The 72,089-nt window shown below is 37.5% G+C and overlaps 4 protein-coding genes across 6 annotated transcripts; 3 read left to right on the plus strand and 1 right to left on the minus strand.

Annotated features, from left to right (window-relative positions):
- Nucleotides 1-5,981: 5,981 nt before the first annotated feature.
- Nucleotides 5,982-24,134, minus strand: LOC306879008 (uncharacterized protein). Of its 2 annotated transcripts, XM_079431665.1 has the most exons (5): nt 23,438-24,134; nt 21,603-22,602; nt 10,090-10,147; nt 8,760-8,796; nt 5,982-6,908 (listed from the first exon to the last, which is right to left on the minus strand). In XM_079431665.1, the coding sequence occupies exons 1-5, from the start codon at nt 23,672-23,674 to the stop codon at nt 6,903-6,905; spliced, it is 1,338 nt and encodes a 445-aa protein (XP_079287791.1). In that variant the 5' UTR covers nt 23,675-24,134; the 3' UTR covers nt 5,982-6,902. The 2 variants fall into 2 exon arrangements, with proteins under 2 accessions (XP_079287791.1, XP_079287792.1); XM_079431666.1 differs by lacking the exon at nt 8,760-8,796.
- A 1,003-nt stretch (nt 24,135-25,137) lies between these two features.
- On the plus strand, nt 25,138-33,745 carry LOC306878834 (protein transport protein Sec23A-like). Its single transcript, XM_079431393.1, has 19 exons — nt 25,138-25,265; nt 26,358-26,589; nt 27,206-27,263; nt 27,374-27,460; nt 27,739-27,975; nt 28,095-28,177; nt 28,314-28,458; nt 29,002-29,160; nt 29,254-29,369; nt 29,495-29,618; nt 29,738-29,818; nt 29,928-30,017; nt 30,122-30,228; nt 30,563-30,716; nt 30,865-30,942; nt 31,668-31,829; nt 31,918-32,004; nt 32,136-32,357; nt 32,474-33,745. The coding sequence occupies exons 2-19, from the start codon at nt 26,369-26,371 to the stop codon at nt 32,561-32,563; spliced, it is 2,301 nt and encodes a 766-aa protein (XP_079287519.1). The 5' UTR covers nt 25,138-25,265; nt 26,358-26,368; the 3' UTR covers nt 32,564-33,745.
- Nucleotides 33,746-34,113: 368 nt separating this feature from the next.
- On the plus strand, nt 34,114-38,019 carry LOC306878736 (D-aminoacyl-tRNA deacylase 1-like). The gene is made up of 6 exons (XM_079431245.1): nt 34,114-34,206; nt 34,443-34,533; nt 36,121-36,356; nt 37,122-37,219; nt 37,359-37,525; nt 37,677-38,019. Exons 1-5 carry the CDS (start codon nt 34,164-34,166, stop codon nt 37,512-37,514), a joined length of 624 nt encoding a protein of 207 aa, XP_079287371.1. The 5' UTR covers nt 34,114-34,163; the 3' UTR covers nt 37,515-37,525; nt 37,677-38,019.
- A 737-nt stretch (nt 38,020-38,756) lies between these two features.
- LOC306879423 (ras and Rab interactor 2-like) lies at nt 38,757-59,986 on the plus strand. Of its 2 annotated transcripts, none has more exons than XM_079432360.1 (12): nt 38,757-38,800; nt 41,062-41,145; nt 43,395-43,495; nt 43,800-43,971; nt 44,631-44,742; nt 45,516-45,588; nt 46,491-46,582; nt 48,809-49,933; nt 55,547-55,855; nt 56,038-56,169; nt 57,787-57,950; nt 58,043-59,986. In XM_079432360.1, exons 2-12 carry the CDS (start codon nt 41,086-41,088, stop codon nt 58,337-58,339), a joined length of 2,637 nt encoding a protein of 878 aa, XP_079288486.1. In that variant the 5' UTR covers nt 38,757-38,800; nt 41,062-41,085; the 3' UTR covers nt 58,340-59,986. The 2 variants fall into 2 exon arrangements, with proteins under 2 accessions (XP_079288486.1, XP_079288485.1); XM_079432359.1 differs by lacking the exon at nt 38,757-38,800 and adding an exon at nt 40,902-40,977.
- Nucleotides 59,987-72,089: the final 12,103 nt, after the last annotated feature.

Genomic DNA, 72,089 nt, shown 5'->3' on the forward strand with positions numbered 1-72,089 from the left:
ACACGACTTGCTGACTAATGGATCCTCTTTAGTGAATGGGTGCCGTCAGAATGAGAGTCCAAACAGCTGAATAAAATATCACAATAATCCACAAGTAATCCACACCACTCCAGTCCATCAATTAACATCTTGTGAAGATGTTTTTGTTTAAACGTATGCGGTGGCAAGAAGTAAAAGGCTCATCAGCATGTGGCAAAAGGCCCACAGTATTGATAATAAATACTTTAGCTGAAGTAATGTTTTGCATAATGTTTAAGTTTCTCCTTTGTCCACACTGAGGGAGAATGAACATGCTATGCCTTTCGGAATATTCCTTCATGAACTCCCGACAAACCCCACAGCACAGTCAATCAGCTTCGTTTCACAGCCATGCCAGTGATTCAGCTCATCTGATGTTCATCTAATACTGTGCACTCAGGAAGTACAACGCTCATACACAGAATCAATCATTCACTCTGACAGTGAGCCTGATTCAAATCAGCCAATGAAAGAGCTCCGTGAGTCAGAGTCTATGCATTATGCACGTTTCACTCTGCAGACAGAATGAGCAGCTGCATGTTTGATGAATGAACGGTTACTCGTGATAAATTTTGTAAGATAACACCGGCTCCCTGATCTGTTTGTTTAACAGGAAGCTGTAGTGAGTGCATGAACGTCTACGGGGAATATGGGGAGATGGATTTGTACAACAGACGGCCAGTGAGTGGTATATATGTAGTGAGCTTGGGTAAAGATAAGGTCCATTAATCTGTTGTATGATATCTATCTCATACCCCTGGCCCTGACTGACAGTAATGATAGAGTGGGAGAGGACAGAGACTGGCAAGAACACTGTGTGTCAGGAAAAGACAGGCACAGCAGTGTGGTTAAATAACTCCACACAAAATGCTTCACCAACGTAAGGGAAATCGCACATTATGATTTATTTTAAAAATTGTCATCATGCAATTAATATTCAGTCAGCGAGGCACTGGGTTTGATACGCTCTTGAATGTAGGATTATTCCTTAGTTTGCGAGTGAGTCGCATTCAGATTTTGTCTCTGTACTGCATGACTGTGCAGTGACCTGCAAATCTTTGTGCTGTGCTCCTTTATAGCTGTCAACATCTATCACACTACAGCACATTAAAAACATCCTCTAAACTACTCTTAAACCTCACAAAGAGCTTCCGTTTCCCAGTGGACATGGGGTCAACCGCTCACACTGGGTGAACAAACATCAAAATCATGGCATCAAAGTAATAATTCAATTTAGATGCCCAGAATACTGAGAGATGCACAGGATCCTCATGAGAGATGTGAACATGCAACAAACAACTGTAAACATTCATTTTCTGTAACCTGCTAGATACCCATCTCAATGCGTGAGTCTGTGAGATACACCAGATGAATGCAACTGCATCCACAAAGCCAAAACACTCTTTCCCTGTTCTATTCTTAGCTGCTGCTTGCTCAGAGCAGATAATATAAAGGCTGGTATCTCTCTGCACTTTGAGAACTAGCAGTCAGTAATTAGAGCTGGTAAATTAGACCCCATTCAGGCTAAAGACTATCATTCACACAGTGATTATGGAACAGTGCCTAAGTGCATTATCTCTGCCTTTGATCTCTATCGAGACCTATAGTCTCCTCATTCACAGTTAAAATGGTGCCAACCATCCCCCTGCATTGAACGTTCACCACAATTCATTTATTTAGTCACCAACAGGTCTACAGCTTCAGGCTTTGAGTGAGACTGGTTTCAAATTGCATTCAAAAGATTGGAATCATTATCATGTTTATTGAAAAGACATCTCTTGCAACAATGCTGCATTTATTTAATTAATTTAAAATATTTATTTAAAAGTATGGTTAAAAAATAATATTATGAACTATTTAAATATAACAGTTTTCTGTGAATCCTGTGTTTTGTGTTTGCGCAATGAATTTGGTTAAAAAACTATTAACTATGACTTTTGCCACAATAATCTCTGAATTTGCTTCATATTAATAGTTAGTTAGTTAGTTAGCTGTTAAATTTAGATTTTGGATTAGGGATGAAGAATATGGCCATGCACAATATGGGTTATGAGTACTAATAAATATGTTAATAATGTGAATTATTGAAAATTGGTCCCTATACTAAAGTGTTACCTATTTGAAGTACTTTTCTTTTGCACATGTGAATTGTTTTTTGTGAATATATCATGTTTATGTGAATTTGGCTACACGTGTGCATCATATCTTTTGCGTGAATTATTATTGAGACCAGTCCAGCTCCACTTTTGATCCTTTATTTGTGTAGACTAAGGGTGGGGTTGTTTGTTGATGCTTTCTGTTAGACAGATGTATTGCATGATCTAAGCCATTCCAATTAGTCATGGTGACAAATTATAGAATAAAACAAATCCTTGATTAAGTGGTAACTGTGCAGTAATTCCAAACAAATTGAAAAAAGTTAGAAAATTTTGGTGGCATTTTAAATAGACACAGATAATTGATTCTGACCTTCAGAAACCACCATTTTTATGTAAATTAGCTCTCAGCTATAGAAAATTTGACCTTTAAAATTTCTAAAAAAGAAAAAAACACTTTTTAATTGGAAATGTCATTTATTGTGGCAGATCTTATCAACTTTGTCAGTTTTGATTCAAAAGATAAAAAAGGTTCAATCAAAAAAATTGTCCCAACTTTCGAATATGACTTTTGAAGTTTAAATCAAATTTTTAAGGCAACACAATCAAACAATCTCGAATGTTGAATGTTGACCTTTACATTTAAAGTAACAAATATTGCATGCTGTAGAAAACAGTAATGCTGTAACTGTTCTCTGTGTGATGCTCCTCACAGACTGACATCTCCATCACTTTATAAAACCTTGAGCAGTCAGTCCACCTTCATCAAAACCAGATCATGTGCTGTATCTCAGTATTTATAGATTCTGTGCTGGGCTCCGTATGCAGATTGAGCAATTGACCTGCTCCGACCTTGTTGGAATGCCCAGACTGCACTAGTGCCCTTCCTTGGAGCAATGACAGGTTCCTTCACACTTCTTATTCTCTGTTTCCATTATTCTCTTTTTCTTTTTCCATCCACTCAACTGTTGCACTTTCTTATTATAATTATAAGCCTCCTCCTTTGCAATCATAACTCCTCTCCTCTGGTGCAACTCCTCTATAATTGCAACACATTTTTTGCGCCCCCTTCCAAATAATCAAAACTATTGCACTCTGCCCCACTTCCCTCTAATCATAACTTCTCTTATGCACCGCCTTCTCTATAGCCATGACTCCTCAACTACACCTCCTTTATATTATCTTTTCTCAGCTGTACCTCCTTCTATCTAATCATAACTCAGCTGCTTCACCTTCCTTTTTTAGAACAATTACTCATTCACTGCACCTCCATCCCTTTAATGATAACTCTTCTTATGCACCTTCTTTATAACCATTATACCTCCCTCCCTTTCTTATGCTTCAATTCTTTCTCTATAGTCATAATGCCTCTCCTTTATTGCACCTCCTTCCTTCTAATCATATTTCTTCTACTGCCCCCTTCCCTCTAACCATAAGTGTTATATTGCACCTCCTACCCTTACATCATACTTCTCTCTTGTACTTCACCTCCTTCTCTATAATCAAAACCCTCTCACCTCTGCAACTTACTCCCTCTAATCATAATTTACTTCATAACTCCCTCTTATCATAACTGAAACCTCCCTTCCTCTAATGCAACTCCTTCTTTATGGCCATCATTCTTCAACTTCACCTCCTTCTTTATAATTAACACTCTCCTCCACTGCACCTCCTTCTCTGTAATCATAACTCAGCTGCTTCACCTCCCTCTTTAGAATGATTACTCCTCACTGCACCACCTTCCCTGTAAGCATAACTTGTGTATTGTGCCTCCTTTTTTTTTTACAACTCCTCAACTGTACTTCCTTTAATCATAACTGCTCTGCTGCACCTTCTTCCTTCTAATCATAACTCCTCTTATATTCCTTCTCCTTTATAGCCATTACTCCTCAATTACACCTCCTTTTTTATCTTTTTTAATTCTTCTTCTCTGCTGTGCCTCCTCTCTAATCAGAAATCAGCTGCTGCACCTCCTTCTTTAAAACAATTACTCCTCTACTGCACCTCCTTCCCTCTAATCATATATCCTCTATTGTGCCTTCTCTTTTATCACACCTCCACAACTGCACATCCCTTAAAGGGTTAGTTCACCCAAAAATGCAAATTACGCCTACGTCCTACGTCATCCGCCAGAACAAGCTTCCGTGTACGACAGTCAGCGGAAGTGAGAAAAAAAGTGTTTATTACGTTTGAAATATGGATATTTATCTTACAAACACGCATGGATTTGCTACAGGAGGCCTTTATTCACCCCCCGGAGCCATGTGAGGCACATTTTATTATGGATGCATGCACTTTATTTCACATTTTCTGGACGGTTGACAAAAAGCACCCACTTATCCCACTTATAATTTCTTCTACTGCACCCCCTTCCGCTTTAAACATTATTTTCTTCCCTATAATCATATAATCTCCTCTTCTCTGTATATTTAGCTTCTTTACTGCACCTCCTTTCCACAAATTTACACTCCTCTGTCGAACCGCCCTCCCTCTAACACAACTTCTCCACTTCACCTCCTTCCCTTTAATCATAACTTTTCTGTTCCTTATCAGTTCTAATCACTCAAACTTCCTCAATCAGATTCATCTTTTTTCCACCATTCCTGTGCTCATCTCTGCTTACCACCTCTGCTCCTTACTTCTCTACCATTCACGTCTTTCCTTTACTGTACTGCAATGCAGCAGAGCGGAACAGGGCGCAGCTCAGGGAACCTGAGAGAGCAGCCCTCTGTCATCTCGCCTGCACTGGCAAGGATGCGTCTTAATCACACTGCGCTGCCTCTCTCTCCTTTCCTCTCCACATCAGGTATACAGTCTACACTGGATCAGTTTGTTTGAAACTGTAACTACTATTGATTCGTAGATATGTGAAACAGTTGTTTCCACAGAATTCACATCCTTTTCCACAGTGACAGAGAAATCTTCTAGCAAATAAGTCTATGTATGAATTCTATCCATAAATATGTATTATTAAATGAATGAACTATTAACTCTATATTTTTACTATTGTTTCTGCAGTATATAGTATGTACTGTGCATGATAAAATAATGATTTGATTCATGATTTGATTGGGCTAACAGCTTTTAAGACATTTTTAGACACAACAAATTTTAAAAACGCAATGTGATGTGATAATTTCACTATAGCATGAATACTACTGTTTGAGGCATACTGCACAGTTTCGCTTTTTTTCTTATGAATAGAAGGCAGCATATTCTGTGTAGTATTCAGTGAATAGTACAATAGTTCTACATTTCAAACACAGCCATATAGACCCACAAGGGATTTGATTTTAGTTGCAACCTGGGTGCAAGCCACTGTGAATTGCAAACTCTATAAACTCTTTTAAGAAACTAAAAGAAAGCGTTTGCAAAGAACACAAAGGTCTATGCAGCTCTCTGATAAAAGGCCTTTTTAACAGGGATCTTAAAGCACAGCACAGTTCTTATCTAAACAGTGTTTCTGGCATCGATAAGAGGATTCCATCACAGGCAAATGCTCAGAAACTAAAATCCGACCAGAGCCTCCCTGCTTGAGAAATGAAGTGGATTGAGGTCGGCCCTGAAACCCGATCTCAAAACCAAAGCGAAAAGCTTCTAATTTGTAACAGTTGAGAACATATTAATTTATTCATGACGTAAAAAATGAATAAATAAAGCCCAATGTTATGACAAAATAAAGACGATTTAAAAACAATTCTGATGGTTTCACTAATTTTCTATTATCCTGAAATGGCAGAACGCGTCTAATTTACATACTGAACAGACTGAATTAGCAACTTGGGAATCTAGCTGGGCCTGCAGATTGCTGACTAAAGCTTTGCACTTTAGTGTTAGTGAAACAAATGATAAATGCCACGCAAGCGTACATAATGAAAATCCTTTAATATTTTGCACATAGATATATTCATATTATTATTGTTATAATAATAACTGTAAGTCAAAAATAATAGTCATTATATGCATATAAAACTAATCCATTAATTTACTATATGTACTATGTTGTATTTCTGTATATAAAACAACATGAAGAAACACCTCATTAGCTTATATACAGGAGCTTGAAGGGAAGGAATAATAAGCCAATAAACACACACACACACACACACACAGAATCCGTGAAAAAAAACTGATGAGGTTATTCAATCACTGACAACATGTACAGAGTCCATTCTGCTTTCGTTGGTGTTCAGAAACCTTACACAAACACCTTGCACCTTGCATGTAAAAAAACTATCCAAGATATGGAAAAACTAGCAAACATGATACTGATACTCCGTCATAGATGCCTGGATGAAAAATGAATGATAGAGATATTTCAAATAGCTTTGGTTGAAACAAAACTGCATAAATAAACATCAAGGGCAGGGAAGCACCTTCAGAGACGCCACAGCATTGTGTTTCATGTGTCCTATTGCTACTCAGAATGATACAAAGAAACACCGATATAGAGAGAGGGACGGCTCGAGTGTTTGATTACCCAAATGCAGTACTGTTAAACATCTGTAAACCACAGGAGACATTTAGATTCTCATAGCCGTGTGTGGGTGTGTTCACCCGAACGGTTGGGGAAAACATCCTGCGTCTCGCTCCAGTCCCTGTTGAAATGATTGCACCAGAGGGTCCACAAAGCGACTGCTGTTATGAAAACTCAAATGGGGCATGACTGCTTGGCCCATCACGTACAAGGTAAAGGGATGGAATATCTGCCTGGTGAGAGCGGGGCTCCATGCAGGGGCCCCTGCGTCAACCCAAACCTCCAAGCAGCAGCGTGGTCAAGAGGAGCCATCAAAACTGTGGAGACAGAAATTTTGCTTTAAGCTGTGGCAATTTTCAGCAATAAAACTCTTAAAATTTGGCAAAATAAACTTTTAGCCCATATATGCATTTCAAATTTACAACCTTTCGTTAAAATATTGATGTCCCCCTAGTACACTTGAGCATACCTTTGAAATTTATTTATTTATTACAAAACTAATATGCTTTTAAGTTCAATTCACACTGCACCGACAGATGCCAACAAACAGCAACAGGGATGTTCACCGGGTGCTACTGATCAGTGTGCTACTCTTGTTGGTGTCTGTTGGCGTTGGTTTCGCCAACTGAACATGTTAAATTGAAGTTAAGTGCGTAACATTTTCAGACACTCGATCACGTGATTTACAATTAAATTAAATTGTATTATAATTTACATTTTCTAAGTGTGATTATTTGAACTTAAGTGTTTTTTTCACCCACTTAAGTATAACTTAAGTATATTAAGGTCTCACTGTGAGTACACTACTTTTCCATAATTATTTCTAATCATCATCTTTCCAATATGTATAAGTCCACAGGCGAAAGCATATATAGTAACTAAAATATACCTATGCCTGGTTAATATTTTGACCAATATGTTGGAAAAACTATTGACCTTAAAAGAATTTGCTTAAGAATTGGCCTTAAAAGAATATACTTAAGTTAAGTGCATACCATTTTCAGAGACTTAATTACATTTACAATTAAATTAAATCGTATTATAATTTACATTTATATTGCTTTTTCACCCACTTAAGTAGAACTTAAGTAGCCTACATTAGGATCTTACTGTAAGCACACTACTTTTTCATAATTATTTATTTTGTCTTTCCAATATGTGTAAGTCCACAGTCGTAAACATTTATAGTAACTAAAATATACTTTACCTATACCTTGTTAATATTATGAGCACTATGTTGGAAAACTAATAAATTGGCCTCAAAAGAATTTGCTTAAGAATTGGCCTTAAAAGAATAAACTTAAGAGCATACCATTTTCAGACACTTAATTACATTTACAATTAAATTAATTTGTATTAAACAATTTTTTTTAATTAAGCGTGATTATTTGAGTGCTTTTTCACCCACTTAAGTACTTAAGTACAAGGTCTTACTGTAAGTACACTACTTTTTAAGTAATTCCATAGTTAATTCTATTGTCTATTCAATATGTGTAAGTCCACAGTCGAAAGCATTTATGGTAACTAAAATATATTTTACCTGTACCTGGTTAATATTATGAGCACTGTATTGGAAAAACTAACTAACATTCACAGTTTTGAATTTTGAGCTTTTCTATGTCTGTTCTTATTGTGTCATTTCTGTTGAAACTTGTACGTCATGTATTTAAATAGTGTACAACTGTAATGATAGAATTATAATCAAATGATTTACGTGTGCTTTCGTATGTTAGTCAACATCAAAATAAGTGTACAAACTAGTATCACTTTTTAAGAGTGCACTTAAGTGTGTTAAGAAACTGTCACAAAAAATGTACTTTTTAAGTATTTAGTATTATATTATCTGCAAGTACAGTTTTTTAAAATAGACTTTTAAAATTTGAAGTACACTACAAGTGCACATTCAGTACAATTAAGCGCACTTAAAATAACGCACATAAACGGCACAGTTTTTTGTCCCATCAAAAGCCCCTAACACCAGCAGCCGATTAGCTTTTTACTTCTTGGAATTGTATACTAACACACTACTCTTACAATTTATGCAATATGGCAGAAATAGTAAGACTAGATTGCTATTCCGAATTCAGCCTATGTCAACACTGGACAGAAAACTGTCGAAGTGATGTAATGTGGTCTTTACATACATACACGTGTCATCATTTACTAACCTCAGTTTTGTTCCCACCCTGTATTAGTTTCTTTTTTCTGTGAAACAAAACAACAACAACAACAAAAAAAGAGATCTTCAGGAGGGCTTAAGTTATTCATTCAAGTAAAATGGATGGTGATTTATACTGTCAAGCTCCAAAATAGGCAAAAAGGCACCATAAAAGCACCATATATGAAGTCCATACAACTTGTGCTGTATATTTCAAGTCTTCTAAAGTGCCTATGCCGTATTTCAAATATATGATGTGCAGCATTTTTCAAACTTGCTTTTGTCGACTGAATGCAAGCATAAATAAGACTTGAGAACTCCAGCAAATGGGTTTTTGGGAGCTTGGCAGTATATATAATATTTGTTTGTTTTACAGAGGAAAGGAAAAAATACAGGGGTCTGAACATGAAGGTGAGTAAGTGATGACAACATTTTCACTTACAAAATGACAAAACTGTTCCTTTAATGACAGGTTTTACAAGAGGATTACAGAAATTCTCCAAGTATGGCACGGTAGTTGGTGTCTTTACAACAAACAACAAGAATTTGAAAATCAAGGGAAAAATCTGCATTCCTGTGAAATTTTGATGGGATTGGCGAGTAATCCCTAAGGATAAACGTCTGCCTTTCAGCTATTAAATATTAACAAATTTTTTTCTGCCCCTGCTGGGCAGCTTTACGAGATCACGGATAGACAGGGTCACCTCTACCGTTGTATTCATACACATATGGATGCATACATGCATGGAGCATAGGGACATGTGGGCTCTGTTTTTAACTACAGTAAGCTGCCTCGCTGTGTAACGTCTCTTCTTTGACAGCCCTCTAACTGAAATGAAAATTAAAATGCTCTATATATGCAGCAAGCCCATTAGTATCAGCCTCAGACAGCACAGTCTGTTCATGCATACTGCACACAGAACTGGAAAGCACTTGTGAAAATCAGATCAGACAGAACTCTGACTGCTTCACAATTTCCGGGAGTCGGGGTGAGCAGGTCAGTCTGCCAGGAGATAAAATTCTGTGTACCTACTTAATATAATGAGCACTTTGGTCTCTGGATTTGTGCTTAGATTTTTGAAAGATTCTTTTTCTCTGCAACGTGTTATTTTCTGTAGACCTGTAGAACTATTTCAATGAGTTTGTTGGTCTGTATAATTGTATCAATGTTGGTTCCATTTGCCAAACGATATGGTTGGTTATTTTATATGTCTGTCACAGCATACTGTTTTGGAATAGCCTTCACTTCAGGAGCACACCAGTGATGCCTTAAAATGCTGTCTATGTAGGCAGCTCACTAGGGTTTGGAACAGAGCCGAAGTCATATGAGCAGAACTCACCTGTCCCAAAGCTTCACGTTCCTGCAGTTGTTGCTGCAACATCCTGCTGATATCAAAGCTGTGAAGATAAAATAGACTTTTATGAAGTTTTTGTGCACAGCAGTCGGATCTGGAAGAACAAAGCACATTAATTTTCTCTATAGGGAAATATATATATTTTAATGCTAGCATGTAAATTCACAAAAAGACCTTCCAAAACTCATAAAAGATCAATTTGCTTCTGTAGAAGCCATGCTGTTACCAAGAAAAAAATATACAGGTATTTTGCAATACATTGAAAATACAGTGATTTTACTCTTGTAAGCAAAAATCAGTTGAACATTAAAAATAAAGGTACAGCAATGCCATAGAAGAACCATTTTTGGTTCCACAAAAGATCCATTCAGTCAAAGGTTCTTTAAAGAACCATCTTTTCCTTACCTTTTTATAATCTGAAGAACCTTCTTTCGCCACAAAGAACCTTTTGTGAATCAGAAAGGTTCTTCAGATCTTAAAGGTTCTTTATGGAACCATTTAGACAAAAAAGGTTCTTCTATGGCATCGTGAAGCCATAGAGTCAATAGTTCTACTTTTTATCTGCATTCTTGGTGCATTTACATCATTTGAGTGTCATAAAAGACTTTTATACAACTTTTTTATATTCGGTTTTTAATAAGCCTACTTTTTTTGCAGTGCATCAAAGGTTGTAATGTCATCATTTGTCTTGGAGCTGGTTGTTTTTTTCATAACTTTTTATTAAAAAAAAGGAATCCCTACCCTCTTAAAAATAAAGATTCCAAGGTTTGTTTTTGTTGTTGTTGTTTTTTTCCAGAAATGCCATTAAAGAACCATTTTGGGTCCCAAAGGAACCTGTCAGAGAATAGTTCTAAAAAAAGATTTTTTTTTTCCTAAAGTATAGAACATTTTAATAATCTATAGGGAACCCTTTTCCACTATATAGAACCTTTTTGATCCCTGGAACGTTTCTATGGATGTTTAAGGTTCTTCATGGAACCATAGATGCAAAAAAAACATTCATTTGTAGGAGTGCATTAAGAAAATACATTAAGGTTGACACCGAGGGTTGTCTGTAGGAAATAAGAGGCTCTTGACATAATTTGTTTCCCTCACAACGCCTGAGCAGTTATTTTCTCTTTTTAAAGTTGCACACTGGAGACCACAGGCAAACCCTCTTGTTTACCTGCTTTACCGAGCCTGGCGACAACATTTTCTCCTGCATGTCTGCCCAGACTAAACCAACTGTGAACCTGTCTGCTTTTCCCATATTCCACCCCGTCAAACACACACACACACACACACACACACAAGCAGACATAGTGCAGCTTTTCCTGTACTCTGACTGTTCAAAGTGATTCGATATTCATTCAGATAGAGTGATGGCACATCCAGTCTTTCTGAGCTCGCCTCCATTAAGCCGGCATCAATAGTGCTCTGTTTCATTCGCCACTTCTGTTTTTTCATCTCGTTATCATATTCGCTTCAGGCGTGCATGCGCAGTTGGCCATTAAAGATTCATGCCAGTCCGTGGACTTCTAAGAAACACTTTAGGAGGCTTTAGCAGACATCCTGGCCGGTTTATCCGCTAACATTCACAACATGAAAGGAAATATAGCGCAGGAACAACCGGGAATGCAAACCAAAACTGATGTCCTGTAGAGAGATAGGCCCTCTGCTTTGATCAAACAGAAGATAATAAGAATGACAAAGAGGTTTAGGACTATGTTCCACAAATACTCAAAGGATGATCAAGGATAAGGGTCCAATCAATATTTGGTGATGAAAAAAATCAAAAGCAAGGATTCCCAGTATCATGCAATCAAGATTGAGATTTGCGTTCCATTGAAGCACAGTGTTCTCAAATCATACTGGATAACATGATCATCAGGCTTTGCTGTCATTAATTTCGGCATGAAATAAAAATTCATCCTATCTGTTTTCTAAATGCATGTTAGAGAACGTATTGTGCATGATTCACCCATGCATATGGTTAATTTTTTACACAATTTGGTGCATTTGCTGATATTTTTATGACCAAAAAATAAGATTATTATTTTAGCTTGTAATGTAAATCAATGTGATGCATGTAAATATCAGTTGTCACTCTATATCTGTCAATAATGTCTTATTACGATGATATTTAAATGCTTAGTTTTATGATCAGAGCTCTGTAGTTTTTATTGTGAAGGTCAAAACATACAATACAATGAAGACTGAGAGACGAACAAATAAACTTTAATCAAATGTCTGATACTGATACTGATAACAGTGAACAGTATAAAAAGTATTGGTAACACTTTAAAATAGGGGACACTTATTCACTATTAACTATGGCTTTTCTTTCAATAAATTCTTAATTTGCTGCTTATTAATAGTTAGTAAGCTAGTTGTTAAGTTTAAGTATTGGGTAGGATTAGGAATGTAGAATAAGGCATTATTAATGTACTTAATTACTACTAATAAATGGCTAATATTCTAGTAATATGCATGCTAATAAACAACCAGTTAAGAGACCCTAAAATAAAGTGTTACCAAAGTATTAAGTATGAAGTCTTTTTGGGTTATTGATTTCTTAGATCATTTATGTGAAACATGGCTGGAGATCCAAAACTCTTGTTGTATCCTACCATTAACATTAACAATCATTATTCTAGGCTTTACATTATAATAATGCCCTAAGCATGCGTTTAGCTCTTGAGCTTGAATATTGAAATTGCATTGTGTGGGCTTTCATAATGTCACTGCGCTTCTTGGCTGGTAGCTTATAATGTTCAATTTGCCCTGAGAGCTCATGGGCTGATATTTATGCCATGTGGGGCGACTCAGATCTGTCAGATAGAGTCTATCCTGCGAGAGGCGGCGCTGAGGTCAAGATGTGTGATTTCATATTTGTACAAGTTCAAAACTTCTGTCAAGCTAAATATCTCTTTCGCATTCTCCCATCTCTATAACAGACACACAAACACATACACACAAACGCACCGCTACCACAATTGCAGACAGACTTATATATTCCCATCATCGTAAAACAGGGATTATGGGAGAATGTCCTATATTTTTAGAGATCATAGGAACGCTTAAGCTCTGACAGCGGGAGGGGGAATCACAAAATTCACTTTTCGCTGAGAAGAGCAGCTACTTGCTCTCCTCTCAATTGTTTAGAATTAATAATTAAAATAATACTGTTATAAATAGATGCAGGCATCATAAGGTCAATTCACACATTTTTGTAACAAATTATTGTTTTGTGGACATTTGCCTGCAACCTATTTGTAGTGTAATTTCATTATTCAAAGGCATAATTCCAAGTAGTTTCATAAATACTTGCCTATAAAAACACAGATGTTGTCTTAGTTAATCATTTTCACACAACTGCACTCCTAATGATCATAAAAACACAGTGTAGCACCGCTCCCAACATCAGCCTTGGGCTTTGTTCACACTGCAGAGGAAATATGTCATATGTAACCAGATCAGATTTTTTTCAGAGTCACTTTTGCACCATTCTTGAGACTTTAGCAGTAGATGTAGCAAAAATGCATGAAAAATGACCATTTGCCATTTGCTTTCAATTCTTGTTGCAACGTAACAATTGTGCAGAAATATAATCTGTGAAATGGAAGATTAACTAAAATCTTATTTCTGAGATTTTCACTGCAAGTCTAAACAAGGCCTTAGACTCTGTAAACGGCAAAAATAAATAGCTAATCGGAAATTCTCTCTGAATGTTAATTATTTTGTCTGTTCAGGTTTGTTGATTGTGTGGTTGAAGTTAACCCTTTAAACACACTAAAATAGTGTCATATACTGTATCATCCAAAGGATGGCCACAATACCCCTCACAGAGCATGCAGACTGAAGGTCATTGCCTAATGAAGCTCACTGCACATTCATGCATCTCATGACTGTGTTAAACCATATCCCTTCAGGCAGAGTCACGTTCAGTTCAGCCTGCTGCTGGCTCCACTGTAGTGTAGATTTCAATGTCTTAATCACACACATAACTTATTTTCATATTAAACACAAAAACAACTGGATTTTGCTTTGTGCTAAAAATGCCAAAATAAATGGAAATAGGAAACCTGTCAGAAAACAGTTGTTTTTGCGGTTATGCATGGTGCAAAAACACATGTGGAGATGCAAAGCAGTTTTTTTTTCTTTTGTAAAATGCACAATCCTCATACAAAGCCATGACTCAACAATCTGAGCTGAGCCCGCCGTGACAATCCATTAGGGGCCCGTGACTAAGAGCTCTCTGTAATATTCTTTCCCGGGGAAATAAAAATACTCAAATATGGTGCACAGGGTAAGAATTAGGATGTTTTCTCACTTGCCAGATCCTGTTTTTGTCCACTTCATCTGCTTAAACCGGACCACTGCCTAAATGTAAGCCTATTACTCTCTATAGCATTTTTGAGCATCAGTTAAACACTTCTAAAGAAGACAAGGAGGCCATATATCATTTAATAAATTTCACAGTCAGTTCCTTTTTTAGTCATTTCCCCCCTTTATTTAAAATAACATTTACATATTTTCGCCACTTATATTTGTAAATTATATTTCTATTGGACATGGTTGATTTGTTATAATTATTTTTATATATTACTGAAGTCACTGGTGTCAGCTGAACTGAAAATCGCGATTAATCGAATCCAAAATAAAAGTTTATATATGTTATAATTATATATGTATGTGTACTGTGTATATTTATGTATATATACATACACATACATTCAGTATATAATTGAAAATATTTACATGTTTATACATTTATATATTCATATTCTTATATTTTAAATTATATATAAATACATTAAATATATAAACATAACATATTTTTCTTAAATATATGCGTGCATGTGTTTGTGTTTGTATTTATATATACATAATAAATATACACAGTATACACACATATATTATATAAACAAAAACTTTTATTTTGGATGCGATTAATCACGATTAATCGTTTGACAGCACTAAAAATAATTATGTATTAGATTTATTATATAATAGTTTCTTAAAGAGTTCTTCTTTACTAAAAACTAAAACATAACCTTCACTATACAATAATTTCGTAAACTTCACTGAAAAATAATATAAAAAATTAAATAATGAAATAAAATAAAAAACAAAAACTAACTTCCGCTATACAATAATTTGTTAAAGGGTGTAAATTTAACAAAATAAATAAAATTATGTAAAAAAAAAAATTTTATTAACCTTTATTATACAATAGTTTGTTAAAGGGTGTAAACTTTACTTAAATAAAATACAATTAGATAAAAAAAAAACTAAAATGTAACTCTGTTAAAAAGTTTGCTAAATAAAATAAAATAAAATTAATAAGGGCTTTAGTGTTTACCTGATTATTCAGCAGGACACCTGTAAGACTGTGTTAATGGAAGTGGGGGAAAGGTCTTTGCCTACTGTATGTGTGGAGGTAAACACTGAGAAAGCCATCAGCTTCAGGGCTAAATTTAGAGCTGGAGTCAGAGGGGGGTATCTCCCAAGGTCAAGGAGGAACGCATACAACACACCGTTAAACCCTCACACTAACACACACTCACACACACTCACACACACAGCAATTGAGATACAGGTCTGCCTAAACCACAGGCTTCTCTGGGGACTAAGAGTTTGAGTCTGAAGAGGTCTGACTTCTGTATTATCAGGAAATGGTTTTATTTCACGGTTTAAACTGAAGTGAAAGTAGCTGAGAAACAAATCTCACATGCATAAGAGTTTCAAGAGTTTGATCTAATTTAACAGGCTAGAAAACGTGATCATGTCATAAGAGAAGCAGCGATGTCAGCTTCAAATGACTTAATGTTAATCAGAGAATAATATCAATTTAAATTACTTTCACAATCACACAATGCTATTGTATGGCTTCAGAGTCACATGGACAACTTTTATGGTGCTTAGTGTCCATTAGTGTCCATTTTGCCACGCTTGTTATAGTTGGATGGAAAAGACTGACTGCTGTATTATTAAAAATGTATTTTATGTTCCACATAAGAAACAGGACATACGGGTCTAGCATGACATGAGTAAATGATGACAGAACTTTAATTTTTGGCTGAACTGGTGCTTTAACCTTGTTCTGTTTAATAAAAAAAACACACACACTTCGGTCCCTCCATCTGCTCATGGTGCAGGGTCAGCAAAAAAAATAAAAATACAAATCTGAGCCAAGAGACAGAGAGAGAAACAAAGAATAGAGCACCCATTTTTCTCTGCCTATAAAACAATGCCCTCATTTTAATGTTCAGACTTTTCAAGACACGTTTTCTTCAGCATAAAGCTGGATATTGACAGATGCTGTCATCTCAGTGTAGCCAAATACTGTACTGCCTGTTTGGAAACAGCTTTCATGTGAAATCCAAAACCAGCTACCAAATTTCCGGCATGAGCTGACAGCATTAGCTACTGTACAACGTGATTCCCATGCAAAGCCCAAATAAAGCCGGCCTGCATCTTAACCAGAAAAAAAGCTATAGCAGCATGATGGCATAAAGATTAGTTTAGAGGAGGTCAAAAGGTGCTTGTTTTCGTGCAGGATTTCAGCAAAAAACGCAGAGGGATTGTCTTGTGACGCTGTTATTTAGATGCTCATTTATCTGAACTTTGTTGGCTAAAGTCACTGTGATGTTTATAATCATGTGCTTTGGCTTTTTGAATAAGAGCCACATGCTAAGAAAGCAGAAAAATAATAATTCTCTGAAAACCTCTTACAGGATTATCCAGACCTTCAACATCCCTACATCTACACACAAGTTTAATTCCCACCACAAATACTACGTTTATGATTTGTAGCAAATGCACACACTGCAACACACTCCATTTGAATGCACTGTGTAGCTATTAAAAAATCCATCCAATGTCAATATGGTAATAACTTCCATCATGCAAATAGACAACCAAAGCTCTTATGTCATGAATTGTGATATAATCCTGGTTAAACTGTGATATAACTTAAAAATTCAGTTTACTACAATTGAATTAACAAAATAAATAAACAGCATTGGCACTGCAACAGAAAATGCTGACAATGCTGATAGATTCACTATAAAACCAGTCATCAACAAATACAGATGTCAGAACAATATCCTTCTTATCTAGGCGATTTTAAAGGGATAGTTTGTGCAATGAAAATTATGTTATTCACCCTTATGCCATTTTTTTTAGATACTTTGAACAACATTGGACCCCATTGACCTTTAGTGTATGGATCAAAAAAACTTATCCTTTTTTTTCTTTTTCAAAATATCTTCTTTTGTGTTCTACAGAAGGTTTTAAATGAATTGAGGGTGAGTAGATCGATTTTCGTTCTTGGAGTGTACTACCTCTTTAAAACCCAATACTTTACACACACTCTATAACTTCATAAACACAACAAAGCATTTCAGAGCAGCATTAGGGTCGTTCAGGGGGAAGATATGGATGATGTGGAAGTGTACAGGGTCAGTGGGCATGCGGTTTTCCATTTGGGACCAACACCAGAACAGGCAGTGACAGTGACAAATGTCTACAGCAGCATTACAGACACGTAGGACAATGCTGAAACCACAGCATCCAGCAACAACAGTCATCTTGTTAGCAATTACCTTTTATTGTTAGTGCTGATCTGAAAGCCATTCTTGAGGTGCTATGCCATTTGTAAAGCTAATATCTTTCAACAACTACTATCGATTTCATTTTGACCTTGTCAAGTGAGAGAATGTTTTTTTGTCACAAAGAAGGTGCTACCCTAAACTTAAGGAATACATTTTATCTGAAAAGATGAGGGAAGCTAATTTAACCGTCGAGAGTCAGCTAAAGAAATTCTTCTGTATTTTGAGTTATTTAAATCAGGACATCAATCTGCTCTTTCTTGGTTCTTATTTCATCTTAAAGGGGTATTTCTTGAAGCTAATGAATGCAAAGTGAGTCACATCTTTCACCTTGAGGTGAGTGTTTTATGGACGGTGTGAACTATAGGCTACTCAGCATGTTCTCCTGTGGAAATTGTTATCTGCAGCTGTGGGATATGCACATAGCTGCCTAGCACCTTTGATTTGCACCATTTCTCTAATGTGTGTTTGTGTGTGTTTATTTCAAATCATGGGATTTTGAACAGTCAGCACAGCTTTTATCTCATAAGCTAGCAATTTCGTAAAGAACTTACGTAAAGCAGCAAAAAGACAAAACTTCAAGTTTTGTCTGAATATGTCTACTTCCCTGCTATATAGTGTACAAAAAAAACTGTGAGATTTAATGGACATTTTACTATTCGACGAGGCCGCGGGAGAGGAGAGTTGTGAATGGCAGTGAAGTGATACATGACAAACCTTTGGGTTACAACCTTTGGGTTACGAGTCCGACTCTCGAACCATTAGGCCACGACTGCCCCTTATGATAAATATGTAGAACATACTTTTTTAACAGACACAAAGAAAGTTCTTCATCAAATCAACAAATAGCAGATGACCTTAACGAGTTCTATTGTAGGTTTGAAAAAACACCCCACACCCGCCCTGAACACCTCTCCACACAACCATTCACACCTCCAGCAACACCCCTCTCTCCCACACCTACAATTCAGTTAAGTGAAGTTAAAGTGCGCCAGGTCTTCAGAAAGAACAAAAGAAGGAAAGCACCAGTCCCAGATGGTGTGTCACCAGCCTGCCTAAAAATCTGTGCTGATCAGCTGGCCCCCATCTTCACACAGATCTTCAACAGATCACTGGAGCTGTGCGAAGTCCCCTCATGTTTCAAACGCTCCACCATCATCCCCGTCCCAAAGAAACCCAAAATTACTGGACTTAATGACTACAGACCTGTGGCTCTAACGTCTGTGGCCATGAAATCATTTGAAAGACTGGTTTGGGATGATCTGAAGGACATCACTGGACCCTTACTGGATGATGCAGTCAAAATGGGACTGCACTTCACCCTGCAGCATCTGGACAGACCAGAGACTTATTGAGAATCCTGTTTGTAGACGTCAGCTCCGCTTTTAACACCATTATCCCGGACACCCTTCAGAATAAACTAACCCAGCTCTCCGTCCCCACCTCTGTCTGTCAGTGGATCAACAGCTTCCTGACAGACAGACAGCAGTTATTAAAGCTTGGTAAATTCACATCCAACACCCACACCATCAGCACTGTAGCTCCTCAGGGCTGTGTTCTCTCCCCACTGCTCTTCTCCCTCTACACCAACAACTGCACCTCTAAACACCCCTCTGTCAAGCTCCTAAAGTTTTCAGATGACACCACACTGATCGGCCTCATCCAGGACAGTGCAATCCAGGAGGTTAAGGAGTTGGCTGTATGGTGCAGTCTTAACAACCTGGAGCTTAACACGCTCAAAACTGTGGAGATGATCGTGGACTTCAGGAGAAACCCCCCTGCTCTCCCCCCAATCACCATCATGAACAGCACTGTGACTGCAATGGAGTCATTCAGATTCCTGGGCACCACAATTTCTCAGGACCTGAAGTGAGACAATCACATTGACTCTATTGTCAAAAAGGCCCAGCAGAGGTTGTACTTCATTTGCCAGCTGAGGAAGTTCAACCTGCCATAGGAACTGCTGGAACAGTTCTACTCCGCCATCATTGAATCCGTCCTCTGCACTTCAATAACTGTCTGGTTCAGCTACGGAGGGTAGTCCGGACTGCTGAGCGAATCATTGGTACAACCCTCCCCACTCTCCAAGAAATGTACTTATCCAGAGTGAGCAAAAGGGCTGGTAAAATCACTCTGGATCCCTCACATCCAGCACACTCCCTGTTTGAACTGTTCTGGTCGACGCTACAGAGCTCTGAGCACCAGAACGACCAGACAGAAACAGTGTCGTCCCTCAGGCAATCCATCTCAATAAACGCGGAACACACAACTATTATATATTATTTATCCACCACACTTACTTATTTTTATTTTTTATCATTTCAAATTTGCACATATCAGATCTGTACATACATAATTGTCTATATTATATATTGTGTTTTTGCTGTTTTGTACATTGCCTATATGGATATTTGTATATTATTCTTTTATTATCTGTGTCCTGTCCTGTTGCTGTCTTTCTGTTGCACTGTGGAGCTTCTGTCACTATAACAAATTCTTCGTATGTGTAAACATACTTGGCCAATAAAGCTCATTCTCATTTTCTCATTCTCATCAATTGTACTCAGTATTTGATTTTAAATGATGCGTTTGATTTATCATTTCGCCTATTATTTGTGTGTGCTGCGGTGTTTGTCTCAGTTACAAAAAAAATACCATTGCATTAACATGATCTTTGTGATGTTTTTGCTAATGCTAATTCTAATTCTATGGTTTTTAATGCGTGGTATTTCATGGTATTCTCTATAGAGGACCTCTAAGTACCATGCTTTAGTATATTTTTGTACTATGGGTCTATATGTCTTTGTAGCTTTGCACAGAAATTTGCATTTCTTAAACGAGGCAAAATAGGACACTGTCTGAATGGGAAAGTCTAACACAGTGTCCTGTTGCTTAGTTTTGATTCTCATTGATACCAGGCATAGGTCTGGTGTCTTTGGAGAAATAATTAACTGTGTTTCAAGGTGGATGAGCCAACCATGAGTAACTTCAGCAGAGTCCATGGCAATCTGACTGTGGGTGGCAGGCTAGTCTGAAGAAAACTGCAAAGACCTCGACATCAGCAATCATCAGACATCAGGGTTATGCTGCCTTCACGTGCTATTTATTATTGGAAATTGGAAATCGGACATGAATGGCCTCAGGAGCCATATTTATGATTGGGAAACTCAGAGATAATTTTGATACCCGATTTTCAGAGTTGAGCAGGCCATAAACTTTAAACATAGCGGAGGAGAGAACCAAATGTATAAATAAGCATATGATGCATATTGTATGTATTTTACACAGCATTTATAACATTTATTTGACACTGTATTGCTAGATTAGGGTGTACAATCCTGCTTCTAGAGGTCTGATGCCCTGCAGAGTTTAGCTCCAACCTGTCCAAACACCAGATGTATCTAGTAATCTTGATTACCTGTTTCAGGCTGTTTCAGAGGTAAACTCTGCAGGATAGTGCCAGGAACAGGATTGGACACCCCTCATCTAGACAGTGCCGGTAATGTTTATATGGTTGCCAATGAATGGGATGCTACATTGTATTCAAAATCTGTTGGATACTGACTAAACATCTTCTACATATTTTGGCTTTAATAAGATTTTTCCTAGAAATAGGCGAGAATAAACTTGCCATCCTCCATGATTCCAATTCTTTCCAACAACAAAGCACTTGAACGTGACAAACTCATCATCACGACTTCAGAAGTGGAAAGTAGGACATATCTGAACGTGCACATTTTTTGATCAGACCTCTTAAAGTTCTCAGATCATATATTTGGCGTATTAGCTAATACTAAACTGGTGAACGTGGGATAAAAATAGAGAAAGGAGAAATATTTCTCAGGCATAAAAGCACACCTACAGTGTTTTCAAATATGTGTCATTTTTGCAAGTCAGACCCACCATTCACGCCATTGTAAAGGCTCCGATGGTGTGGCGACAGCTCTTCTCCTGCCAATCTCCGAGGTGACGTCTCTCTACCAGGGCTGCCAAACTTCCCATGTTCAGGGCTCATGCTGTACTGGTGCCTCAACATCTCAGGACTACTTCCTCCCAGCTTGCTTTTGTCATGGTGGTGCTCTGACATTCCTAGTAGCAGGTGTCTAGCTTCTGGACTCCCAGGCCCACTTCCTAAGCTGCCTCTGTGCCTCTGGATGTAGAGCTCAGGACTCATGGCTTGTCCTGGAGCCAGATGGTGCTTCGGATGAGTCTCTGGACTCCGGTGGCCCAGGGATCGACCGTATTTTTCTGGACTAAGCCCTCTAATCAGCCGATGGTCAGGCACAGATATGGAGCCACAGCGTGGTCGGCAGGGCTGGGGCAGTACGAAGGGATACTCCAGGCTGGTGCTTCTGTGCCGGACGGGAGGGTCAGGGCTGGAGATCTCCACCCGATCTCCTTCCCCTCTTGTCCCAGGGCGAGCCTTCAGGATCTCCGGGCTTTTATTCCCAGTTCCTCCGCTAGACGGCGGCTGTGGCTGCTTATGGTGTGGATGCTCAGAGCTGTCGCCGCTTCCAGCGCTAGAAGTGCTGCTTCCGTCCCCCACGTCCCGCGTCAAGCCAGGTACCAAGAGCCCACTCTGGCTATCAATGGAGTTGCGACACCCAATGGACCCCGTCCCACTTTGGCCTCCTTCCCCTCCGCTGCCTCCTTTCTCCTCATCTATCAGCAGACAAAGTTCCCTAAGCTCCAGGTTCTCCCGAATGACCTCCTCCTGCTTGCGCTCTAGTTCTGTCAGCTTCTGAAGATACAGTGCCACCTCCTTACGCATAACGCTGGCGCTGAAGCGGCCCAGACGTTGCCACTCTCGCGACACTCGCTTGCCCTTTTGCCGGTCATCGTCCAGAAAACAGCACAGGTCTCGCAGTTCCCGATTGTCGTCCTGCAGTGTCTGGTTTACCTCCTTCATCACAATTGGGAACACAAAAAATACAAAAAGTGTTTACATATTTTAAAATGTTGCTGTTCAAGGACAATTTTTTGAGGCCACACAAACTATATCATATAATGTTGTTGATTTAATCATTCATTATGAGACTAAAGTGTAGTTAAAAGGGGTTGTTCACGCAGAGCTCTCATGTTTTTTTGTCACAGATCTAAAATAGAACAGTCTAAAGCTATGATCTTCTTAGATGCCACATTTGACAAAAATCTGCTTGTCCATTAAAGCAACAGCTCACCCGACACACATGAGAACCAACTGTATTTGACATCAGTGTTACCAAACTTAGCGTGACACAAGATGATTAAAGAGCTTCAAAATATTTGCAGTGAACGTCAACTAAGCTATTGCATGGCTTCAAAAAAGTCATATATAGTGCATTGTCATTGTTTTTTTCATGGAACTTGAATTTAAAGGGTACATTGTGCACTTTTATATTAATGTTTTATTTATATGCAACATTTATGGTTAAAAATTTAGAAATGCTCACTTTCCCGCACAACAGGTGTTTTACCATTACAGTTCAAACATCAAAAATATAAACATATATTATTAATTATACATTATAAATAAATAATTATAAAAAAATAAATATAATTTAACAAAAAACTAAAAAGGTACTCATTGCTCATTTTTGTTTGTTTGTTTTTTCCCCAGAAGCTTTTCGTTTTACTCAGAAGAAAAGCATATAATGCAGCAAGAAAATATTCAATGCAATATTCCTACAAGAAGAATGATGTGCACCTAGATGCTTCTAGCAGGTGTGCTCCAGACACCCATGATCTCATCTGCTCACCTTCAGCCCCCGGATCTCGTTCAGATGCAGCTGGAGGCTGCGGTTCACCTCCCGAATCAGATTACTGTGATCCAGAATGACGCTCATTTTATCGGCTTCAGACCTTCGGAGTCGCTGCACCAGCTCCTCTTTGCTCCATTGGAGGAGCTCTTCATCCGTGAGGTTGGAGATGCCTTCTGCTGGACTTTCTGGCGCCTTGGATCCAGGCTGTGCTTGTAGAGATTGTGCTTTCTCCATCAGAAGTGGCGAGCTGCTGCTGCCTGTGATACCAGGTGCTGATCAAGTATTAATGAGGCAGGCAGCATCCGCTGTGTTAGGAGGAGTCAGGGAGACAGAGGACGCATCGTGAAGTGAAGCCCGTATCCGATGCCCTTAGAGTGGGAGTCGCCTTGACTCTTCCCAAAGCAACAGCTGATGCAGCTGACGAGTAGAAGGAAGGGCGACATACAGAACAAGTCCGCCCAGATTATTCAGCATCGACTCCCATTCATAGTTCTTGTAAATTTGGGAAACTGACGGTACAGGATAGCCGGCGAGATATGGGTGGTTTCAGGCGGCCCGATGCGCTCGCCTCCGTCCGCCTCTGTGCGCTCCAGCATCCTCATGGAGATGGAGGAGGAGAGACGGCAGCATCCTCAGCCAGAGCTCCGGAGAAATGAGCGTGACTGCAGCGACTGAGTAAATTCTCTGTGTGTGTGTGTGTGTGTGTGTGTGTGTGTCTCCTTCTGCTTGTGTGTCGTGCATGTTTGTGTGTGTGTGTGTGTGTGTGTGTGAGAGTTGCCAAGAGGTGATGCTGCTCACAAAGTTGCAGTTAGATTTGTATCGAGCGCCATCTATGGACACATTGAGGTACTACAGATGAATGGGCTAACATTTTTCCTTCTGCTGAAACAATGTTTCAGACATTAATTTAAGTCTTAAGGTAAGGTAATTATGTAATTAAGGCATGATTTAGGCCATTCACTGTATACATTCGTTTGATTATACAGCTCTGTACTGTCTACCTTCATTGTACATTTTGAAGTAATAAACCCTCTTTCAGATTTTAGTACAGAAGTTATGTGTATGTAATTTTTCATTAAAAATCAGTTCATACTGGCCTCTGAGACAACCTATAGAACTACTCAGAAAAATATATTTACTGACAAATAACATGTTGTAAAAATTACAATTTAAATTGTCACATTCAGACTTTTTTTTTCGTCGAAACAAGATTCTTTGTATTGTTACTTTATTCATTCATTCATTCTTTTTCATAATATCTAGGCCTATATAAATTTCATCAATATTCATAAACAGAAATCAGTAATAATTTAATAATACATTATAATAATATTTGCAAGTGGACACTTTTCTTAATAATAAAATGTATTTTAAAGTTAATTTTTATGCATGTTTGTACAGAAATGGCACCCATTTGGTGGAATGGCCCGTATATTAATTTGATAATAATATAATATAATACGTATATAATTCCCATTGTTACGACTCACAAGCAAATTTCAAAATATTGTTTATCCAGGTATTAAAAGTATGAGAGAAATCTGAGGTCACCGGTGTTTACGCACAACTCATTTGCATCAAACGTTGCTATAGAAACCGCACAGCGCACTTACGCACAGAAATTCGACACTGCGGCGGAACGTTCCTTTGACGTCATGCGGGAGCAGCCAATCGTGGCGCACGGAGTGTGTAGTAACACGTCACTCTTCGGAGCTCCAGGAACCGGCTGGAGACGAGTCCTGCTCGACGGAGTCATTTTCACTTTCAATGGTCGTGTGATCGCGGTTATCATATTTTATTTATTAAAGCCTCGTCGATTAAAAAGGTACGTCTATCGTTGTGTTCTAGTAATGTTAATGAAATGGGGGTTCGTTGGTGTGTTAGATTTAAACCCGCAGACCCCGGATTAGCTCAGCGGAAGTCAGTAACGATCATGTTACTGTTTGTGTACCGGTTACACGGGTGTATTTATTTAGTAGTATGTTTTGACATTAATGTTTGGGATATTCTATATTTTTAAATAATATTAATGCCTTATTTCTTGCTTTCTTTTCCTGTTGATGGAATTAGCCAGCGCGAGCTTGTCCACTGAAATGTATATATACGCGTGACGTCATGACGTCAAACGTGTATTAATGTAAAGTCAATATGTTAACACCAGTGTAATACATTTAAGGACCTTCAGTCAGTTGTTACTAAGTTGTCTAGTGTGCTGACCATATCTTAACAATTTGTTGGACTCATTTAGTATTTTGTATCAGTTTTCTGTTATTTTGTAGCTTTTGACATACTCACTGCACAGCCTAGTGCCTTTGAAACAGTGAGTTCATGTCTGTCTGCAAACTCTATCGTGTAACCAATCAGTCAATACAGGTATTGGACCATGATTTGGTGTTTAGGGCAGGGATCCCTCTGATTTAGGGTTTATCAGAGGCCAAAGTCTCCTCTAATACTTTGAAGTGCTTTGTGTTTACTCAGCAAACCTGTGACTGGAGTTGAGTAGGTATTCTAGGACAGGTGTGTCCCAGCAGTAGTACATTCTGCTTAAAAATAGCATCTGGTTTTGCTCCTCAACACATCTACGCATGTCTCAGAACAACAAGTTCTTATTGACGTTTTGGGCTTGGCAAGGGTAAGCACTCATGTCAAGTGTATTTGTTCAAAGATGACAGTTGCGTGAACATTCCTTCTTTGATAGAGTTCCTTCTGTTATGAACAAACATGAAGGAATGCAGTTTTCTCTCACATTGCTGACATGGGTGAAATTGTCCTTGTCACTCAAGTATTTGCTGTTAATTTTAGGCTCTGCTATCCTACTTGTCCAGTTTTGGAGACACAACCCATTAGGTGTGGTTTAGGGTTAAAAAGACTTAGCAGCTCGCTGTTTACTCATTTCAGCGTTTTTGGTCGTTCACAGTTCACACTGTCATGGCGACCTACCAAGAGTTCATCCAACAGAATGAAGATCGTGATGGAGTACGCTGCAGTTGGAACCTCTGGCCTTCCAGCCGCCTGGAGGCCACACGGCTAGTGGTTCCTGTTTCCTGCCTCTACACTCCTCTCAAAGAGAGACCGGACCTGCCTCCGCTCCAGTACGAGCCGGTACTGTGCAGTCGGGCCAACTGCAAAGCCGCACTCAACCCACTCTGGTAAGGACTGAATCACTTTTCCAAGCAGTGTTGCGTTCTGTTTGTTTGTACAGCGTGTGGTCAGTTTAGATAAATATCATGATGACATTTGATTTGCATATCTGAATCATTGATTAGTTGCTGGACTGGAATTGGAATTTGTCTTGAATATCAGCTTACACTTACGAACAGTTCATTCCTGTTTATTTAATTAAACATTGGTGTCCTTAATCATATTGCTGTTGCTGTCATTTTACATACACAATAAGGGGGTTTTAGGTGAAGCTGATTTTGCCTGTATTGGATGTTGACCTTTTATTTTAGGGTTAACTAAATAGCGTTTTGCTCAAGTGAAGGTTTGGTCTTTTCCTCTAGTTTTCCACAGACTTGTGAACAAAAGACTTGCTAATTACATTATTTCAGAGCTTTTAAAATGTTAAAAGCGTCTATAGTGTGTTATTTTCCAACATTATCATTGGTATGTTAATTGGATCAGGTTAGTTAAATGCTAATTGTTTCCTTTAATCACTGTGACTAAAGGAAGACAGTTGTTTCTCTTCATGTGCTAATGACTTGCATTAGAAAGACTTCGTCATAGACAAGTTTAGCTCCTTTAACGCTTGATTTTCTTTTGTAGTCAAGTGGACTACAAAGCTAAGATATGGGCCTGCAACTTCTGCTTCCAGAGGAACTCTGTGAGTATACGTTACTGAAACTCATTTTCAGTCATGGATTTGCTCCATGTGCTTCAGTAATGTCAGTCACACCTGTCACTGTGAGTAAATATTAATCTATTTCTTCACAGTTTCCTCCATCATACGCAGGCATTTCAGAAGTGAATCAGCCCGCAGAACTAATGCCTCAGTTCTCCACCATTGAATACATAGTGCAGGTAAATTTACATTTACTCAGTGTACTCAGTACTGCACATATAGGCATACTGTGCTGTACAAACATAGACTAACTACAACTCCTTTAGCTCACAGATAGCTGCTTGTCAAAAGCCACGTTGTCATTCTGAAATGAAGCTAGTGTTCACTGTTGACTCCAGTAGTGTATACATTACTATTTAAAATTTATCAAAATAAATTAATTAAATGAAAGTATTTATCAATTAACATTATGTAATATTTTAATTACCATTATGTAACCTATTTTATTTATTTTCAGCGTGGACCTCCAACCCCTCTCATCTTCCTGTATGTGGTGGACACATGTCTGGAGGAGGAAGACCTCCAGGCCCTGAAAGAATCCCTTCAGATGTCTCTGAGTCTGTTGCCACCTAATGCCCTGGTGGGTCTCATCACCTTTGGCCGCATGATTCAGGTCCATGAGCTCAGCTGCGAAGGTATCGCCAAAAGCTATGTCTTCCGCGGCACAAAAGAGCTCACGCCCAAACAGATAGAGGTCAGTGATCCTTCTTTATTGCGTTTTGATTTACCATTCCTAAATCAATAAAATAGCCAATAAGTGACCATATAGAGCAGAGTTTTCAGTTATTTATCAATTGTGACTTCTGTTTGCAGGAGATGCTGGGACTGATGAAGCCAGCCACTTCTGGACAGCAAGGCAAACCACTAGCCCCTCATGATGGTGCAGCTTCCTGCAGGTATGAGACGGTCATCCATCACTCTCCTTAGCATGCACATTAGAAGTGAACAAAAGCTTTTACATAAGAGTCTCAAGAAAATGATTTACACGAAGGAAGTTGTGCTCATTTTCTATTTTATTTGCACCTTTTTTAGATTTCTGCAGCCTGTGCAAGCAGTAGACATGAACCTGACTGACATTCTGGGGGAGTTGCAGAGAGACCCCTGGCCTGTTCCTCAGGGGAAGAGACCTCTCCGTTCCACGGGCATCGCCCTTTCTATTGCTATTGGACTACTGGAGGTACAACCAAGATATTAATTACATAAAAGCTCATCTTTTATGGCATAAATCTGTATTGTTTTTAAATCTCTATTTGACCAAAGAGAGATGGAGAGAATTTAAAAAGCTGGATGTATGGCTGAAACTCAGGAAATGCACACTTGATTTTGCATATCTTCACTGAACCAATGTTCAGTACCCTGAGATTTTCTCCTTTCATTATAACTCTGGTCTGGCTGTGAGTTCAAATTGGCAACGTGTCAGTCATGCTGGCTGTGAAATTCAAAGTTCACTTCAGCTGTCATGTCATATCAGAACAGTTGTACCTAGTACTCGACCCAGTTATTATTCTTACATAACTCTCAAGATAGGAAACAGACTACCTACTGCACTCTTGAGTTTGTTTGATAATAAGTCTAGCATGGCTGATTTAACTTTAGCCTGCATTATTCCCTTGAAAAGACACCATTAAAGTTTGTAATATGCGGAAAAATACTGAAATATACAATTAACTGATTAAAGTTTTTAGCATTTTATTCATTGTATCTGTCATTTTATTTGTAGGGCACTTTCCCTAACACAGGGGCCCATGTGATGCTGTTCACCGGTGGCCCCCCAACACAGGGGCCCGGCATGGTGGTGGGAGATGAACTGAAGACCCCCATCCGCTCCTGGCACGACATTCAGAAAGACAACGCTCGCCATCTGAAGAAGGCCACTAAGGTGATTACAGATTTTAGTTAAAGGATCTGATGATTTTCCATTCTATTTTGTTCCTGAAATGCTAATTAAGAATTTCTGTTGATATGTATTTAGTATTACGAGGCTCTGGCAAACCGTGCAGCAGTAAACGGACACAGCGTCGACATCTACGCCTGTGCGCTGGATCAGACGGGTCTTCTAGAGATGAAATGCCTGTCTAACCTCACAGGGTGAGAATTGATTGAAAATTATTGATCTTAATATATCTTGCATGCTATTTAATGTATTATCTTTGAGGCCAAGTAATTTAAGTGTAATATGATGTATTTTAAAAATATTTCTTGTTTTGTTTCAGGGGCCACATTGTCATGGGCGATTCCTTCAACACATCTCTTTTCAAGCAGACCTTCCAAAGAGTCTTCAGCAAAGACTACAATGGAGAGTTTCGCATGGCTTTTGGTGGCACTTTGGAAGTGAAGGTAAAATAGTTGGATTTAAAATACCTTGCCAACCCCAAACTTTTGAACAGTAGTGTAAATTATGACATTACCCAGAGTCCTTTTCAACCATCTAAACCTTTTTGCCTTTTTCTTCTCAGACCTCAAGAGAGCTGAAGATATCTGGTGCGATCGGGCCATGTGTGTCTCTCAACACCAAAGGACCCTGTGTTTCAGACAATGTAAGTCCCAAACGTGTAACTTCCCATTTCTTGCCAGCTTTTGCAATGGATTCCAAATAGGACTTCACACATGTGTACACATATGTGAGAAGGTCTCGTTTTTTCACAGGAAATGGGTGTCGGAGGAACATGTCAGTGGAAGATTTGTAGTCTCACGCCTGCCACCACCTTAGCCCTGTTCTTTGAAGTAGTAAATCAGGTATATTGTTATATAATTATCAGTTCTATTGTACATGCAGTTGGGTGTGAGAGCTTATATTAACATTGATGTATCAATAACACTGGTATGTTATATTTTTGTAGCACAACGCCCCAGTTCCTCAGGGTGGAAGAGGAGCTGTCCAGTTTGTTACGCAATACCAGCATTCAAACACACAGCGGCGGATCCGTGTCACCACCATTGCCAGGAAGTGAGTCTTAGCTTCAGCTTTCAACCTCATGAAATTCTGTTATCAGTCAATATCATATTAAAGTCAAGGTCTTGGTTGGTTCTTTTCATTCATAAGATTTTCATTTGTTAATATCAACTTTGATGTGGTACAAAAAGCCCTTGGAGTTATCTAAAGTCAACATATCTCATGTTTTCATGTGCTATTTGTGTTTGCTGTAGCTCAAAATAGATTTAGCTGCGTAAATATGTGTAGTTTAAGCCCTGAATAGCTCTTCAGTAGTCAAATTCTTGAGTTGTTCAATTTGTGCGTCATTTGTTCTTGACAAACCGGTTCTTTCTATTGTCACACCTAGTTGGGCTGACGCACAGTCCCAGATCCAGCATATTGAGTCGTCATTTGATCAGGAGGCCTCTGCCGTTCTCATGGCCCGGCTCTGCGTTTTCAGGGCAGAGTCAGAGGAGGGGCCTGACGTTCTCCGCTGGCTAGACAGGCAGCTCATTCGCTTGGTGAGTATCACAGCTATTTAGAAGGAAATGTAGGTCAATGCCTCCATTCAGAAGAGGCGATATGACAAATCACTGAACCATTATTATTCTAATAATAAATGTAGAAGTTGCGTCACACTCAACTTTTGTGTTTGTTGTTTGGTTTCAGTGTCAGAAGTTTGGCCAGTTTAATAAAGAAGATCCAAACTCCTTCAGACTGTCTGAATCTCTCTCACTGTACCCACAGGTAAAACACAGACTCTTTCTGATAAACTCTTATATTTGTGATAGGACAGATTCCTTAAAAAGTCTTCAATTCAGTTTGATCAATACAGTATTAAAGTCCAAAAAAGTCTTCAATATCCTAAATGTTATAATAAATGTTTACATTATGGTGTAATATTTTGTTGATGACCGTGTGAAGTGCATGTTTTATCTATATTTTTATTATATTGTTTGTATTATTTGTATTACATTTTATATATATATATATATATATATATATATTATTTATGTTTTATCATCTTTTTGAATGACCTGCCAGAAGTACTAAAAAAACATTTTAAATCTTTAAAAAAAGAGTCCTGGTGTATTTATAATTAAAAGTCCCACATTATGTACAAATGTAGCAAAAAATTATGCCTAAATACCCGACATTTAATTCAAACTCTGGTAGCGTGTTTATTAACTGTAGCCTGATTAATAATCATGCTATTATCACATTAGCAAAATCCAGTATTTTGGATTTAATTTGCATTTATTGATATATTAGTACATAAATCAAAGTCAGTATATATGTATATATTGAATATATCATGCAGTTACACTGTTTTGCAATTGAATGCGTGCCTGTTTAAATACATAAATGATGCATGATTTATTTTGAGATTGTACTGTATGATTAAAAACTCTGCAGATAACCTGTACGAGAATATCACATTTCTGAAATTAAAACTTGTGTTTTCTTAACAGTTTATGTTCCACTTGAGGAGATCCCCATTCCTGCAGGTGTTCAATAACAGTCCGGATGAGTCGTCCTACTACAGGCATCATTTTGTGCGTCAGGATCTGACACAGTCGCTCATAATGATACAGCCCATCCTCTACTCCTACTCTTTCTACGGCCCTCCAGAGGTGATTTGAAACCCATCCATGCAACATTATAGTGCAGAATGTTATGTTATTCAGCTCGCACTCATCTCGTATATGTCTGGTTTTGTAGCCCGTTCTTCTGGACAGCAGCAGCATCCTTCCTGATCGCATTCTGTTGATGGACACCTTCTTCCAGTTGGTGATTTACCATGGAGAGGTACGATTCAAATGCTTTGTTGCAGCTCACTAGATTTTGGATCAGAAATGTTAATTTCAGGAGGTTCCTCAAATGTTTAATGGTGTTTGTCAGAGTTCAGTTCAGTGATGGTGTTATTCTCGTCTTCACAGACTATCGCTCAGTGGAGAAAGGCTGGATACCAGGAGATGGCAGAGTATGAGAACTTCAAGCAGCTCCTTCAGGCTCCTCTAGACGATGCTCAGGAGATCTTGCAGACACGCTTCCCTATGCCCAGATACATCGACACCGAGCACGGAGGTTCACAGGCCCGCTTCCTCCTCTCCAAAGTCAACCCCTCCCAGACCCACAACAACCTCTACGCCTGGGGACAGGTACACACCTTTAGCTCTGACAGAGCGTTATGTTCGTTATGTGTTCTTAGGTGCTTGAAATGAATTAAGTGTTGACCGGGATGTCTGATCTCTAATATTATATCTCCTCCTTGTAGGAGTCTGGAGCACCAATCCTCACAGACGACGTCAGTCTGCAAGTTTTTATGGACCATCTCAAGAAACTGGCTGTTTCAAGTTCAACGTAAACTTTCTGCAGAAGATCAGTGAAGAATGTACATTTAGAGTGTTGAAGAAAAGAACTTTTGACCTAATCTTCTGGAAAAACTTCCATATCCAACCTTGACACAACATAATGCATCTTTGTTTGTTTAGGAGGTCCTCCAGAGAAACGGTTGTTAGATGTTTTCTAATTCTCATCTACGCAAGTAATTATGATTTGTCTGTCATGTTTGTTTGCTTATTTAATTAATTTAGTTTAGTTTGGGTCTAACAGAAAGTGTTACATGTTAAAACTAAATAACATAACATCTGATTTCCCAAAGAGAGAATGTTTTCTACCATCATGTTGCTTTGCCGCTCTTTCCCAAGCATGTTTAGACTGAAATTCCTGTTAATGCTTATTTGCAAGAATCCTCTTGTCTGTTAGTTCTTTTTTTGTATTGCACAGATCTACAGACTTCTCACTCTCATAAACTGTGCCTGTGATCTGCTCACTTGCGGGGAGAAACAGTATTTTATAGTCCTGTTCCTCCAGTCCTGTAATTAAATGAATGTTGTATGTAAAGAATTTAAACGTGACTTGTGACCCACATTCCAGTTTTATCTTGATCTACAATTATGAACTAATGCTATGCATAATATTTATAGTGAAAATATCTTATAGGTTTACTTCATTTCAAAGGTAAAGCCGAAGTTGAGCAAACTCTGGTCTTGATCTAAAATAAAACATTACAAATCAACATGACTGAGGCATTTGTACTTATTTATATCAGGATATTATGTCTGATGAAATGTGGAAAAATTTAAATTAAAAAAATTGGCTGATGGGATTTGTGGTTTGTCAAACAAATCTAAGTGCGATTTGGTGACTAAACTCTATATTTTATTAAACATTAATAGAAAAGATCGCTACCTGACATGCAAATAAACCTTTATGAAATGTTTAAATACAATCCACTCATCTAGTAATCACCAACAACAGCTGCAATCGCTTCCTTTTGGCCATGCTTTTATTTACTACTTAATCATAGGCCTGCCCTGGACAATACATTTCATCTAAATAATTGCATTTTAGTAGTATTTGAATTTACTTGAATTACTGCACATGTAATCCAGTAACTCCAGTCCATAAATTAATGTTGTGTAAAGTGAAAAGCTTTGTAATAAATCGTTTAGTTTCTTTTCTTAGAAACTTATGATAAACTCTGAACTTTTATTGGTGTGTTTATTGAAATATATTTTTAAAGTTTATGTAATATATATATTTGGGGTTTTGTTTTTGCAAAGAGACAAAACAGGTTTATAGGCAGGGTGTTGTAGTTTTAACATAACTGTGAATTACACTAAAAGTCAAATGATTGGCTGCAACTACACATACCATTACTACTTTACACATTTGAGAATAATATTAAGGTCCTTAAAACTATAAACACAAATTAAATAAATTACAATCGGGGATATATTGCAATGTAATTAATTAGTAATAAAAAAAATTAAAAGCTTTCTTTTAAATATTTACCTGAAATTATTCACGGCATTACGCATTTCGTCCGCAAGGGGGCGGGGCTTCGTAGAAACCGGAAGATCAAAGTCTTCAAGTGTTACACGTGTTTGGAGACCAAAACAATGAAAGCGATCATTCAAAGAGTAACGAAGGCAAGCGTAACAGGTACGGCACAAAGTAAATTTCACAGTAAATTTAGCTGTCAGCTGGACGCTCCTTATAATACTGTCGGTTAATTTGTTGAAATGAAAATTAAAGCGGCTACAGGGGTCATGCGCGCTCCATTACTGTCTTATTAACCGCATTTGAAATATACACAGATGTGGAAGTCTATGCATCAGATCTAACTGTTAAGATCAGCACTAAGTATCATGTTAAGTACGCAACTTGTCTTTACGCAGTTGGGGAGGAGCAGGTCAGCTCCATAAGCAGAGGACTGTGCGTCTTACTCGGCATCTCAGTGGAGGACACGCAGAAGGATGCTGACTACATGCAAGTAACGTTACTGATGTCTGGCCAAAAAACAGTGTTGGCAGGGAGTTCATACAGTATGTAATAAAATAGCACTTCATTAAATAATGTAATAACGAATAAACTGTTTTCATTATGAATGCAATTCATTCATTAGTATATTTAATAGTATTATTATAAAACCAGGGTCTATTTTTCTGTAGATCAGATAAAAGCAGGCTGCAGGATTCATCCTGAAAGTGAAATACATATTTACACATGGATCCTAAATAAGTATTATCATGTGTGATCTTGCCGTTATATCCCAAAGATGTTACATGTTTGTTAGGATAGGACAATATTATTAATATTTACATCTGTGACCCTGGACCACAAAACCAGTCATAAGTCACACTGGTATATTTGTAGCAATAATCAAAAATCATTAGGATATTAAGTAAAGATCATGTTCCATGAAGATATTTTGTAAATTTCCTATCGTAAATATCAAAACTTAATTTTTGATTAGTAACATGCATTGCTAAGAACTCTTTTAAAGTTGATTTTCTCAATATTTAGATTTTTTTTGCAACCTCAGTTTCCAGATTTTGAAATAGTTTTATCTCTGCAAATATTGCCCTTGCCTAACACACCATACTTTAATAGAAAACTTATTTATTCAGCTTTCGGGTGATTGTATAAAGTCAATTAAAAAAAAAAGACCCTTATGACTGGTTTTGTGGTCTAGGGTTACATATAATTGACAGCAATGATTATAAGTAAAGTATATTGCTGTTGTTGAGACTGGATTTGACATGGTTTGGATGAACGGCCATCGTTCAAAAACAGTTTACACTGAAACAGATGTCATTTGTGTCATATGTCATTGTGTATGATGTATTATCTTTTAGCTCTCACATTACTCAACTGAAAAAAAAATAGAAAATTAAGCTTGGGTTTTATTTTAGGAACAAGTTTTGTTTTTCATTTAATGTACGAAAGAAATTGGTTACTACTACTTTTTTACCCGTGCTTGATTATGGTGATGTAGTGTATCAGTTCGCTCCATCATGTCTTCTTTCCTCTTTAGACGCCGTTTATCATGGTGCTTTAAGATTTATATCAGACTGTAAACCTTCAACTCATCGCTGTATATTGTATAACAGAGTAGGTTGGTCTTCTTTGTTTATTAGAAGAAAAATGCACTGGTATTTAATAATTTATAAAGCCATTTTGGGGTTGTTGCCCTCATATCTCTGCTGTCTTGTAAAACAGAAAATCGTTGAGAAATACTTTCTTTGCTCACAAAATTGTTATACGCTTTCTGTTCCTTTTGTTCGATCTGAATTAGGTAAAAATACACATACTGGTGCTGGTATATCTGTCAATGACTCCAGGCCCCTGGTTCCATGGCAACCCATCTGATAACACTTGTTTTATTGCTCAAAAGAAATGCGGGCAGAGTAACTTTAATTTTCTCCTGTTTTTCAAATGTATTTCCTTATTCAGTGGAACACAAAATGAGATGTTGTGAAGAATGTTTGTGCTACTCGTTCCATTTTCATGCTGCTTACAGTGCCCATATTCAATATTTTCTGTATGTCTGATCTGTATGATGTTGTTTATCAGGGTACGTAAGATTCTTAACTTGCGTCTGTTTGAGGATGAGAACGGCCGTGCCTGGAGCCGCAGCGTGATGGACAAAGAGCTGGAGGTGCTGTCTGTGAGTCAGTTCACTCTGCAGTGTATCCTCAAGGGAAATAAGCCTGACTTCCACTCTGCCATGCCGGCCGAACTGGCCCAGCCCTTCTACAACAACATCCTGGAGCAGCTGAGGGAAGCCTATAAACCAGAACTCATCAAAGGTGAGGTCAGGGCAGCTGACCGTTGAAGGTTTCATTCATCTGATTAGGATTTGTTCGTTATTTAAGGTATTTGTTGCATTAAATGGATAGCATATCCAAAAATGACATTTTACTCACTTATGTCATTCCAAACCTGTAGAACACAAAAGGAGACCTTTTGAAAAGTGTAAGTGGTGAATGTGATAACAAAAGTTTTGTCCGAACTATCCCTTTAAAACTAAAAGTCACTGATACATTAATCAAACGGTGACTTAGAAATGTGAAATTTTACTATGCATTAAAAAGACAGCTGAACAATGGTTCTCCATTTAATTTATTAATAGTAAAAATGTAACAAATGGATAACTTACTATATTTAAGAATTGTATTATTTGTATTAAAATTACTAAATTAATATATATATCAGCTAGTGTGTGTTTAGGGAAATAAATGGAAACATTTGCTAATTTAGTTTATTTTTACTGAATGTATAAATTATTTTTATATACAAGTGTCATTAATATAAAATACTAAATAAAGTATTCTATTTAAAGTTTTTTGACAATTTAGTTTAATAATTGATGACCTGATGACAGGCTAAGTAGTATCCCAGTAAAATGATTCATCTGAAAGGTGATTTTATTATAGATTTATGTGTAGACCTATGAATATATACATGTAAATGACTAAATTAGTATATAATAAAAAAATAATTTATATACTTAATTGAAATTAATTGAATATTTTGTGTTGGTTTTAACTTGCACAGCTTGTATTGTGTTGCAGATGGGCAGTTTGGTGCAATAATGCAGGTACTCATTCAAAATGATGGACCTGTGACCATTCAGCTGGAGTCTCCTGCTGGCCCTACAGACCCTAAACTGGTATCCAGCTTTGATTTGCAATGAAATACATGCCTCAACATTATCTTCTACAGAAACTGTAAATTCTGTAGTTCTGATTGTTTTGGGACTGTATAAACCCACGACCTAGTTTGCCTCTCTTCCTTTTTTCATGCTTCAGCTGTCCAAACAAGAGAAGCAACAGCAGCGGAAAGAAAAAACACGGTCAAAAGGCCCCTCCGAGTCCAGCAGAGAGAAGGCAGCTCTGCGCTCGAAAGCGGACCCCAGCGCCAGCAGCGGAGCAGAGGGAGACGTGTCCTCTGAACGCGAACCATAGAGTACCTCACGGTACACTTACAGCCACAGTCAAAACTGATACATTTATATAAACTGGTTTTTAATTATTATTTTTGAATGGAATCAAGCCTCAGGGGTTGCTCTTTGGAGACTGACACCAAATATCACAGTCTGCTCATTGTATTTCTTTGTTTTTTTTTAGGATTTTGCAACTTGCATATCAGTCCAGCTTCCAGTGGAATGCTGCCGTCTTCAGGGACGTCTTTCAGTGCAGCTCATACCGCTGACTCTCCGTCTTATTACTGTCCCTCTCAAATGTCCACTATAGTGCCCAGTCTGATTTTCTTCTGAAACCTGGTATATAAACATAAGAATAAGTGGCTCCACATTTACTAGTAGAAAAAAGACTCAGGCACACATCAGTGGTATTTTAGCACCACTTTGAAGACATTGTCTGAATATTTACTATGCCATCTAATTTATTTAAATGTATACATCTCTGTGACTGTGTTTTAATAAAAACAGGAAAGAAAAATGTCAGTTTATAATAGCTGTTGAGTACTATTTTTCTTTTTACATAATGCCATCGTATTTGAAGATCTTGTTTAGATCTACAAATCTGAATCATTATTCATAAATATATTTTCTATTATTACAGAGCTAGTGCCAGTCATTACGGACCTAGTTTCAAATTTAAATCACTGTATAAACCAGTGTGCCCAACAAAAGAGTAAATCATTTCATTGATTAATTGCAAAATATGGCAAATAACAAAAGAAGACAAGAGGTAACCTGCTTATGGCACTTTAAGTGGGAAAAAAAGCAAAAGAGGATTATTCCTGAATGTGAAAAACGTGTACCTGTGCAATTTAATAATAAAAAAGCATAATGATCGTCTTACACTTGGAGAGGATGTTAATATCGGAAGTTAAAGATAATTTACAGGTAATTGATTGAGTGGGGTGTTGTGATTTTTCATGCATTGGAGAACATTAATGCTGAATATTTCCCAAAAATATTTATAATTGAACGAACTTTCATTTAGATAATTATAAAAACATGCCAATTCAAAACTTGTCATTCTTCATTATATTCATTTTTGATTATATTTTTCCTTATATAAATAAAGTAGCAAATTTGGTAACACTTTAGAATGGGGAACTCTTATATTTACCGTATTTAGTAATTATTCTATGAAATGATGTGCATGCCTTTACCACCAATGACTTGCAGCGTCGGTCATGTGATCTTGTGTCGAACTGTGGATAGAGAGAGAATCATTGGACTGTAGTTACTGTAGAAGCATGTGGAGAGGAGCACTCATAGGTAGGTCTATGTAATATCAATCTTCTTATAGCATTGCGTAATTAGTTATTAAATGCGTTGAAATTATTTCAGTTCGCAATGGGCTTGTTTGTTTTCTCTATTGAAACGCTGTACTATTTCTCTGTTTTTATTCACTCAATCCTCATAAACTAGTGTTTAGACCTTCAGACTGCAACTTATTAATATCACTCATATTTACTTAGCCTATGCATAACACGATATACAGTCAAACATCACTGAAAGTTGAAGATGTCACACTTAAGAACAAGCAATGTGTATTTACTTTAAATTGTAACATATACGTTTGGCATGTGATAGATGATAATTCTGTTAAATAAATACCTGTAGAAATATTTGTCAGCACAAAATGTAAAATTATTCCGTGCTACCTGAGGCAAAAAAAATACTCATCTGAAAAATAAATGTATTATTTGACTTTTATACAGCCATATGAATATATACATATTTGATGAGTAGCGTATAAATTATATTTATGAAGAGAGCATTGTAAAATAAATACAGTGCATTATATGAACACTGTGTAATCTTTGCAAGCTTGCTTTGTGCATTCAACTATTACAAAAAATATTCCACAACAAAGTTAAAGTACAATCATGGTCCTAGTTTGTTTGTGTGTTCTCCAGTGCTGATGGTGCCAGCATGCACTTGGTTTGCACAGAGGACCGGTGCAATGATGTCAGGAATGTTTAAGCATATATCACATCAAATTGCTTCCATGCACTGTAGTGACAGGAACAAACAGCAAGATATACTGTATGTGTTTGTGCACAGAAAGAGGGTAGGAAGCTGTAGAGCGTTCACCCTCCTGCAGAAAACAGACTTTTAGCTTTAGACCTCGTTGACTATTGAGAAATGTTTCCGTGAAGTATGCATGTGTTTTTCTGTTACTAAGAATTATGTTCTTACAGTGGATATGGGAACTTATTTAGATTCCTCTAGTGTAAATGTCACTGGTGTGTGAAATGGAGTTGTGTAATGAGACATGCATCCTTTTTCTGTGTTGGTGTGTGGGTGTTTGTGGGTATATGTAAGTATTTTTAGTTATATAGAAATTTAAAAATACATAAATTAATTCTATAGATTGTTTATATATTTGTATAATTAGAATTCTTTTCCAGGCCTTTTTGTCAAATCTCAAACCCATTGTATGAATGTATTGAAATAAATAAAAATGTAATATATTTCCAGTAATATATTTATAAGTTACGTAAATTATTATTATTTATTTTTCAAGGCTTTTGTGTCAAGTTTTGAAACCAATCAAAATAAAATAAAAATGTAATACTGTATATAAACATACATATTTCCAAAATATATATGTTATGTAAATATTTATCATTTTAAATTAATTAATAAATTTACAAAAAAAAAAAATTTTTTTAAATCATGAATTTACAGAGAGAATGTCCACTTGTGTATGTGACAGAGAGAATTTTATGCACTCTTTAAATAAACTTTTTTTTTTTTTTGTCTCAATGTATTGGTCACACATGTCTTTGTTTGACTGCAGCTGTGTTTTAAACTCACATACACACTAGTTTCACTTCAGACTATTGCCTGATTATGGATGTCCCCAAAGACAGAATCAATAGTGTGAAGAACACAACAATGCTCCATTGATACAGCAGTTCCGAAAGTGAGAGGTATGACTTAACACCTGCTGCTTTCATAAACGGGATAACTTCCCTGATCTGTAATTAAGAGTCCAGGCTGTTCAATAAAGCTATTTTACAGGTGAGCTGGAGTGTGTAGAATCCTGTTAAACTGTAATTTTACATCTAGTGTCTGAGTTGTACTTGCTGTAACTGAGCTGTGGAACTGATCTGACCACTGTCCTCACTGAATAACTTCTGCAAATTTTGTTTTGAGGAAATTATCTGTTTAAGATCTTGTGCTTGCACCTGTCTCCATGTGAGTGTGACTTCAGTGCTGTGTACGCTAATTAAACAAATATCGCTTTAGAAAAAACAGCCTAGTTTCAAGAGATGTCAGGCAGACAGGGCCGTCAGTGTGTAATTGTCTCTTTGAGGAAATGATTACAGCTTCTAGACTCTAATCTCAGGCTTTCATCCGTAATCATAATAATATGCCACAGAGATGCACAGAGTTTGACTGAATGCGAAGGGAGACAAGAGCGTGGCAAATACAGTATGAATGTATGCATCAGTCATACTGAAAACAGACAATTTTATATCCGAGTCATTTTAGTTTGTGATCCTCGTGCATCTTTTGACTTGCAGGACTTTAAAAAAAACAAGAGCAACATGGCAGTGAACTCGTCATTACAACCCAGCCGGATGGACAGAAGTGGTAGCTTTCTTCAGGTAGGAGGATGATCATTTGTACACTAAATCTGAACTTAAATTTGAGAAACCCTGACAAATAAATTGACAGTATTTGTGATTTTTGTATATATTAACATTTGGGTGTTTCTCAGTGGCTGTGACTAGGTGTTGTCTCTGGCCAATGTAAAAAGTGCTCACTCCCAAGTCAAGCTTATTCTGGACCTTTAGGAGTTTTATTAACCAGTTTTACTGTGTGGCAAATGGGTGGAAATTTTAGTATAGTATGGAGAAAAAAAAAGCACATATAAAAACACACTTGTTCTTAACAAAATGCATCATTTGAGGCATCATAAATGTTCATAGCATACACAATGCAGGATGATTTAAACACCAAATTTATGAATTCTAGGCAACAATAAATGAAGATTATTTCCATTAGATGGATTTTTTTTATATTGATGTATAATGTTTAGTTCCAAATAAATTTTTTCTGATTTTATGAATCATCTTTTTTCAGTCTATGCTGTTTATGAGCTTAAAACATTTGTGTAACAATTGAATAAGCGCAGGACACGCAGATGGTGCTGCAGACTCTCATCAGCCAATGCGCTCAGGCAGGGACTGTTTTTGGATCAGTATAATTATCCCCATTCTCCTACAGAACATTTTCTGTTCCACTGCGAACATTCACTGGCTGTCTGGTGTTCCTTGTAAAAATCAATGGACAGAAACTGTGTGTGTGTGTGTGTGTGTGTGAGAGAGAGACTGCAGCAGGGCTTGTTGCCCAGACAGGACCATTCAAGCGTTCCATAATAGATGTCTTTTTTTTGCAACACATCTCTCTCTCTTTCTCTCTCTCGCTCCTTAATTAGTCCTTCATCTCTTCTTCTTCTCCAGGGCTTTTTTTATTTTATCATTCAGTCTAAACAATTGCTCTCTCTGTTCCGTCCTCATCCTCCGTCTCGCTCATCTGAAGTTTATCTTGCCTAGTTTATGTTGTATTTTATGGCATTCAGTCCAGGAATTTATCACTAGCACTAGGAATTACAAAAGAAATCTCAAAGAACTGTTGTCTTTTGATTCTGTTTTCATCTGCATTTAATTGCCTGCAATTTAATCCAAAATAGCCCATAATTGCAGATCAGCATTAAAAGCACAGGAAGCTGGCACAGTGATTCAAAATATTTACATGGAGTCAACATTGTGCAGTCACCATAGTGGCATATTGGAAGCATTACTTCATGTTCAAAGTAGTTTTGGTCAGAATGCCACTAACAGCCTGCTAGGCTGCCTTTTTTTTTTGTTACTTAATGTTGTTTATCTACAAACTAGACAGTTGTTTATACTATGCTGAAAATTTTAAACATACCTGGCAATAAAGCTGATTCTGATTCTGAATATAAATGCTATATCAAATCATGCACTTTGTTGAAAAGGCACGTGCTATTACTTTTTAAAAGGTGATCCTATTTACTTTTTGCCTCGTGGGCATTCAAATTTGGCCAGAAATCCCATAGACTTGCATTACAGGAGCATGGAAGCTTGTTTCTGATAATAAAGGTTAAAAAAAAATGGTTATTGAAACTTTTTAATCCCACAATTGTCTTTTTTTTATTCTTAGTTTATATGTCACGATTCAGATGTTTTTCAGAATGAGATATAAACTCGCAATTGTGAGACAAAAAGTAGCATTTCACTTTTTATTTTTTCACTCCATGATAGAAAAAGAAAAAATACAATTGCAAAATGTAACAATTGCAATTGCAATTTAGAATTCAGAGAAAAAATTGTGATGTAAACACAATGTTGAGATTAAAACTCAAAATCAAACACATTTTAAACACATATGTTTGAAGTGGAGTTTATTTCGCATATCGGCTGATTTCATTTAAAATCACGTGCAATTATTGCATAGAGTAATCCTGTGATGGTTGGGTTGTGTTGCCATGACAAATCCCATTTCCTGTTGGGGAAAATAGATTAAGAACACAGGAAAGTGACTAACTTGCTTCCTGCATGGATAGATGACAGCGAGGCTGAAGCTGTTGCTCTTGTTTTGGTCACAAATAAGCCTCTTTCAGCTTGCTTTTTTATTTTCTAGCTTCCCGTTTTTTGTTTTTTTTTTTCTTCACTGTTCTCTGCAGAGTTTCTGGCAGTTGCTCTTTTTTCAGATTCTTTGTTAGCAAAGGGGAAGTTGCCAAAGTAAATTTTAAAAGAGCACTATATTAATTCACTGAAATGTTTTCTGCTTGAACATGCAAGGTTTTACTTTTTCTATCAATGTGCAGCTCGTCGATGCGTTTGCATTGTCACTGGGAGCATTGCAGCAGCAAATGGTTCATGCAGTGCAGGAAAAAGACAGACATCCAGACATTTCTATGCTCATAGAGTGAGTATGCATACCAAACACATGTCGAAAATGCATTAAGACCGTCACAAGCTAAATAAAAGTGTATTTAAATGAAATATATTTTCTGGACTTTTAATAGATGCATTGCATTTACATCTAAGTTTATGTACTGTATTATGTCTTTACATTTACAAAAACTCTGTATGTTTTAGAGTGGAGTCCAGTTGAGGGCGCCAGTGTCTAGTCTGTCTTTCTAATGCCTTTTCTTCCTTTAAAGGACATAATAGACATTTGTCAAAATAAAACAACCCTCTACACCCATGCCTTGTTTTGTTCTCTGTAGGATAGAGGGAGAGATGAGTCCTGTGTGTCTACAGTATCCTGCGGTTGATGGGGAAGTTACAAGCATAAGTGTGAGTGTGTTGGACAAACTGATACACACACACCCCATCTGGCTTCTGCTTTCCATCGACCAGCGAGAGGCCACTGGCATCCTTCTGCAGCAACCAGCTGGGGTAAAATATGTTAGAGAGAGTGAACACTAAGACGCCAGATAGATTTTTTAAAGAAATAGTTCACAGAAATTAAAATTCTGTCATCATTTATTCATCCTTGTTTTGTTCTAACCGCACTGGACTTTCGTGAAATACAAAAAGAGTTGCCCAAGTTGCTGTTTTCCAGAGTGGATGCTGATTTATATAGCTTCGAAAAGTATCATAAAATGTTTCATGAATCTTTTCCGAGCCTGAAGCCATAATTGTAGGTTTGTATGTACTAAACATTTCTCATTCAGGCAAAACACAAACATATTGTATGCTTTCAGATGACTTTGAATGGAGTGCACACTATTCTTATGATATTTGAAAAAGAATAGCGTGAACATTCATCTAAACTCATGCTCCTAAAAGCACAAGATGCAAACTGAAGTCACATTTCTTAATTTTTTTTTAAAGTGACGTGATGTGGCCAAGTATGGTAACCTATACTTGGAATTCGTGCTCTGCATTTAACCCATCCAAAGTGCACACACACAGCAGTGAACACACACACACCGTGAACACACACCCGGAGCAATGGGCAGCCATTTATGCTGCGGCGCCCGGGGAGCAGTTGGGGGTTCGGTGCCTTGCTCAAGGGCACCTCAGTCTCAGTTTTGTTTTTTTTCCCTGTCCAGGTGTTTTTAGTGTGGAAATCATCTGTCCTGCAAAAGAAGGTCCTGTCATTCCACATGGATGGTACCTCAGACTCCTCTGTCATTCACATCCCTGTAAAGGAGAACCAGTACAGTATGTTGGGTCCCTTATATAATACTAACCCATAACTGCTGTTGTCGCTCTGCTCACATCGAGCCATATCTACTTCTGTATGCTGTGTCACCATAAGTTCAAGGTGTTTGGCTGTGAAAGATAAATAGGAGTTTCTTTTTGATTTTATGGTCTTTTATTGGGTATCTATCTTTTTTATTGTTTGTCGATACTGAGCAGCTTACTACTTTCACGTGCACGCAGTTGTGAGGTCAAAGATTGACTCTGCACATGTGCACGTAGTATATCACTTTATAAATCTCTGTTTTGTGTCAGAATGGGGAATTTTTTTCCCTCTTGTTTCACAGGTAGTTAATCAGTTATAATAACCTGAGCAGCTATTTGCAGCTGGCTATGTTTAAAAAAAATAAATAGGCAGCATATTTGCAGCTAAATGTCACAATAGTAGCCTGGCAGCATTCCAGGCATTTACAGCAGTGCAGTTCCAAGAAGTTCTGCATGTGAAATATCAGACACACCCTAGTGTTTTTGGCCTGGGCACAATCCAGCTGAGAATTTCCTCTGTGCCTTGGAAATTGTTGTGGTCTGAAAGGCGCTGAAGGCTTTTGAGCGTTTTACCTGCCAAGTTCAGAATCAGTTCAGAAAATTCCCAAAACATTTTCAGACAATTCCCAACAAATTAAGAATCGAGGGCAACACTCAATGCCCTAGTGCTGTTATGACGGATGAAATTGTGAAAATGCTTGGAGATTATAGATCTTTATTGATTGTTGTTTATTGTTCTTTGTTCTTAGCATTCTCTCTAGAGGGCTCAGGAATCAGTTTTGCTGACCTCTTTCGTCTTGTGGCATTTTATTGTATCAGCAGGTAACACTTTTTCAATGTCTGATACTTATTAAGGTATAGGAAGTTGAACAACCCTAACGCTAAAGGTCATTGCACACTGAGTCTGAAAATTTTGCACGTTAAAAAAATAAATGCAGCCTCATGTTGGGTCAATCGCGTTTACACACTCCCTTCCGAATCTTTCCTCCGTCATAAAAAAATTCAGATCAGGTTCGATTTTCAGCGTTTTCGCATCCGTAGCATGCAATTTGATAGGAAAGGATGAGGAATATGAAAAAACAGAAAAACTCAAGACTCAGTGTGCAATAACCTTAAGCACTGTTCTTTGTGCATGTAACTCAACCACTCACATTTTCTTTGTTGTAAATAAAAACAATCCATTAGGAACAATTTGATTAGATTTGGAATGGATAAAATGTTTTATTGCTGTCTTGCCATCTTTACCTTCACTGCAGTGCTAAAGTGTGCATAAAAGACAGCATATGCAAGATTTATGAGTAAAGAAACTGTGCAGAAATGTGAGGGATTGTGCAGAAATGAACCCACTGCTCATAAAACCCAATGATATCCATCACCTTATCAGCAACAGGATGAAGTAATATATGGCCCTAAGTACAAAATATTTATTTTGATATAATCCATAAATCATTGTAACAGTTCTCCATGTGATGTTTGTTTTTTCAAGCCGCTCATCGAAACTGAAATTCTGCCCTCTCTCTGCTCGATACCAATTTCCCACCCAGTAACATCAGAAGTATTACTTTTTCTGAATGTGATATGTATGATTTGACCTGTCACTATTAATGTAGGAAAAGAATGAATGATTGTGTGTATTTTCTTTCCCCTCTTTGTTTTTTTCCCATTGTTTATTTTTACCCTCGTTCACGCACTATTTGTCTGTCTGACTCTTTGTTTCATATTAGAGACATTCTGCCGTTTACCCTGAAGCTTCCTAAGGCCATCCATTCAGCAGCGACCCTGTCAGATCTAGATGAAGTGGCCCAGCAAGGAGCAGGTACTGACCAAGCTCGTCTAACCCACTTAAAATATCCCAGTTAGTACAGATACAGTTATAAAAAATGATATATAATAATACATTATTTCCTGTTTGGCCCTGTGATTATTTATTTGCATGTTCTACCTATATGAATCTGAAATACTATATCTGCATAGTAATGTAGATATCTGTGATTATGTGTATTATTTGTGACTGGTGAATTGTGAATTTACTCAAAATAGGTTTGGGGGAGAAATATCCAATTAAGGATTATTAACCAAAACTGAAACAATTAAAAATATTTTTGTGACTCTAAATAAATTAAAACATTAACTGAAATAAAATCAAATCAAATGTTTGAAAAAAAATTAAATTCATTTTATTTCATTTAGCTGACAAACTACTAGTATCTCAGTGGCACTAAAATAGCAGAGGTCCAACGTCCATTCAAATTCACGCTCTCTGATTTTGGAACCAAGTGGAACTTGAAACACAAAAAGAGTCTTTAGTATTATAAGACATTCATAATGGCGCTTTTCAAAAAATTAAATTATAATGATCAAATTTGCTTCATTTAGTTTTTTAAAAAACATAAGAGTTTTTAGGATTAGAGCCCTGCACACTAAATGAAAACAGCACTAACAAAAGCAAACCAACACTTCTTATATTTGTAAAAAAAAATATATATATAATAATAATAATATATATATGTATATTATTATTATGTCTCAGACTATTATTATGTCTCATGTCTCAGACCTAGGGCACCAAGTGAGTCAGGTCTGCCATTGGTGCTCCCTTAAAAAAGCACAAGTGACATAATGCCAAGAGTGTCAGGAATTGCGTTGCATGTACAAGTAATAATTAGTAATGCAATATTTTTGCATGTTCTTACTTGCTTCAGACCATCTTGAACCAGTGTCAAATATTATTTGTCAGATAATGAAGAAATTTTGCAATGTTCCTAGAGAAGGAACCTTTGCCATGACTGTCTTGTGAGCAACTATGTGTTTGAATCTCTACATCCACCACAGCTGAGACATGCTGGCCTACTATTCAGTTCCATGTTATTATTAGTCCAGCTGACATTCCAGATAGTGATTGAGACTATGTGAGCTAATCAGAGCATAGAGGTTACTGAGGGAGAGAGTGTGAGTGTGTGTGTGTGTGTGTGTGTGTGTGTGTGTGTGTGTGCACCTGGTATTCATCACGTCCTGGGGACCAAATGTCCCCACAAGGATAGTAATACCAGTAAATCTTAATCTTGTGGGGACATTTTTTGGTCCCCATGAGGAAACAAGCTTATAAAACATACAGCATAAAGTTTTTTGAAAATCTAAAAATGCAGCATGTTTCCTGTGAGGGCTAAGTTTAGGTGTAGGGTTGGTGTAGGGCAATAGCACATACAGATTGTACAGTATAAAAACCATTACGCCTATGGGATGTCCCCATAAAACATGGAAACCCAACATGTGTGTGTGTGTGTGTGTGTGTGTGTGTGTGTGTGTGTGTGTGTGTGTGTGTGTGTGTGTGTGTGTGTGTGTGTGTGTGTGAAATTTAGCAGACACTTTAGTCATATTCACCTAAAAAGACACAGGACTTCCATTTTTCCCTAACAGTGAGAAGCTAGCAATAACCTAAAAAAACAAACAAACATTTGTATCACCTTAGCAACACCCATCCACACTAAAGTTGCCACAGAACAATTATAAGTTTGATTCAGTAATATGAAGTCTCATTTGAAAGAGGCTGACGGTCGTATAAATATCTATTCCTAATAGAAACTGTTCCATCAACATAAGGAGAAACTATACTGAAATGGGTGGGGAGAGAGACAGAAGGCATGGGGAGGAGAAAGAGGAGGGGTTTGGTGTGCTCTGTGAAGTCAACCTCCCTATACAGGCTGTCTGTTTGGATAAATGACTCAGTTTTTGGCCGGCTCTGTGCTGGGTGTGTTTGTATGACGTTTATGAATCAGCTTTCTGAAATACACGACTGAGCTCGCTAAATTTCTCCAAGAACTTCAGTGGGCCTGAGGACAACAGAAGTGAACAGATGCATTAGCCTGGCTGTAACTAGATATAGCCACACACACACACTGAAATTCACATGTGTGTTGACAACGTGTGACGGCCTATGGTAGGAAGCTGAAGTGGGTGTGTTTGCTGCTTTTGTGGTTGTGTTTGTATAAAGACTGCGCATGTGTGTTGTTAACCATTAATCAGATTCTCTCTTTTATTCCAGCGTTCTGGAAATCTTATCTCAACAAACAACTAGGGACAATCTCTGCCACAGATAGTTCTGTGGTTCAGGACAGACCACCGATCTCTCTGCACAGCAGCTGCTCTGATGTCTTACAGACAGAGGATCAAACCTGCACTCCATTTGGGAAGCTACTAACCAACACCTGCCCTGAAAGGAGTTGCTCCAGCAGTGCTTTGTCTTTTATCAACCCTGTTTCTCTTCAGACACAGCAAGATGTCACTGGAAATTCAGAAACAGTGATCGCAAGGAACCCAACAGCAGAAAACGGAAAATCTCGTCCCCCTCCTCCACCAAGACCACCTCCTCCTCGCATTTTGGTTCGTAGCCCTACTTCACCTTCAGGTCCGAGGACTATGCCTTTGAGTGCTGGCAATACTAGAACGAGTCGGAGACGCAATCCTCCACCACGACCTCCACAACCTCCAGACATCGACAGCTACCGCTGCACCATTGCGTTAGATGACGAAACCATCTCTAGGGCCCTTTCTCAAGCCAGTACGACTCCTTTAAACCCGACCAGCAGCACCATCCTGCAGCAATGGACCGGACCCAAAGAGAAAGGGCGAAGCTCAAGTGGCCGAAGCTTGTCTACATCCTCATCAGACTCTTTGGATTCTCCTCCGCATCCTCTCCCATTGGGACTATCCCAAAGTGTGGGCAAAGGCCTCTCCACGGATGACAGCAGTGATGAGTATGAGGACGAGGAGGACAACTACGGTGTGGGGCTTGAAAGGGATCTGCATCTTCACCTTCGTGCAAAACTCCCGTCGGTCGAGCTAGTGGGGGCTCGTCCGAGATCGCTTGTTATCCCACGAGCACTAAGAGGACCTCTCCGTAAGGTCCAAGGTGTTTTCAGTGTACTGGCTACGCCTGAAAAACGCATCTTGCTTCGGATCATTGAGTTGTCCCAAGACAAAACTTCTTACTTTGGGTGCCTGGTGCAGGACTATGTGAGTTTTGTGCAGGAGAATAAAAACTGCCTCTCATCCAGCCAGGATCTTCTGCAGACGCTCCGGCAGTTCATGACCCAGATGAAGGCTTACCTCAAACAGAGCTCGGAAATGAACCCGCCTATAGAGTCTTACATACCTGAGGACCAGATAGGTAAGGAGATTTCCAGAGTTCTAGTCATGTTGAACCACGCAAATAAAGAGAGTTATTTTGAAAGCTCCTTTCTGGGAGATCAACGTACTTACTTTCAGGGGTGTCCAATCCTGGTCCTGGAGGGCCACTTTCCTGCAGTGTAATTAGCTCCAACACACCTGCCTGGAATTTCTAGCAATCCTAAAGACCTTAATTAGGCTGGTTTAGGTCTGTTTAATTAGGAACAGTGCAAAACTCTGCTGGTGGCTTTCCAGGAGCAGGATTGGACACCCCTGGATTACAGTAACTGTGCTGTGCTGGCCGGGTGAGTTTTATTCACTGTTCGTTTTACTAGTGTCTGGAAACTATTAGTTGTGGCATTTTGAAAGCTAGCTTCCTTGTCTTCCAGATATGTATCCTCAGCTTGCCTTTTTGTTTCCTAGATTGTGCAGTTTGCAAACTCAGTTAAATTCAAGGTTTGATTACTTTGACTTACCTGACAGTTCAATAATATATTATGCATGTACTCCAAAAAAGGTGCATACATATGTTTTGTTTTGAATGTGAGTCTACCCTTATCAGTACAGAGCTGCTTTTGTTATTTTTCCTTTAGCTACAGTGGAAAATGCAGGCTAAAATGTTGTTGATAGTGTGGTGGGAATAGCAAAAATAGACAGCAAGAGCAACTGAGCAATAAATACTCTTGAGAGTGATTGAGGTAAGTGCAAGGCCAAAAAGATCAAATTAACTAGTGACAGCTTCGGACCAGACTGCTATAGAAATAGCTGAAATAAGGTGCACATTTCACAGTTCACACAGAGTAGCAGTCGTTTTTAACAGCAGATTAAATATTGAACTGTATTTTAAGAAAATATGTTATAATCCTGTTTTTATAACTCCTAATATATTAAGGGTATTGTGTCTTCAGTTAAAAATAACTTGTGTTTGTTGAGTCAGGACCAATAAAAGAGAGCTTTAAGGCAGAAATTTTAGAACTCTGAATGAATACATTACTTATACAAAAAATAAACCTAAGGCAAGTAAGAAAGTTTTCAAAGTGTAAATTCTTCGTGAGCAGAGCACTTAAATTTGTGTAATTTATCCCAGCTAAAATGTTGTTGGTTTAACTTAAAGATAGGCTAATGCTTTCCACATTAATGATTAATGTTTTCCAAAGACCTGACTTTTCTTTGTTTGTTAAAGCTGCTGTCCGTAAGTTTTGCCTCTTTGTCGCCATCTATGTTTGAAAACCTGAAATTGCAGTTACTTGTGGAATTATCTTGCTTGCGTGGGGTATGTACTCTGGTACAGCTCCAGCGCGGATGAATTTAATGTTGAGGTGAATGTGCCGCCTCGGTGTGGTTATTTACTGTCCTTCGCTATCACATTTTAGTCTACGTCTTGGAAATATATGACCCAAATAAGAATTTTCACTGGATATTGTCATCTGAACAAGTAAGTTACAAGTCAGTCACATTTGTTCTGCCCAACTGAGGAAAAAAGCATTACCATAAATCACGCTACCAATGGTGATTTAATCTAAAGATCGGTTAGCTCATATCACATCAAACCGTGCAAATTATTATTATTGTTAAAACTGCGGAAGAACTGATGACGGCAGAGTTTGATCTTAGGCTGACCAATCAGCAGAAAGGGACGTTTAATTCCCGTCCACATGTAGGAATCTAATATTCAAGCTGTTTATTCATTTTTCTATCCCTGAACAAAAAACGAAAATTTAAGCTGAATTCTCGTTTTTCGTTTTTTGGAAAAAAAAACTAAAAAGGAGCCGTTTTTTAATTTTTCTACTTTCAATATTAAATCAAAAAACGAATGAACGAATGATACACGGATTCGTCACCTGCAGCATCCACATGTGCTATTGCCTACTAGCTGGGACAACTTCTTTATGTTTACAGACGTGACGTAATGACGCAGTGCCATGCTCTAATTTCCTGCGAAAACCTACTTGTAACACTCAAATTAGAAAACATTATTTTAAGCTAACCGTTGTGAATCGGGCTTTAGTAAGTAAATAGTTTTGAACACTGGCTGGTTATGTACTTGCTCAAATATTGATTTCGGATCATTTTTAACCAAAAAAAGTTACGGACTGCAGCTTTAAACTGTTATGTTAATAGCTTTGAACCTGTGTTGTGAGACCGTGGTTACACAATAGTACATAAGGGACATGACAATAAATCAACTCCAATAAACAAAAATTACGATGCTTAATTCATACACTTTTTTTATGTTTCAAATGCTAAGCATACCACCTTGCAGTACAAAGCCGTCAGTGTTTTTAATACATTTATCAGAGGTTACAAAATAGTACTGTAGTACAGTGATGGAATTAGATGATAATAGCATGTTACTTTTATTTATACCATGGTACTGAATGATTATCCTAATCATATATCCATATCTATATTCCCAATGCACAGCAAACAATGTTTTGTTTTTTAGTGGAATCAAAGTACTTCAGAAGAAAGGTATAAGTTTGACAGTTTTGTATGTCTGTGTCATTTGTAGTTAGTCACAATGGAGCTGGCTAGCCAGGTAAGTTTCGGTTTAGTTTGCCCCAATCCTGGATTTTAGGTACCATGAAAGTGGCTTGGCTTTTAGCTGCGTTCATTGCCATAGTAACAGCTAACCTGCTCCGGGGCAGGTTATGTTCTGAGTTAGAGATCTCAAACTGAAATTGGACCAATCAGATGTTGACAAAGTGACACATGTTTGACAAAAAAGTCACTCCCCCAGTTTCTCTTGCTCCAAATGAAAGGTCACTAGTACATAAAGAAAATTGTAATTATATTATTTATATTATTATTAATCCATTACACACAAGCAATTTTAGTTTAACAGTTATTATAAATAATTTATTTTATATGAATGTTAATATATACAGATCATATATATAATATAAATAAGCTGTAGAATCACTAGATAATGCTTTAAAAATGACTATGTGACCTTACATGTTCGAGACTCTAATCGCTGTATATTTCCAACTATATAAGCTAACTTGACAAGTTTCACTTGTGACTGCACTGATAAAGCAAGATCATTTCTTTTATTTGTCCTCTTTCGTGAACAAATACTTTTTTCATTGTAAATGCATTTCAATTCATCATATTCTTCAATCTCTTAACCTTTAGCAAAACCTTTAACCAAGGCACGTGATTGGCTGTTGGCCAGTGATGTCACACGCCACAAACTCAAGATCAAAGCCTGAGTTAACAAAGAAAGTTGATGCTCAGCATCATGGTACCAACAAAGCCGGATTGGAGTGGTTTGGTTTTGTCAACTCGAAACTAATCCTGTAACTCTGAATCATGGTACAGGCCCCAGGATGCGAGTTATTTGTGTGTGTTAGTAGGAGTAGCTCTGTCTGTGTATCATGTGTGTTTGTGAATTCTGTAGGTTTATAACATTTTGGTGCCTTTTTAGGGTTGATTATTTTATGTTTTCTGTAAATCATCATGTCTAGCCATTATGATAGTGCATCTATAATCTGCAGGTGACTGTAGCTTCTAAAATGTATAGCGCCGGTGTATACTGTGAGCAATAGAGTTTCATTAGAAGTGCTATTGTGATAACACTAATTGTGTGTAATTGCTTGTCTAATAACTCTATAGTGTACAGACAACTGATGTGAGGCCTGCTTTTGTCCTCATTTTGCCCTTTGCATCTCAGAAAGCCCTCGGCCTTATCTCACAGGGAGACTTGAATACCAAGAGCTTAGGCCTAATATATCTTGTAACGTTTGTGTCAGATTTTCCATAAACTCAGCAGACACTGTTCGCTCTCTAAGCATTCTGGGTGTTTTGGTTTTTCACTTGTGCAGAAGGGCTGGCTCGATACCACTTTTTCAGAACCGATACCAAAAATTCTGAGTATCTACCGATATCGATCCGATACCAGTGCAGTTTTTTAAATCAGTGTACAATTTCTATATCTCAGTGTATGTTGACCTGCTGATCACTCTTTTGTGTTTTCACAATCTACTAAATGTAGACTACTTTACTGTAAAGAAAAACAACAAATGAATGAATATGCAATTATAATCTATGACAAAAATACTTTTATAAACTAGGTTAGTGGATAATTGAGTAGCAAAAGTTACTCTAGAAAAATCATGAGTGCACAATAATTTTATAAAATCTAAAATTAGTGAAAAAAAACAAAGAAAAGTGAATAAATGTAGGAATAAATCTGGTAAAAATGATATATTGCTCTTTGTATTGTTGTAAAATACATTCAAGGAAAACAAGTAAAATATTTATATATAAATATATATGCTGTAAAATTAAAAGACATTTGTTTTAAACGTACTGCACAGTAATGAGGCAGCACCATATGACAGATGAGACGAACAAGAAAGGCTATTAATAATCTTTCATTGCACAAAAATATAATACGAAAGGCTCCAATACAGAGCGGCATAAAGCACTTACGCGCATCCCGTCCGCAGAATGATGTGCTTGAAGACACAGCGCTCCGGAGTCCGCATAGAGAAGTTCAAAGCACAAAGGAAAGAGATATTAATACATAGTGTATTAAATCTGTGCGCCAGTTTATTGAGCCTTTTCTTTTAACCATTTTAAATTTCAGTTGCTCATAAAGAACCATTCATAGTGCTCTCTACAACAGTGTTGTGATCTAACAGACACCCGGTAGAAAGTAATACGATTTAGAAAAAGCACAAGGCTCTAGCTAGATACAATCCTTTTATGCAAAACCATTGAACTTTATTTACAGATCAAGTATAATAGGAACAGTGCAGTATGGCAAGCCGTTTTGACTTTTATTCATTCTCAGGATATGAATTCTTGATATCAGCAATTCAGTTTTCACTAGTTAAAATGCTAATTCTTGATATCAGGAATTGGTTAATTGCAGTTTTTGATATCAGCAATTACATTTCCACTAGTAACAATGTTAATTTTTGATATCAACAATTCAATTTTCACTAGTTAAATTATTGATATCTGTAATTGTATTTTTGATATCAAGAATTAAATTGTTGATATCAAGAATAGACATTTTTACTAGTACGAATTGTATTTCTGATGTGAAATTGGAATTTCAACTAGTAAGAAATTAATTCTTGATATCAACAACTGATTTTGAATGGCAGCCTATGGTGACATTTCACTAGTGAAAATACAATTACAGATATCAACAATAACTTTTTAATATTTTATTAATATTTTGAATTAGTTTTTACTGTATTTTCAATTTAACTGTCATTAAAGTTTTAGTAGTTTTGTCATGTTATTGTCACTTTTGTTTAAAAATATGTCTGTATAATTCTTATTCTTATCTTTATTTCAGTTTTAGTTATTTTAGTACTTGAAGTCAAACTAAATTCAAATGTCATTTAATTTTTAAGTGACAAAAAACGTTCTTTTATGGTTTCAGTTATAATTTTAGTCTTTTTAGCCTTTATTTTTAGTTTGGAATAACATGAACATGAGTAAATTATGAAAATGTTCATAACTATTCCTTTAAAACTGTTTATTAAATAGAAAGTTGAAAACGTCATGCCTGTTTTTGCTTTTTTTTTCTATGAATATGGTAAATGTCTCTGAAACTCTTATATATTAAAGCTTTAACTGATCTCTTTCACAGATCCACTGTTGGAGAAGGCCATGCATAAGTGTGTGCTGAAACCTCTGTACAGCTGCTTGCAGTCGGTGCTGCATGACTTCCAGGTGGCCGGTGGAGTGTGGCAGAGGCTGCAGGAGAATCTCGCCCTGGCAAAGGCCAAACAGCCTCACGAGCTGGGAGTGAACAGAGCCCGGCCTCCAGACGCCCACGCCATCCACAGGATCCGCCGAAAACTCAGAGCCATGTGCCAATTCTATTCACCTGAGAGGAAGATTATGGGGCTGTTAAAAGTCTGCAAACTCATCTACAATATTATGCAAGATCATGAAGGTGTGTACGGGTGGAGTTATGTCTCGAGGGTTTATTTAAAAGCTTTAAAAGTGTGTATGTTTTAGGTGTGTATGAGATCAGTAACTGAAAGCAAAAGTATTTGCACCTTAATTAACTGGAAGGTACTTGCTGGAATAGTTTGTATAAAGGTCACTAATAAATGTTTCCTCTGTGTTTGCCAGTGCGGATGTTTGGAGCAGATGATTTCCTGCCCATGTTGACTTATGTGTTGGTCCAGTGTGACATGCCTCAGTTGGACACTGAGATCCTGTATATGATGGAGCTGATAGATCCCCCATTACTGCATGGAGAAGGTGCATTAACATGTGCGATAATCTTACATAAACCTGAATTTTTTTTAAAAAGGTGCAAAAATGTATTTGGAAAAAAAACAACAACTTCAGAACCAAAATAGTATTATTTTCTCCCATCCAACATTTCATGTGAATTCTTTTTCTTGCTTCATGGTGACAGAATCAGTAATGTAATGTTAACTAAAGTTAGCGCAGAATCCAAACTGTAGGAGTTTCAGAACGGACCAGCATTTTCCATGTGTGACGAACTTCCTAAGTTCTGTTCCCCACAGAGTAATTTCCTCCTGGGTGTGCGTCTCCTATTCTTACTGAGCTCATTGTGGCAGCCATTCATGGAAAAGATTTATTGTGTAGAATGTACAGAGTAAAGTCACAAACTTGATGATCTAATGTGACAGACAGAATGATCCGTCCTCATTATAGTGATAATTTACCCTTTTTGTCAATTTCAAAATGGTCTGGGCAGTGAGTAATGCATGTTTTGAAAACCCCACTGGCCAGTTCTGTTCCAAAACCTAGAGAACTGCCTTGCTGTCTGTTGTTGCCTATAGAGTGCAACAGTCAGGTTCTGGAAGTAAAAATGCCATTCATTTTCTCCACTGGGAAATTGATTGAACTGATAAACCTTTAAAACCAATCTGTTGGTTTTTAATTGATTGTATATCCTTTTGTTGAACGTTAATTCAACTAACTTTTAAAATAATTGTGTTTAATCGCAGAATTTGTGGTGGAAAATACAATACCCACGATGCTGTATAGAAACTTTCATTAATTAGGGAGTTGCGGTGTGCAAAGTGCACCAAAAGGTTCCACCCACTCCCATGAAAATATTATGTTTCATTTCTCTGGATACAACCAACACCTTAAATAAGTAGTTTTATATTTATCTCAGTTGTTTTAATTTGATTATATCATATGCAATTCCTCATGGGATTGTAGTTCTTGCCTTCATTAAAGCTGTCAAGTACACAGTCTTGTACCTTTCTCTTTTTGTTTGATTATCAAATGCTTTTTTGCTTCTAATCAAAAGCAACGTCATGCCACAAAAATAGCAGTTTCCACATGCGAAGGAATACTCGACTCCCAATTCATTAAAATAATGTTAAAATATTGAAAAACTAATTATGCATTACTTCATAGCACAAACAAATATACACTGCTGTTCATGTTGTTGTTTTTTTTTAAAGAAATTAATACTTTTATTCAGCAATGACAAACAATGATAAAAACAATATTGAAAAACAATAATAAGAAATGTTTCTTGAGCACCAAATCAACATATCTGATTTCTGAAGGATCATGTGACGCTGAAGACTGGAATATTGTCATAAAAATTAAATTTTAAAATACATGAAATTAGAAAGTTTTAATATTTCACAATATTAATGTTTTAACTGTTTTTATCAAATAAATGCAGCCTTGGTGAGCTTATTTCAAAAACATTTTAAAAAATCTTGCCGACCACAAACATAAGTTAAATAGGTTAAAATAATAAATTAAGTAGATTTTTAGCAATAATTTATGGAACTTTATGGTAGTTTTTTTATTTAGGTTTTGGGATGTTCACTAGGGTTTTTTCGGTATATTAAGATGCTTCTTTCTCTTGATCCTGTACAGGAGGATATTACCTCACCAGTGCTTACGGAGCAATGTCACTGATGAAGAACTTCCAGGAAGAGCAGGCAGCTCAAGTACTCAGCTCTACAACACGTGACACACTTCACCAGTGGCACCAGCGTCGCACACTGCAGAGAAACCTACCCTCAGTGGAGGACTTCCAGGTAAAATCCTGACCGAATATCCGAACTGCATTTTATAGATATGGACTATTTTCATTCCATAAACTCTATGATGTCTGTTTGTTTGTTTGAAGAACTACATGCGAGTGGCTCTGCAGAAGGCAGATAGCGGCTGCACGGCTAAAACCCTTCAGGTGCGGCCCTACGCCACGACAGAAGAGGTGTGCCGCCTTTGTGCGCTCAAATTCCACGTGTCTGATCCAGAAAACTACGGCCTGTTTCTTTATATGGATGAGAGCAGCCAGCAGTTGGCCGCAGACACATGCCCACAGTGGATAAAGGCAGAGTTACACAGTCGACCGAAGCGTCAACACTTTTACTTTGTCTACAAGTCGATACCCAGCATGAACCGTTCCACTCCTTTGTCTTGAATGCAGGACGTTTCCTGAACACTCAATAGACAGAAAGTGTTTAATGAGGGTGTGACTTTAAGGAATGTGTATAAAGATCGCAAAATGAAAAGGTCTCATGGACACAGTGGCGCAAAAAAGAAGGATTTAATTGGCACTTTACATGAATAAAGTACGTTTGCGTTGTTAAAATGATCGTTTCAAAACAGACTTGGGTTGAAAATTTTGCCTAAATGTAGTAAGGACTAGCTAGTTTGGGACCAAATGTTGGCTTGTATTTATAGATATAACTTGTATTTACCAAAATTTAAAAAGAATACTAATAATGAACAATATTTTTACAGTATTTATTAATCTTTGTTAATGTTGCTCTCAACACTTACTAATACATTTTTAAAATCAAAAGTAGTCTTTTGACATTAATTAATGCGCTGTGAAATAACATTAACGTTTTTTAACTAACATTAATAAAGGTTATTGCTAATTTATAGTTCATCTTAGTTAATGCATTAACTTATGTTAACAAATGAGACCTTAGTGTAAAGTGATACCAATATCACTCATTTTTATCTTACAATAACCATGGTAACTGGGTTGAATAACTGCACTTGATGATTACTGTCAATTTCTATAAAAAATGAAAATATACAAAGATTATATTTTACTTTTTATAATTTACTTGTCTTTCCCACTAAAGCGTCCAAATTATGATATTTCATGGGTATCACCATTTTAAGCAATATTGAATTTTTTTGTAATGTTGGAAAATTGTTTTAACAGGCTTGCATACAAAATGCAGATGACTGCTAATTGTGCTAAATATATATTTTGATTTCAAAAATGACAAATATTTTTATATTTCTCAGTTCCACGGACTAAAATTGTAATGTATGATAATTCATAATTTTATGCTAGTATAATAACAATAGTTCATATTACAAATTTGACAGTAAGAAAAAAAAAACTTTTTTCTTTTCCTTTTTATAGTGTGATACCAAAGTGTGCTATACTTGTAGAAAGTCCCAAATATTACATTATGTAAAATAGTGTTTATTCAATATTCACGTTTTGAATAGAAATGTTTAATATAAAAGGCATTTATTGGTTATTGTCAGGAATGTGGTGTCGAACCTGTGAGTATTTTTATTTTTTTCCCTTTGATTCAGTATGAATTTAATGTAGTAGTTGTACTCAAAAATGCCAGGACTGCAATGAAAGCCATATTGTGCCATTGTTATGTAAATACAGAGGTTTCAGGGATTGTCTTTAGTCAAACCATAGAGTTCTGTACATAGTCAGCTATTTTTGCATTCAGGTTGAGTGAGTGTTGAAGTGTTCAGAGATGATGCTTGATCACGTGGTTTGCCTTTTCTTTAGCACAATAGAGATGCATCAATATGACCTTGCAAACTGTTAAACTGGCTGAAGAAGCTATTTTTCTCACTTTGTTCTTGTGAAAAAGGAACACATTGCTCCTTATACTTCAGCCAATGTCTAAATGTGTTATGTAAATATGTAACGTGCAACACACTTATGTGAGAATGTGATTTTTACCAGTTTCCTTACTGTTGATAATAATTTAAACACTGAACTTGTGCATACTTTATTCTCTTTGTTGTTATTTGCACTGCAGGAAATAAAAAGTGTCTTTATTCTTTTTATGATCTCAGACAGTTTAAAATGTTTATCGAGTTACACTAAAAATGTTTACTGCATGTGGTTATTATTATTATTATTATTATTATTATTGTTTATATGTGACAAGACGCCTGACAGGCAGCGCTTCACATTGCCCCTCGTCTGGATGCAGCATCCGTGCTGACTGCGTACCCGTCGCCATGGTGACAGTGCAGCATCAGCACCACCGCTGTCATCTACAAAACCTGTCATTTCGTCCCTTATATCAGCAGCCTCCGGTTGATGTTATTTTCCAAGCATGGCAACCACGATATTTGGTTTGACCAGTCATCAACACACGATCTACACCCGTTCAGAACGTGACTTGTTCTTCGTGCCGGTGTGTGTGCAGTCACGCTTGTAAACGTTCGTTGTGCGTGAACGTGGTGACGACGAGTCCACGCCGCGGTGATCCAGTTGACGACAGAGGCATATTTATGAAGAGAAAGCTAGAGGTGCATTTGTTAGGTCAAGACGAAAATGGATGGAAGCAGGAGAAAAAAATACCAAATATTTTTTCAGTTTAGAAAAAAGAAATCGAGAAATAACCTCTGTAAATAAATTAGTAATAAATGGTGCTACTAATGAGAACCCTAAGGATGTATCCAATTTTGTATCTCAATTCTATAGTAAATTGTATAGCTCTCTTAATCAACCCACTAATACAGATTTATTTCTTAGCAACTTATCTGACAATGTTAATAAGATCACTATAGATTTCAGAATTTTTGTGATAAAGAATTAAATATTGAAGAGGTTATAGATTGCATAAACAGTCTTAAAGAAAATAAATCTCCTGGAAGCGACAGGTTGACAGGGGAGTTTTATCAAACTTTTTGTAATATTCTTGCACCTTTTTTACTTGCTGTTTTTAAAGAATCAGTTGATTTTGGAGAACTTCCTTCTTCACTAAAACAAGGAGTAATTACACTTATACCGAAACCTAACAAAGATAAATTATATTTAGAAAATTGGAGACCAATTAGTTTATTAAACAACGACACCAAAATTTATTCACATATATTTGCAAAAAGACTTAAAAAATGTCTAAAAATGATAATTGATGAAGAACAATCAGGTTTTTTGAAAGGACGCTATATTGGAAATAATATTAGATTAATTCTTGATTTAATTGATTACAGATATTTTATATCAGATGATAGTTTAATATTATTTATCGACTTTTATAAAGCGTTTGATACTATTGAACATTCTTTTATGTTCAAAGTTATAGATTTTTTTGGCTTTGGTATGTTTTTTCAAAAAGCAATTCAAACTCTTTATAATGGTTGTAATAGCTCAGTCCAATTAACTCATGGTACCTGTCCGAGATTTAATATGGGCCGAGGGATAAGGCAAGGGTGCCCTATATCGCCTCTTCTTTTTTTATTAGCTGTGCAAGTGATGGCCACTCATATTAAAAAAGCTAGTTTTCATGGAATCTCAGTGTTTGACAAAGAGATTAAACTCAGTCAGTTAGCAGATGACACCACAATTTTTGTCAAAAATAGTGAAGAAGTGGAGAGTGTTATAAATTGTATAGATGAATTTTCTAAGGTCTCTGGTTTAAAGATGAATAAGAGTAAGTCCGTTTTATTCTCCCTTAAAGAATGTTCTTTGAAAGAAATTAAAGGAATACCAATTAAAGACACTGTAACATAACTTGGTATAGTAATATGTAAAGATTTGATGCAAAGAAATGAATTAAATTTAAGCCTATTGTTGAAAAGATTGAAAAAAGATATAATACATGGTTAATGAGAGATTTGTCCTTAATGGGTCGCATTTTACTGTCAAAGGCAGAAGGGATTTCAAGATCTGTATATGTATCAATGTCAATGGAAGTTCCAAAGAATGTTGTTAAGGATTTGGATAAGATTCTCTATGACTTCATTTGGAAAAGAAAAACTCACTACTTACGAAAAGATATTTTAAATAATAGTAAAGAATTTGGGGGTCTTGAAGTGTTAAATTTTACAGACCTCAATGAGGTATTTAAAATAAAATGGATAATCGAGTACATTAAAAATAAAGATACTGTGTGGCATATATTCCCCAATTTTATATTCAACTCTTTGGGTGGTATTAATTTTCTTTTAAAATGTAATTTTTCAGTTGATAAAATCCCAATTAAATTGGCGAGTTTTCATAAGCAGGCACTGCTGGCTTGGCAATTAGCCTATAAGCACAATTTCACACCACATCGATATTTTCTGTGGAATAATAGAGATATCTTGTATAAAAAAAAATCTATCTTTAATCAGTCTTGGTATGACAGTGGAATATTTACCGTTAATCAGTTACTTAATGAACATGGTTTGCTTTTGTCATACTCATCCATCCATCCATCCATCTTCTTCCGCTTATCCGGGGCCGGGTCGCGGGGGCAGCAGTCTAAGCAGGGATGCCCAGACTTCTCTCTCCCTAGACACTTCCTCCAGCTCTTCCGGGGGGACACCGAGGCGTTCCCAGGCCAGCCGGGAGACATAGTCTCCCCAGCGTGTCCTAGGTCTTCCCCGGGGTCTCCTCCCAGTGGGACGCGCCCGGAACACCTTCCCGGGAAGGCGTCCAGGAGGCATCCGGAACAGATGCCCGAGCCACCTCAGCTGACCCCTCTCAATGTGAAGGAGCAGCGGCTCTACTCTGAGCTCCTCCCGAGTGACCGAGCTTCTCACCCTATCTCTAAGGGATCGCCCAGCCACCCTGCGGAGAAAGCTCATTTCAGCCGCCTGTATCCAGGATCTTGTCCTTTCGGTCATGACCCAAAGCTCATGACCATAGGTGAGAGTAGGAACGTAGATTGACCGGTAAATCGAGAGCGTCGCCTTGCGGCTCAGCTCTTTCTTCACCACGACAGACCGGTACATCGACCGCATTACTGCAGAAGATGCACCGATCCGTCTGTCAATCTCCCGTTCCATCCTTCCCTCACTCGTGAACAAAACCCCAAGATACTTAAACTCCTCCACTTGAGGTATGAGGTAGGTTTGTCATACTCAGAGTTTCTTAAAAAATTTAAAATTCCTGTGAAACCAAAAGACTATGCTGTTATTTTTGATGCAATTTCAAGTAAAGTTGTTTCATTATTACGCAATTCTGCACACTACATTAATGCTGACCAACAGCCATTGAATTGTGATATAATATTTATTGGTGATATTAATATTGTTAAAGATAAATGCAGTAATAGATATATTAGAAATGTGTTAAAGAAGAATTTTGTGCCATGCTCAACAGTCTTTTGGTCATCTAAATATGAAAATATTCAGTGGAAGAAAGTATGGTCAATAACAAATAAGTTTTTCATCAGTAATAAAGTAAAAGAGGTATCTTTTAAAATATTACACAGAATTTATCCTGTTAAAGAATTATTTGAACGGTTCAAATTGGATATGGAAAACTCATGTGATTTTTGTGGTGTTGTTAAAGAATCTGTAACTCATCTTTTCTTTCAGTGCATATACTCAAGATTATTTTGGGTAGATGTCTCTAACTTCATCTCTAGGATGTTTGGAACAGTAATACATATAGGAATGTATGATGTCATATTTGTTTTTGTACAAGATAACATTGATTCTAGGAGTACAATTTTTTTTCTTACACAACTAATTATTTTACTTGGAAAGTATCATATTCATGTAAAGAAATGGGCTAAAGCCAAGCCAAACTGTGAACATTTTATTAAAGAAATTAAACTATATGGTACTAATTTGCACAATATTGGAAACAGAAAAGCTCAAAAGACCTATGAAGCATTATGTAAGTTTAATTTGGTTATTTAATATACTGTATGTATAACCTTTTTTCCCCTGGTAAAGATATACATATATGTTTTTTTTTTTCTCTCTCTCTCTCTGTATACCCTTTTTCGTTTGCTTTTATTATTTTCTAATCTATTACTGTTGTGAGTTGTATATGTTTGCATTAATATGTACATAATTGCATAATAAAAAAATAATAATAAAAAAAATAAAAAAATTGACGACAGAGGCGCGGAGGGGGGTGAGCCCTGATGCTGCTGCGCCCGAGTCGACGAGATCCGCGACGCACGATTCACACCGGTGGAGCCGAAGATGGTAGCGGTGCACGCCTCTGCGCACTCCGTGGCCTCCTCAGAGTGGATCATCTGCCTGGACAAGAGGTGAGAGACACCAGATCGCGTCCGAACGCGATCTTTACCTGCGTTCATTTCAATGTCCGGAGGGGCTGCAACAAGGTGACAGCAGCAGAGCGTGCGTTCTCTGTCCTGCGTCCCCGATGCATCACCTGCATCTGAATAGGCATCATGCATAAATGTGCATTTTGTTTTCTGCAAGGATTTTGTTGGGAAATCGTGTGGAAGCTGCGCTGTTTCTTCTGTCAGCGACAGTGAATGACACGCTTCTCCACTGAACTCGTTTGCCGGTGTCACATCATGTGAATTTCATGCGTGCGTGTGCGTCGTATTTTTGAATGACATTTTAATCAATTTATTTCTAAGGGGTGCTGCAGCATTAAATCAGACTTTTTTTTTTGTATCTAAAATATCTATACTGCTGATTTTTTAAACCAGATGAGTTGATATAATTAGGCTGCATGCTATTGGATGCTCACTTTTTTGTTCTCAACTTTAAGATGCAAAAGCATATTGAACATTACTAAGAATATCTGTTACCTTCTCCCAGCCCCTCCTAGTCCAGACACATCCCTGCAGGTTACCATGGCGATGAGAGGGAAACGTGAGATCACCTTACTGGGTGTGATGGGTTTTCAGTGGCTGATGTTTTAATGGACTCTTTAAACGTAGTCGAGCAAAGCTGAGCAATGTAATGGTTCTTAAAGATATCCATGGTCTCATTAACATCCGACACCATGATGCATTGTGGTGATCAATAAATGTGCACACACACAAAGAGGAAAAAATAAATAAATGCACCGCACTGTTGGATGATACTGTGCTGCATGGTGCTGCTCTGGTAGTTTCTACAGATCACTGCAGTGGCGAAGCTACGGGTGGGCCTGGGTGGGGCAGAGGCCCACCCACTTTCAGCTGTGGCCTACCCAGTGAGAAGCTGGTAATTTTCCATATGAATGTTATTTATTAAATGATAATAATAATAATAAACGTATAGTTTCACTATAACTTCCTATATGCACTTTAAAATATATTTACGTATACATGTTTTTATAGTCAATTACAGGCAGTTTTTGTAACTTTTTGTTAGCTCAGGTGCGGTTAACAAAACTTTTAATTTTAATAAATAATGTATTAGTAAATGTTGAAATTAAAATTAATGTTAATCAATGCTTTAGAAGTATTGTGTATTGAATCTTTGTGCTGTATTTTCTGTTGGCAATTTGATATGCAGTTTTTATACGCCACACCTTGCCAACCCGGTTTTATGCAGGCCCACCCACTTAAACATTTCTGGCCTCGCCCATGGATCACTGACACAATGAATAGGCTACTGACTACGAAACGGCTGATCCCAGTCATATCATTTCAGATTAGGAGCGGTTGGTTGTCTGGTTTGATTTAAATTTCTTTCGGTATCAATCATTGTACTTTATTGTGTTTAATATGCTTGATAATCAAAAGGTTAAATATTGCTGGGAAGACGGAGACAGTTAAACTGTTAGCTTCCCCTCCATTGATGTTCATTCTATGCAAAATTATGAAGCCACCTGTCCAGAGCCGATCCTACTTTTTTGACCCTTTTTCTGTTAGTAAACAGTAACGTTTTTTCTGTGGGCGGAGCTTAGGTGGAGGCAGAAAGATTCCCCTGACCACTTCACTAATGCTAATGCTACCTATTAAGTTTGTTAGCTTGTTTTTTTTAATAATAACTGGAGAAATTCCGATTTTACCTGCATATGTAAGGTCACTCACTGTCCAGGACCGCGATTGTTATTTGAAAAGGTTAACTTTAACGGATGAAACCAGATTAGCCGGCCCCATAGACTGTTTAAAAAAAGGGTCTATATGCAGAATATATGCAACTTAAACCGGTGATGGTATAATTCTTTTTTTGTTTATGGTGTATGTTTTATATTTAGTTTTCAGCGATTGTACTCTTTTTTTTTTCTTTCTTAAAGTTGGTTGTTTTCTTTTTGTTTATTCTTTGTTAATATGGATTTATTTTATATGGTTAATATGGTTAATATGGTTTATTTTCTTAATGTGATTTTTCTTTCTGTTTTGTTTGTAGGAGCTGAGTGCCTCCTGGGTCTTCACAGCACCACGGACATTATTTCACTTGGGGTTGTCATTGTGGTGTATCACTATTGCTGTGTTATTATTTGCAGTGAATTTTGTGGGTGTGATTCTGATTGGTGTGACTTTTTGCATACCTGGTGCGGTTATATTAGTCCGCTTCTTGGGAGGACTCGGCCTTCTACAGGATCATTGTTTGATGGTTGATTTTGATTGTTCTCTATATTGAGTGTTCTTTTTCTTTTTTTCTTTTTCGACTAATGGCATTTGTATGTGATAGTCGTGGGTTTTAAATGAATTTTGGCCAATTCTTTTAGCTTTAATAAAAGTTGTTTGTACAGAAACTCATGCCTCTTGCATTTTCTATGTGGAACGTAATTGTGTGTCCTTATTTGGGTTGTTTTCCCCCGTATTTTGAGGTGGTGTAGTCACTACTATTGGGCCACTCGCTACATGTGGCGTAGTCGGCAGGGTATCCACAGACTTTTTGGCATTGTGGGCATCTTTTTATTTTTTATTTTTTCGTAGGCATAAAACAGCAACGTGTGCTCTGGAGACTGCAGTTTCTGATTTGACTCCCCGGTTAAAAGTATATTTTATAATGGATGGAGAATTACAGGAACTGCCAAGAAAAGGGTATCGCAAGAGGCTAGTGTTGCTGGGCCTAGTGCTCCCGCAATGGTGGATGTATCTGTGGTCCCACCATCGACTAGTACTAATATTCCAGTAACTGATAGGTTTGTATTCGTGCCCAGAGATAGGAGGTGTCCAAAGTTCAGTGGAAAGTCTGGGGTGGGTATTAATGAATGGGTTGAGGAGGCTATAGCATGTATGCGGGCTTGTTATGTATACCCAGCAGATCAGGCCTTCTTTCTTTTTGATCATTTAGAAGGAGAGGCACGAGAAGAGAGAAGATATCGGTCCGATGAGATGTGTAAAGATCCTGAAAAAATTATTAAAGCTCTGCGTGAGTTAAATGGGTGTTCTTTGTCATATGTAGCTCTGCAGGAAGCTTTCTTTTCCCAGAAGCAGCAAGGGGAAACGCTTTTGGAGTTTTCCCTCGTCTTGATGGACCTCCTGGAGAGGGTTAAGCAACAAGTCGCCGAATGTTATGGTAAACGCTGAAATGATACTTCGAGATCAATTCGTCGAACATGTTAATGATAACACATTGAGACGGGAACTTAAACAGCTGGTGCGTCGACAACCAAATTCCACACTGTTGGAGGCTCTTCGATGGGAGCAGGAAGGGATGCCGGTGGGTGTGAGGACCTGAAGTGTCCCTTTAGCACATGGAATTCAGTATGCCATCTAGGGGGATTCGCGGGTGGGGGCCCGTAGCTTGCCTCCAATGTCTGAATTGGGTGAGTTGAAAGAGATGCTGAGAGCAAATAAATCAGCTTTCAATTCACCCACAAGAGTTACCGAGCTTCAGCCAGTTATGGTCGTTGTGAGTGCTCAGAATGCGGAGGTGGGACCCACTATTCAGGAACAAGTTGAGGCATTGGATCTGTCGAGTTTATCGGATGTAGAACAAAGCCAGGTATGGGCTCTACTCTGCAGGTTTCAGTCAGTGTTCTCTACCGGAGAGGGAGACTTGGGGTGTACAAATTTGATTTCCCACGAGATCCCCTTGGTAGATGAGACCTCGTTTTGGCAGCGTTTCGGGCGAATTCCCCCATCAGAGTATGAAATGGTAAAGGCCCATATAAATCAGTTGTTGGAGGCAGAGACCATTCGGAAAAGTTGTAGCCCATTTGCTTCACCAATTTTTCTGGTTAAGAAGAAAGACGGGAGTCTGAGACTGTGTGTCGACTACCGTCAACTTAATTCCAGAACTAGGAAAGATGCGTTTCCCTTGTCCAGGATTGATGAGTCTTTGGACTCCTTGAGTGGAGCTTGCTGGTTTTCAACCCTTGATCTGGCCAGTGGGTATAATCAGATTCCAGTAATAGAGAAAGATTGCTTTAAGACAGCCTTTTGTACACCTTTCGGGCTCTTTGAGTGGAACCGTATGCCCTTCGGTTTATGTAATGCCCTGGGCACCTTTCATTTTCACGGTAACTCAAAATTTGGAGCGTCTGGAGGTAGTTCTGGGTTGGTTAGAGTGGAAAGGACTTAAGATAAAGCTAAGTAAGTGTGCATTTTTTAAAAGGGAAGTGAAGTATTGGGTCACGTCATATCAGCTGAGGGGGTATCTACTGATCCTGCAAAGATTGAGGCAGTTGCAGGATGGCAGTGTCCAAATAATGTGGGGGGAGTTGCATTCTTTTCTGGGTTTTGCCAGCTATTATCACCGCTTTGTGGAGGGGTTTGCCAAATTGGCGGCCCCTCTGCATTAGTTGGTGAAGGAGTGTGCTGGTTTGGGACCCAGAGAGCGCACCAACAGAGAGTTTTCAGAGGCTTGGACAGAGCAATGTCAATGGCTCCAATGGAGGGGAGGAAGTGCGGCAGTTAGTCTTGACTACAACTTTAAAGCATGATGTACTAACTCAGTTGCATGAATGTGAGCGATGTCAGCTGGCCAAAGAGACCCAACTAAAAGTATGAAAGACTCAAATGACTAAAATGTGACTAAGACTATTAAGCATTTTCGTCTCAAGATAAAGACTAAGACTAAATAAAAAATGCCTGCCAAAATTAACACCGTCTCCCGGTTATGGTATATAAGTTGGTTGGTCATGCCTCCTGGAGTGCGTCATGGTCGAAAGCCCGCCCTTTCTCTTTGTTATGGACTAACGTACCGAGGTAGGTGTTCGTAGCCGTTTAGCTTAGCTGTTTGTTTGGGGTGTTATTCAGTGATTTATGCGATCTTTACTTCTTTACTGTGGTGTTCGGTTGCTGGGACATACGGTGTGTGGTGTGCTGGTCGCGCTCAGGTAAGTTTAATTATGTATGGGAAGCTGAGGGCAATCGCGTTCAGTTAATGTGTGAGTGTTGTATTTTAGTGCGGTGTGCCTTCACTGCTCCCATTGATGCGGCTCTGCAGTATAACTTAGTTCAGGTCGCAGCACCAGCTGTTGTCACCATAGCCTTTAAAGAAGTTGTCGTAAAAAAAATTCTCATATTTATGGTCATGAGTATTACATCATCGGATTACTTGGTAGGTAAATTGCTCTAACAGTTAAATAACCTCGTACGTTTATCAAACTGTAGTTGTAATTGTTGTTTTTAATGTGTATGTGTGTGTGATAGAATAGGTTGCGCAGGAGCAGTGACTAATACAGCTCGTTTCCTATTCCTCGTTGTTTAAGCCACCCTGCTGCTTTTGGAGCCTAATTATGTCCACGTCTAACATCCACGTGGGCTTGATGATAGTTTATTTGTTTTTTTTGGTGATTTAGTATTTTGTTTTGTGTAGTTTTGGTTGCATTACTGCCACTGTAGTAGTTCTCATCAGTTGTATCGATTACCGTTATGCATTGCATTTACATTTTACATTTACATTTATTCATTTAGCTGACGCTTTTATCCAAAGCGACTTACAATTGCTATATATGTCAGAGGTCGCACGCCTCTGGAGCAACTAGGGGTTAAGGGTCTTGCTCAGGGACACATTGGTGTCTCACAGTGGATTCGAACCCGGGTCTCTCACACCAAAGGCAAGTGTTTTATCCACTGCGCCATCACCACCGCATTGGTGACGGTATGGGTCATTCTGTAACCATATATCCGGTAATAAGTTTGAATTTGATGCAACTTAAACCTGTTATAACCGTTTCCGATTTAACTAAACCCAAACAAACCTAAACAACTTATTTATAGAAGGAAACCTACTGCAATAACATAATCTGTTTAAAAAAAAAAACACACACATAAATCAGAGACTCTCCTTGAATGCAAAATATTGGTAATTTATATTTAGTAAAAAAAAAACTTGAGTAAGCCTAGCAATAGTTATTTCATTTTGACAGTTCATCCAAATTATTTACACCACCTCAAAACCCACAAAAATAACAAAAACGTAAATAGAGTTCAAGACAGATCAATATCCATGGATACTCGATTAAGTGTTATGGAATGAAAAAAGTCTTATCTGGATTTCATTCAAGTTCTCACAATATCCAGTACATCCTCCAGCCAAGGGTCAGTCTTAATCCATATGCCTGATGTGCTCAAACATCAAAGTTCATGGAAGATCCGTATAAAGGTGATACTCGAATAATGGTTTGAAGAGCTTTGGGGTATAAAGGAAAGCATGCAACTTCCTCCACCCTCTTCACCACAAGAACCACAATTCACCAGATAACACAAAAAATCCTTCTACAAAAATCAAAAGAAGCCATACTAATTAAACACTCCAAATAATATAATTCAAGCATCCAAAATCAAATAAGAAAATAAGTTAGACATTTCATACACATTATAACATCACTTACTTTCAGTTGAGCATTACAAAAAAAAATGTATCCCAACAAGGACTCAAGGAGCACATGGCAAAGCCATGCTTTAGCTTTTGTATGTTGCACTCCCTCCTTCTACTATATGGCATGATTTATACAAAAACATGTTGCCCTCTAGTGCTCCTAGTGGTGAGGAAGAGAACGAGCCCTATAACAGACTTGTGACTGTTATACTGTGATGGTATAATTATTTTTTTGTTATATATGTTGTATGTGCTTTATTTTTAGTTTTGAGTGATTGTACTCTTGTTTTTTGAGAACTCTTTCTAAAAGTTGGTTGTTTTCTTTTTTTATTCTTTGTTAATATGGATGTTTAATCAATTGGTTTATTTTCTTAATGTGATTTTTCTTTCTGTTTTGTTTGTAGGAGCTGAGTGCCTCCTGAAGCGGGCTGGGTCTTGACAGCACCACGGACATTATTTCACTTGGGGTTGTCATTGTGGTGTATCACTATTGCTGTGTTATTATTTGCAGTGAATTTTGTGGGTGTGATTCTGATTGGTTTGACTTCTTTTAAATACCTGGTGCTGTTATATTAGCCCGCTTCTTGGGAGGCCTCTGTCTTCTACAGGATCATTGTTTGATGGTTGATTTTGATTGTTCTCTATATTGAGTGTTCTTTTTTTTTTCTTTTTTTTTAATCTTTCTTTATTTTTCTTTAATTTTTTCGACTTATGGCATTTGTATGTGCTGGTTGTTTGTTTTAAATTAATTTTGGCCAATTCTTTTAGCTTTAATAAAAGTTGTTTGTATGGAAACTCACATCTCTTACATTTTCTATGTGGAAATAATAGTGTGTCCTTATTTGGGTGGTTTTCCCCATTATTTTGGGGTGGCGTAGTCACTACTATTGGGCCACTTGCTACATTACCATGGTAAAAGTCCATGTTTGCTATATAAAGGACATTGTGGTCTTTTACCAAGGTAACTTGGTACAGCCTCTGTATAAATATGTGTGTGTTCTAACAACTTGTATGTTAGTAAATGCAATCACATCTTAATATTCATTGTCGTTTTACTAATCTCATGTTAAATGTTAAGTTTGTTGTCTTAGAAAATTAATTCAATTAAGTGAATATATTTTAAGATTAAGTGAAAATTAATCTTGTTTAATGTTTTTTATTCTTGTGCACCGCTAAATTTTTAATATATAAAAATATATTTGTAGTATATTCAAATGTAAAACAACTCAAAATATTTTTACACATTTTATGCACTTTTTTTTTACATACTATAATGCATGTTGTCCTTGAACAGTCACCACTATAGTTTGCTGTGCTGCATGGGAGTGCTCCAGTCACTCATAGAAAGGAGTGTGAATGTATGGTTTCCCTACTGATCTGGAGAGGAGAAAAAAAATGATGCATCAAGTTTTGTTCAATTCACATTTATTTGTATAGCACTTTTTATTATACACATTGTTTCAAAGCAGCTTTACCAAAAATGAACGTTTCTACATTACAAATAAGAGTTCTGTTAACAGGTGTAACTGTGTTAA

The sequence above is a fragment of the Barbus barbus genome, assembly GCF_936440315.1.
Source record: "Barbus barbus genome assembly, chromosome: 13".
Taxonomy (NCBI): Eukaryota; Metazoa; Chordata; class Actinopteri; order Cypriniformes; family Cyprinidae; genus Barbus; species Barbus barbus.

Bases quoted from the DNA above. Each gene is read 5' to 3' on its own strand.
- LOC306879008 (XM_079431665.1), bottom strand. From the start codon at position 23,674: ATGGAGAAAGCACAATCTCTACAAGCACAGCCTGGATCCAAGGCGCCA. The intron at 10,148-21,602 runs GTGGGTCTGACT...TTATCTTCACAG, and splicing joins CCTTTACAATGGCGTGAATG to CTTTGATATCAGCAGGATGT. The intron at 8,797-10,089 runs GTGAGTTCTGCT...TTTGTTTCACAG, and splicing joins AACGTGAAGCTTTGGGACAG to AAAAAAGAAACTAATACAGG.
- LOC306878834 (XM_079431393.1), top strand. From the start codon at position 26,369: ATGGCGACCTACCAAGAGTTCATCCAACAGAATGAAGATCGTGATGGA. The intron at 26,590-27,205 runs GTAAGGACTGAA...TTTCTTTTGTAG, and splicing joins GCCGCACTCAACCCACTCTG to TCAAGTGGACTACAAAGCTA. The intron at 28,459-29,001 runs GTACAACCAAGA...TTTTATTTGTAG, and splicing joins TTGCTATTGGACTACTGGAG to GGCACTTTCCCTAACACAGG.
- LOC306878736 (XM_079431245.1), top strand. From the start codon at position 34,164: ATGAAAGCGATCATTCAAAGAGTAACGAAGGCAAGCGTAACAG. The intron at 34,207-34,442 runs GTACGGCACAAA...GTCTTTACGCAG, and splicing joins AACGAAGGCAAGCGTAACAG to TTGGGGAGGAGCAGGTCAGC. The intron at 36,357-37,121 runs GTGAGGTCAGGG...ATTGTGTTGCAG, and splicing joins TAAACCAGAACTCATCAAAG to ATGGGCAGTTTGGTGCAATA.
- LOC306879423 (XM_079432359.1), top strand. The intron at 43,496-43,799 runs GTGAGTATGCAT...TGTTCTCTGTAG, and splicing joins GACATTTCTATGCTCATAGA to GATAGAGGGAGAGATGAGTC. The intron at 57,951-58,042 runs GTAAAATCCTGA...GTTTGTTTGAAG, and splicing joins CCTCAGTGGAGGACTTCCAG to AACTACATGCGAGTGGCTCT.